This window comes from Spea bombifrons, chromosome 8 (assembly GCF_027358695.1).
Source record: "Spea bombifrons isolate aSpeBom1 chromosome 8, aSpeBom1.2.pri, whole genome shotgun sequence".
Lineage (NCBI taxonomy): Eukaryota > Metazoa > Chordata > Amphibia > Anura > Pelobatidae > Spea > Spea bombifrons.
This window is the reverse complement of record NC_071094.1, coordinates 22,129,688-22,190,635: the sequence shown is the minus strand read 5'-3', so window position 1 is coordinate 22,190,635 and position 60,948 is coordinate 22,129,688. Positions and strand designations below refer to the sequence as shown.

General features: G+C 41.1%; 2 protein-coding genes across 6 annotated transcripts; one reads left to right on the top strand and one right to left on the bottom strand.

Moving 5' to 3' along the window:
• Positions 1-1,389: 1,389 nt before the first annotated feature.
• GDPD2 (glycerophosphodiester phosphodiesterase domain containing 2) lies at positions 1,390-18,819 on the top strand. 5 transcript variants are annotated; one of them, XM_053473642.1, is made up of 16 exons: positions 1,390-1,514; positions 4,268-4,403; positions 5,602-5,705; positions 5,811-5,904; positions 6,318-6,377; positions 6,508-6,606; positions 14,053-14,146; positions 14,794-14,939; positions 15,021-15,103; positions 15,196-15,346; positions 15,464-15,685; positions 15,802-15,947; positions 17,605-17,752; positions 17,874-17,956; positions 18,240-18,268; positions 18,708-18,819. In XM_053473642.1, exons 2-16 carry the CDS (start codon positions 4,305-4,307, stop codon positions 18,752-18,754), a joined length of 1,605 nt encoding a protein of 534 aa, XP_053329617.1. In that variant the 5' UTR covers positions 1,390-1,514; positions 4,268-4,304; the 3' UTR covers positions 18,755-18,819. The 5 variants fall into 5 exon arrangements, with proteins under 5 accessions (XP_053329617.1, XP_053329621.1, XP_053329622.1 ...); XM_053473646.1 differs by lacking the exon at positions 1,390-1,514 and adding an exon at positions 1,660-1,677; XM_053473647.1 differs by lacking the exon at positions 1,390-1,514 and adding an exon at positions 1,747-1,764.
• Positions 18,820-43,552: 24,733 nt separating this feature from the next.
• Positions 43,553-51,965, bottom strand: LOC128503545 (uncharacterized). The gene is made up of 11 exons (XM_053473664.1): positions 51,882-51,965; positions 51,410-51,621; positions 49,345-50,781; positions 48,988-49,080; positions 48,471-48,575; positions 47,830-47,939; positions 47,294-47,491; positions 46,477-46,639; positions 45,752-45,917; positions 45,026-45,120; positions 43,553-43,965 (listed from the first exon to the last, which is right to left on the bottom strand). Exons 2-11 carry the CDS (start codon positions 51,555-51,557, stop codon positions 43,874-43,876), a joined length of 2,607 nt encoding a protein of 868 aa, XP_053329639.1. The 5' UTR covers positions 51,558-51,621; positions 51,882-51,965; the 3' UTR covers positions 43,553-43,873.
• Positions 51,966-60,948: the final 8,983 nt, after the last annotated feature.

The window sequence follows — 60,948 nt, the reverse complement described above, 5'->3', positions numbered from 1 at the left end:
GCCAATCGGGTCACTTTGTACTTTCATAAGAAATCTGACCCCAGAATCTGAGGTTGCTATGGTGATGTTCATACGCTTCACAAGCTTGCCTTTTCATTCATTTTTTAAGCAACGAGTCCTTCTGAATGCTACAAAAGCCTGTGACTACAGCTCAAAGGGACCTCAGTGTCCTTCCGGCTCCACCGTCTGAATGATGCACACTGGGAGCTGTAGAACAAACCTCCCAGCACGGTGCACATGTGTGCAGCCTGGATAGATTAGAAACAAAACATGTAAATAAATAATGCAGTGCCACATGTACAAAACAATTCTACACAAATCAAGTGAAGCAAAAATATTATTAGGGAATATATTCGATTAGGTTCTTTCCAATACATTTTTAAGCAATGCCAAATAGTTGTCTTTTAACATGGGAAAATGTTACTCAAGCTATACAAGAAAAAACATCTTATTATATGCTATATATGGCTGATGAAGAGGAAACTGAAAAGTAATATATTTTTTATATATGTTTTTTTTAGTGGTCCCAGCCTGGAATCCATGATCATTATTTGGGGATTAGTCAGGGGGTTGAATTGCAAACCATTTATTAACCACTGTTAAAATGAAATAGTTGGCCAAACACATCATAAATATGGGGGGATTCCGTCCACACATTTGCAAGGGCAACACCACAAAAATGTAAAGGGACAACAGTTATCATTTACATTAAAGTGCATTAATGGCTAAAGCGACCCATTAATAATACATTGTCAATGTATTGTGCAGAGGTTTAAAATGGGCATACTTCATGAAACGTTGAAGATATTACAACTTGATTTATAGGTGAACAAAACTGCTGCTCCTCTTATTCTGAGTTCACAAGGCCAGGCTTGTTAATATTTATCATAACTACATTATTTTACATATGATATTATTGAAAGAGTTAAATCAACTTTTCAGGATTGTAAGTGAAATTTATAAACAAAAATAATTTGCCATTTTTTAAATGTTAAAAACTAAGCATACTTGTAAAATTCACAAGTAATGAAGATAAGATCTAATCTACTTTGAAATGTGCACTGATTCACCAGAACAGATTGTACAGTTTAAAGGGACTTGCTCTACTTATACAGTATGAGAAAGGCAAGCCTGAAGCTAAGAACCAGATCAGCTTTTGTATCTTATTCATTTGTGTTTGCTGTTCAAATAAATAATTATGTATGTCAAAGTTTTACAAGTAAATAAAAAATAAAAGCTCCAGGTTTTTACTCATCCCAACATTCCCCTTTCCTTGGTTTGCTTGGTAATACTAACAATAGACCACTAGGCGGCGCTGGATTGGTTTTATTTCGCCCCGGGTCAACACAAGGATGAAAGAAGCACATCATTGTGAATAGGAGGGAAACTGTGGAGGTGGCAGAGAAGTGCGGGTGTTATAATGATGGGAACGTATAGGTAGAGGAGGGAAATACTACTTTACGTAGAAGGACCTGGACTTTGCTAAGTTACCAGGGCCGGAGGATCCATCACAGGTAGGGTCCTGGACACAAAGTAGAGAACTGCTTTACTTTACTCCACCCTGGTTTAAGGAGCACAGCGTGGTGGATTAGCTTTTCGTTTTCACTTATTGCGGTGATCGGAGTGTTGTGAATGATGATGCCATAAGTGATGTCGCGATATGCGAGTAACGATGCAGTTAAGTAGTGTAGAAATGCGGCGCGACTTGGGGATGATTGTGCTGTCTCGGGACTGTTTGCCAATCGACCTGCTGGGATGTGCTGAGTGAGTTAGGAGGATATTAATTATTTTCATTTCAGTAGCTCAGTATGGGTTTTTGGTTACGTTTTGAGGGAGATTTCGGATTGTTCTTATTTTACAGATTACAAATATCGGTGTTTTCAGAATTATTTTGGTAAATTGCTCTTAATTAGTAGTTACATCGATTTGTAAATTGCCAATTTAACCCATATCACCTTTTTAATTCCAATTCCTCTTTTTAAATGCTCCAAGCTTTATCATGCTACACATAGATAGTCGGTGCTCCCATTACTTACCTTGTGCCAGGAGTTACTGAGCTGCAACTCTTAGACTTATAAGTAAAATCTGGGGGGAAATGGTAAATGTGGACTAATTGAAATTGGTAAATGTGGAGTAATTAGACAGTTGCTAATGGTAGCACTGGATGATGTTCAGCACTTACTTTTGTTTTACTTAATCCTTGAATAGTAGCAATAAAAATACTAGATACTCTAGGAGTAAAGTAGGTGTAGCGATTACAGCTAATAATTAGTATTATTTCTTTTATTTATATAACGCCAACAATTTACACGCTTCTTACGATATACAAATATTCAAAATGATACATCAGGTAAAGAGTGCTCTGCTCGCAAATTTACAATTTAGAATGAATTATAAATGCTGTAAGGTAACTATCATCCAAAATTGGGTACATTATAAATATATAAAAAAATGTGAAATTTGGGAACAGACTACTTTTGCAATTCCTATTTTTGTTTAAATATATTAGTCATTCCCATACATTTTTTCTAGAGCTAGTCCATAACATAATGACAGCGTTATGTATCATATTTACTTGTACAGAGACATGCAATACCAGTCACAACAAGTGAAACTATAATTGTTAGGTTCGGGTAAGCAGTACAAAGTATGGGAGTCCTCTGAAATAGCCCAGGGGCTTTTTCAATGTTTAAATATTTTTTTAGACAATTTGCAGGTGTTTGAAATGTTTTCGAAACCTACAAATGCTTGGGGCAGAATTTAAAAGAGCCCAAAAATGTCATAAGCAAGTTTAAGTAAGTAGCTGTTGATTGACATTGCCAGGATGATAGATGAGGACACCTTGCTGATAAGAGAGCCTGTCTGCTAGGTATGTAGGACAATTTTACAAAAAAGTGCCCAGCTCTACTTATAGTTGTCCTTTATTACTGAATTTTGGGAGGTTTGCAATACATTGGCCACTGCACAGCGAAAAGGGATGTAGGATTAGAGACTTCTATTATTATTATTATTTTATTTTTTTCCTCAAACTAAGCAGTCTAAATCCTAAACCCTTTTGCTCAAGCTGGGATTTCCATGAATTGTGGCCTGTTTGCAGCCCTCAAGGACTGGCTTTGTGTGCCCGTGCTCTAATAGTAGCAAAGCAATCAAGATTTTATTGATAAATGATGTCACACTATATTGCAACACTCCTATAACAGTCTGATTTTAGGTGGTGGATACCTGAAATGCTTTGCTTTTTTTATACCAAATAGTATAAAAATATCATTTTGATTGGTATCTAACTTAATAGAAAAGTGATTAAAATGATCATTTGAATGATGCAAACATACAATTTGCTGTTCTCTATCAAGAATTCCAAGGTCAAAGTAAAAGAAGATAGATACCACAAATGCCACCTTCGCTTGCAGTTTCCATTTTTTTTTGTGTGTGAAAGATGTAGACATTTGACCTAAGGCTTCCAATCTACTTCAAATGGGTGGATCATGTATAAAAGGCTTCCACACACACCTTTAATACTTTTAACAGCTCTCTTTGATGACTCACATCTCCCAAAACTTTATCTTGAATACTATATAAATAACCTTATAAACCGCAAACATCACAAAAATCTACAAGCGTGTTCGTTTTAGTATGTCGTGGGAATTATTTTGAATTCCATATTGTTGCTTGGTCTACTGGACTTAATTATTTCATATTAATATTACCTTTATATAAGCTGCCAGCTTTATGAATCCACGTACAGTAACGTTAACATGCTTAGAACATTTTCAAAGTTCACATCCCATTCGTGACTGATGATGCCACCGCCATCATTCAAGGAAAAATACTTTGTGTGTACAATGTTTACGTTACAAATGAGTAATACTTAGCCCCCCCCCCCCAGCCTCAGACCCACCAACACCAATTTCTCATTACTTTTATCTACCTTCTTTGATCAAGGTCTAAAATTAGGGACTAATGATCTGTAAGAGAAACACATGTGGATGAGTTCTCCCCCCCCTCACAATGTCAGAATATGCAAACCCAACAGGGGCTTCTCAAGGTGTGATTGACATGTAGTCTTTCTAGTCCCTCCCAATCTGGTCTGACTTGTTCTGTAAAATATATGAAAGCGGAAATTTGTTGCATGTCATGCCAAAGAGGTATAGGTAATAGAGATTACTTATAATTCTCCAGTGACTGTTTGAACTGATGTTGATTACACCTTATATATATATATATATGTAAATGTGTATTTAATCTTTTTAATGTACGTGCCTTCTAGCTAATTTCCTCGACGTTGCTTTTCATTGTGCTCCACGATGTCATGGGCCGGTTTTGGGAAATGCTGCTGTCGTAGCATTTGGTGGTTTCATAGCTGTGAGTGCAGTAGACACAAGAATGAAAAACGAAGAAGTACGGTGAGTTAGTATTACAGTTTATATATATATCTATATCTATCTCTATCAAGGTCTGGTTTATTTCAATTTTTTCCACTGAGCCTCTGTCCGGCTGAGACTATGATTGGTGTGTGTCTTGGTTTGGTTTTCTGAGTGAATGGGCTATTCTCTGCATGTTATGAGTGCATGTTTACCCATGTATCTTAAAGTGTTTCTTATTATTATTAGTGTCACTAGTTGTTTTAAAAAAAAAAAATTATAATTTATGTTGGCTGTATATGCCTGTTTACTTATTTTTATTGTGGAAGCCTGTAATCAATTTTAGTGGATCATACAAATTTTGGTTACAGTACAATGGCTGATAATTATTTGAATGTTTGCTTTCTGGATTGCAAATGTCTGCTATTAAAGGCATACATTATTATTTAAGATTCCTGTAAAGAGTTTTTTATTTTATTTTTGCTTCTTTTATGCATGTCTGCCTAGGTTTACTTTATCACATGTTTTGCTTGCCAGTTAAGAGTAACAAGGAGGATATAAATCCACTGGCTCACAACCGTACTAATTCAACAATGGTTTTATACTTGAAGTTAAAGGCTTGTGCATACCTAGCGAATACACAATCAAATATATATAGCCGTATATTGCTTAGCCCACCACTACGTCAAGGTACCCCAAGTTTGACGAGTCCTATCTATTTTTTCATGGTTATATTTCTTACTACGGAGCTTAATCAGTGTGACTGCATTGAATTTTAACCCAATGAAACTCATCCCTTCTGTTACCTGTTTGTCTTTCCGTTATACAAACATGTTCCAATCTATAAATTAGATAAATAGGATCTTAATACTTAAATGATATCTTCTCTGGACATGATGGCTAATCCTCGCTGGAAACGTATTGAGTGCTTGTGTGGTCATTGTTGGAGCACCAAACGAAAATACGCTTACATGCCATAGAAATCCAGGGACAATTAAATCGTTATGGACATGGTCCTTTTTGTTGGGTATTACTAACTGCAATTAAACACCTTATACTGAATGTTTGTATTTAAGATAATGTGATTCTAAAATTCAATCAGCTTAAAGTAGCGTTCATCATGAGTTTTGTGCTTATGTAAAAAAACAACCCACAATTGATGTCTTCCACGGTTGGGTACTAGTATAATATGTTAATTGGTTAGAATGACTGATTTCTAAGACTCTTTCTTGTATTGCAGTGTGAGTGCATCTGGGTTCTCCTGATCCTCTGTATTTTCATTTTTACCTTGATTTGGATGTATATCACCCTGATCATAGAAAATGACATGCATAACTTTAATGAGTGAGTATTGCACGCTGCTTTTTTGTCATACCATTGTTTTTTTTAAGTACTTCATCTTCCCAAGCCTTTTTAATGATGAAACCATCATAAATGTTGTTCCTGCAGGTATATATTCAAGTCGCGAGGCTTTTGGGTGGACTGGTTTGTTGTCCTGGTCACAGTAACGGCTGTCCTGCTGACATACTGCTCCATACTACTGGTAGGATTTTTGATTGGGGAATGGTTGTGTGCTGGAGGGGACTGTGTTGGTGATAGAACCTGACTGCTATGAATTTGGGTTTGGTGATATCACATGGACTATTGGTAGTGTTATTTGTTGTGTAAAATATTTCGCAAAAAAATTTCTGATATTCCAATGTGATTTTTGTAAATGTGAACGGTGTTCTACAGATGCCAAAAATTACCTTTTTTATTTGACCAACAGTGCTTTGGAATGATAAGCTTTTGAGTGTCTTCCCTTTATCAAGTTAAAAGTATTTCTAATTATCAAAGTAAAACACACAGGTTAAATGTTTTATCATGTGTGACATCGCCATCTGCTGGCTATAAAGGAAACTGTGTAAATGGCTATCATTTATTTCCCATTTTTCTCTTCTGGCTGGAATGCTATAGATGACTTCAATGTGCCTTGTGGCCTGTGCCCAACCTCTCAAGTTGCACTGTCTGCATAAGGTAAGATAAGTATATATGACATTATTTCTTTTCATGTTTCAATAAAATCTTTACTTTTGTTTCTTTACTTTTTCTTGTCAAGTTTCTTTCTCGAAGCTGAACTGACCTGATGTCTTTGCCCTTTGAACAGGTTCTCGTATGTCTCTGTGCTGCAATTGTCATTTTGCTAATAGTTTTTTTGGATCTAAAGTGGAAAGAAGAATGGGATGCTGTTTCCATCTCATTGCAGGTAAATCCAATTTCATTTTTTAGTATAACTAACCCTTCACATGCCAAACTGCTGATCCTGTACCGTAATTTCCTGTAAGTGTGCCGGTTATTTTATGCTGTGCTTAAGAGAATAAGGAATATGGTACTTCAGTCTACATGTGGTATGTACACATAGGTCTTAACATTGTCTGACAACCCAGACTTCCTTGATGGTCAGGGAGGCCAAGTGCTAAATTTCCATTGTGGGGCTTTGCCTGTCTGCATCAGTGGGGTCATGTCCATGGGGGGCTGCTTCCTCTATCCGATGTGGTTCAGGGACACTGGCCTTCTGGGCTAGAGAGAATTAGAAATATACAACTTAACCTACCAGTGAGAGGTTATTTGATTTGGGACAGCTTTGCATCCAAATAGACCCATTTTTGTTCTATATAGCGGCTTATTGGAAGAATATCTGCCCCCTCCATTCGTAGGTAAATCGCAGAAGTTATTACTGGAAAATCTATTGAATGAACTATTGGCGAATATATGATACGTGAAATGTGATTAGTGGTGCTTTTTATATTTTCATGCAGAAAAAAAATCCCTTTGGTGTATAAACCCTTAAAATTACCAATAATTACCATATTGGCCCAATTATAGGCCGCACTGACAGGAGGATACAGGTCCCTGCGGCGCTGCGGGGATCTGGATCCTAACCTTGTTGCTTACCTGCAGCAGGGCTTAATGTAGAAAAAAAGACAAAACACCTGCGATACGAACTGCGCAACCCTTTGCTAAACTCCGATTATGGGCCACACCCCCACTTTAAAGACTTAAATTAGGTGGGAAAAGTGCGGCTTATAATCGGGCCAATACAGTATAGTATCCCAGTGAGTCAATGTGAGGTTCTGTCTAGTATTGATGCCAGGTGGTAGAATTGAGGACGTAAGGAATTTTATAAAGAAAACTCTGAGTTTTCAGAGATTTACTATAAAAGATAATATCTGTCCCTACAAAAACAGTGCCGTTTCCAAACATCCCAGCAGGTCTGTTCGAGACAATGTTGTTTCTTCCTGGATTCTCCTTAGCTCCTCTTTTACGTTTATAGGTTCTAAGGTCAACGCAATTTTCGCCAAAGCTTCTTCACTAGACTTCTCATTGGACGAAGATTTGTACAGTATTTTGTGGCAGGCTCCTTTGCCTCCCAAATTCAGAAAAATGCCTGTAAAGTCCTTAAAAACAGGGGGCTCAACTCAATTAGCGAGACTGATGCTGGATTGTGACCCTTCTAGCTGGGAGTGCGAAGAAAGTGAGGTTTCCTTCATCCATATTTGGTAGGAGTGTATATAACTATAAGCATAGTAGTTTAATGGCCTCCACCTTTTACTCAGGTGCTCCTGAGTGCAGATGCTCCTCCATTGCACTCCTCGAGCCATAGCCACATACAAGTGTTTGCCAACCAAACAACTTGCCGAATGCAGCTAATTGTATGAACCATTTATACTTGAAGAACCTGGTGGTTTCTTCCTATAGAGGAGGTTTGGGTAATGGAGGAACCGATGAGGCCTGCATCGAATCAGATGATATCTTACATGGCAACATAGCTTAGCTGGTCGGACTTCTTCTCATCTGCAGAAGTCAAATCACTCCTGAGAAAGACTGCCGACCCTGGGGCCTCATGCGACCTTTAGATGCAGTTCGGCTGGGCTCGGCCAATGTTTGCTCCCCTTCCTTGCTTTCAGCCGGACTTACCCGCTTTTTCCTTCCCCCTTTTTTTTCAGAATATATTTATACCTGAGGCGATGGTGACCGGATTATCTATGTGCAGTTGATATGTTAATTTGTTTGAGTAGCTAATATGTTAATTTGTTTGAGTAGCTAATATCAAAAAAAGACGCCATACTGTGTATTCTTTTTGGTTTTAATTGTACCTCTATTTTATTGCCTTTTTTTTCTTTTTAATCTTGAATTATGAACATTGTATATCATCATTATGAAAACCATTAAATTATTAAATGGTTTACCAAAAATTAAAACTATGCTAGCCACCGATTGGAAACTCTTATGGACTGTGTAAAATCCCTGCAGTGATTAGTGCATAGCGCAGGGGAGTCATATATGATTGAAGGGTGATCAGAAGCACGGCACAGGGCTGCTGACCCTAGGAGACTGCTGTGTAATATGGACGGCTATAAGCATTTTATCTCCGTAACTTTAACACTCAGGTAAATGCATTGCAGTTACATTAAGGGCTGGTTATAATAGGTTAACAAATGGTGATTAGCGCTTATACTTATGGGGTTAGTATCATGGTGCTTAGAGAGCTAAATTTGCCTGTACAGGTACTGTATTACACGCAAGCTGATTATATACAAGTGCCATTATTTGAATCAAATAGTTAATATATAAGTGTGCTAAATTGGAAGAGTTAATATATACATTGGCATCATACCGGGTTGTGTGAGAGGTGATGTGACCTGCTATAACCCTACTCTGCTATACATGCTTATTACTACCCGTTACTTATTACCATGTTGGGGCGTTTTCTGGTTTTATACATTATTTATGAAATTAATGTATCAAAGAAAGTTTGAGTTAAAGAAATTTCCAAAAAAACAAACAAAACACTTTTTGAATTAAACAAGTTGGACTTTACGGTTTTGTGGACTACAAGTCATATTACTCTTAGCATAATGACGAGGACGAGGAGTGACGAGGAGGCTGATTATTATCTTTTATTTATATAGCGCCAACAGTTTATACAGCGCTTAATACAATACATATATTCAAGGGGTATGACAAGAACTGACAGACTAAGACAGCGATGGGCAACCTTTTTGGCGTGGTGTGTCAAAAATCGGCAAAAAATCGAGCATAACTCGCGTGGTGTGTCACTTCGACAAAAAAACATAATTTTGCGCAATTTATAGTTTAAACTACAAAAATGTATAATTGCAATATATAATTGTATTTAATAAACCAAAAACAAATTATTTAACATACCTGCTTAGTAACTACTTACCTTTCAGGAGTCCTGCGGTGGGGGTGCAAGGCCTCTGTCTCCCAGCTCTGCCACTGTATGGAACAGTATAGAGTGATGGGAGTTATGATGTACTTTAGAGCATAATTAGATCATGAAAAAGACATTGGAAATGGTACAGCATAACACCCATCACTCTCACACACTTACCAATCCGCATATACCAATCCACACACATATACTAATCCACACACATACACCAATCCACACACATACACCAATCCACACACACACATACCAATCCACACGCATACACCAATCCACACGCATACACCAATCCACACGCATACACCAATCCACACGCATACACCAATCCACACATACACCAATCCACACACATACACCAATCCACACACACACATACCAATCCACACGCATATACCAATCCACACGCATACACCAATCCACACGCATACACCAATCCACACGCATACACCAATCCACACGCATACACCAATCCACACGCATACACCAATCCACACGCATACACCAATCCACACGCATACACCAATCCACACGCATACACCAATCCACACGCATACACCAATCCACACACATACACCAATCCACTCTCACTGTATGCTTCCCTACCTTTCCTCTTTTCTCCTTACAGCTCCTTTTCCTGCTCTTCGCTCCTCTTCTTCTTCAGTTCTTCTGTCTTCTTCCGAGGGCACGGGGTTCAGAGGGCACGGGCAGCGGTGGGCGCGGCTTCAGTGTTGTGCGCCGGGATCTGACAACAAACCCCGGCGCACAACAGCTGTTGCCGCGCGGATCGCAAGGGAGCGGTATCGGAGGTCTTTAACAGACCTCCGGCTCCCTTGAGTGATTTTAAGCCGGGTTCAAGGGAGATCCTTGAACCGGCTTAAAATCACTCAAGGGAGCCGGTGGTCTGTTAAAGACCTCCGATACCGCTCCCTTGCGAGCCTGCTCCTCCAGCGGCGGACATTACTGTCCGTCTCTGGAGGGGTGCCGGGTGCCGGCAAGTTGGCACCCCCCTGATGAGCGGCACCCGGTGCGGACCGCCCCCCCCCCGCTAGGTACGCTACTGCACGTCCCGCCCCCCCCCCCCCCCGTTCTTCCAGCACATATTCTTTCATCCTCGGCGGCCGTGCAGGAGCCGAGGATGAATCGCATGAAATCCTGCGCGTGTCACCCCAAATGGCTACGCGTGTCAGCACTGACACGCGTGTCATAGGTTCGCCATCATTGGACTAAGACAAACCGATACATTAGGTGTAGAGAGCCCTGCTCGCAAGCTTACAATCCTGTTAGTTCCAAAAGTGGGTTACAGTTTTACAGATTTACTTTCATTTTTGTTTATTTAGCCCTTTAGCATGTACGTCTTAAACTAGGGATCTATGAAACAAAATATAACTTGTCCTGAACAAAATAATATATATGTTAGCCTGGGTAAATAATTACTTCTGAGAAGCCCATTCAGTAGTCCTACTGTAGGATACAAAAGGTTCTAAATACAACAAAGTAACCGGGACAGCAGTTTTTTTTTTTTTTTAATGTAAGTAGCCATTAAACCAGAAACAATTTCAAAGTGTGTGTATGCGCATGTGTCTCTCCTTTCCCTCTCCCATATTCACAATTGGATACAGATTTCAGATTTTAATATTCATTTTTTTTTAATGGTTGCTTTAATTTATGAAGTGTTATTTCTTTATATGACCTTTTGTTTCTTAGCTAGTCAGAGCCGGATGGTCACAATGAGCTCTTTCTTTGGGCTGATTTATTAATGGGCCTTTTTGCTGCCCTTTCCCCTGGACTGAACGCTGCCAGTCCTCCCCTGGTTTAATTTGGTACTCTTTCCACTTGATTACTTTAACTGGGTAAAGCTCTGGTTTGATTTGGTTTATAGCTTGTTCTGTTTGTGATACTTTTGTTTCATTTTCCTGCTTTTTATTGGACTGATGTTTAGGCTTCTGGAATTGTGCAACTGAACTTTCTGCGTCATTAAAGGGACAAGCTGGGTCATATTTCGTATTTCAGGCATCTGTGCTGCAAGCTAAGAGTGCTTTAGTAACCCCTGTTACTGTGATATCCCTGTGCAGCTGTTTCACTTACCCTTAAATTGCCTGCTAACACCTGTGTTTTTCTAGGGCATCAGCCCTGGGTTAGGTCTAGGGCTGTGCCCCAGGTAAATACACCGCTGTAGCACAAGGGTGTGGTGTATTTCCTAAATATGTTACAACTAATATTAAAATGACATGAACTCTTTCCTCTCTTACTTTCTTCCCTTTCTTTCCTCTCTTTCCTCCCCCGCTTTCTCCCTTTGTTTCCCTCTTGTTCTTTCTCCAAATCTGTGAAACAAAATTAAATCTCTTCTGCCACGGCAGCAACAGCAAAATGCAACTTTTCACGTCACGTCTTTTCTTGAATATTTAATTTTTGGTATGTATGAAGCTGCAAACTGCAGAACCTGTTAAAAGTAACATTACCTATTTAATGCTGTTCTCTATGAAATAAGTGAGGTATGAAAAAGATAGAATTGTCCTTTTGTCTAGCAGTGCTGTGTAGGGAGAAGAGGCTGTGTGCATGCTTATACCCCCTTCAATGTCTTGAAGGGGAGACCTCTTATTTCAGACATAGTGACAATCATAGAAATAAAGCCTCTGCAGTGTAAACATACCATAACCAGCTACATCTATTATATGGAACAAGTCCAAATATCTTATGTTTCATACTAAAGAAACTCATTTTAACAAAACAAACAGATGCAAGCCTTCCTGTAGTTATAAACCTTTTAAACCAACCCAAAATAATTACACATATTAAAAACATCCTAAAGGATATGAGATGTTCTACTTTTTATGTGTCTCAAGAGAAAGGTAAATGTTTACTACTAGGGAACTAGGTTACTAGAGATAAAAAAAATACAGTGCTTTCTCCCCTCTCCAATCTTGTAAAGTTCGGTTCAAAAACAAAAGCTTTGAGATATTCTACAAATGTTCACGAAGCATAGCATATTTAACTGTTTATTTATGGCTGTCATCGCTCACAGTTTTTAAATAGGAGCGACATCTTGTGGTCAGTGTACAGAATTGCATGTTTCTTTTGGTGTATAACAAATACAATTTATGCAGAGTATTTGTCTGCTTCACCATTTTCTAATCATGGCTTCACTACAAATATATATATATATATATATATATATATATATATATATATATATATATATATATATATATATATATATATATATAATTTTTTTTTTTTTTTACATATATGAAAGTGAATTAACCAGATATACAAATTATTGAATGTATTCTTCACACCAATGTCTCGGGTCTCGACTCTCTCCTCTACAGTCTGTCCTAAATGCCGCTGCTAGGCTTATCTTCCTTGCACGTCTTTCCTCTTCTGCTTCCCCGCTCTGTGAAACCCTCCACTGGCTCCCAATTACCTTTAGAATTAAATTTAAAATCCTTGTACTGACATAAAAGGCCATCCATAATACTGTTCCTCCATACATTTCTGACCTCATTAGCAAATACTCTCCTACTCGATCCCTATGTTCTTCCCACGAGCTAAGGCTCTCCTCACTTATTACCTCTTCCTTTTCCTGTCTACAAGATTTCACTTGGGCTGCCCCCATCTCTGGAATCTACTTCCACCGAACCTTCAGCGTTCACCCTCCCTCCGACATTCAAGAAACATCTAAAAACCCACTTCTTCAGAGAAGCCGCACCTTAGCTGCTAGAACTTCCTTGTCATCGATACAATCACCACACTACCTCTCACCCTTTCTCTATGCCTTATGTTTGTCACCCCATTCCCTCAAGATTGTAAGCTTGCAAGCAGGTCTCTCTCCACCTAGTGTATCGGTTTGTCTTAGTGTGTCAATTCTTGTCTTGTCATACACCTTTTATGTATTGTATTAAGCGTTGCGTAAACTGTTGGCACTATATAAATAAAAGATAATAATAATAATAATAATAAGTGCTAAATGTTGTGGTAACTCCAGTCCATTGCCAACTAGTAAAGAAACTGCAACTCTGGACTTAACTAAGTGGTGTTTATTATGAATACTTTGGATGGTTCCAGCAACTATATTTGCATGCAACCTCCAAAAACACGATCAGTTAGTATCAAATCCAACCTAGTTTAAGGCTTTTAGGAATAATCTTGTAACGATAAAAACAGCGCACTCAAGTATATGACCTTTGTGTTAGCATTCTTCTGCGGCTGCATTGCCCCGCAGTATAATTTTGGTGCTGTAAGGGAGGAGCGCTATTATAGAATGACATTAGAACAAAGACCCTGATGTGCTACTCTTGAACTGGAAAATGATATTTAATATCACATTTTTACATAGCAAACGGTTTGCATGTTCTTGCAAGTTATTCAACTAAGAAAAGCTCCATTGCTTCTACCTATGAACACAGAACATTCTCCTAGTTTGTCTCTTACCTACTGTATGTTATGTTTTCGTTTTAGTCAACCAGTCCCTTTTTACACATTGGAGCTGTGATTGGGATGTCTGCTTTTTCTTGGGTCCTTGCTGGCTATTTTTGGAGTGTAAACAATAAAGGTATATTGGTGGGGTATTTTGCATTACATTTATTAATAGAGCATTGCCAAAATCGGTAGTGCTATAACAGCTGAGGGATGGAAACATTTACAACAACGTTTAAAATTGCCATATATTTAAGACATTCTTGTACAGTAGGAGAAGAGGATTATGCTCATCCATGCATACAATCTATTAGCGTGCTGCAGTAACGGAACTGAATGAACGTAAATCACATTCACAATTAAAGGGAATGTTTTTATTTGAGACAAAAAATACTATATTTGTTATGCCTCAATCACCTGTGCCCTGCAGAATGTTCCTCTGTAGGCTTCAATAATAATTATCCAACCCCTGTAGCATGCTTCCAAGATGATGGTATAAATGTGGTACCACTGGGTCCAGTTCAGATGCTTGGATTACACTGGGACAATTAAGTAATTTTTTTTTTTTTAGCATTAAGCATTATTTATAGAGGCAAAACATGAGGAGTACTCTGGAACATTGTTATTTTATAAGATATCGGTAGAATATTCTGTTGATTGCACTTAGCCCCCTTTAGAAATATGTTTATTAGACGCACAGTTAGCACAGCCTATTTTTTGTGGTTTCATATTCTAGTTTATTTTCATTTCATCCATCATGTCCCCTGCTTTTTCCTATTGCAGTGCTAAAGTATCTCCTACTGGCGGCATTTGTCATCCTCGTTGGTGCTTTGTATGTATCCCCTTTATTCATTTCATCCCCCTGTATCATTGAAGCATCAAAACTCCCTCCTAAACCAAAACTCAATGGCCATCGTGGGGCTCCAATGGTGAGTTAGAAGCTGAAATTACTTGATAAAAAGAAATATCTTGAAGTCTGAGAAGTACAAAGGTAACTTTTTTTCTTCTAGTTGGCTCCAGAAAATACAATGATGTCATTTGACAAAATGGCGGCATTAGGAACAAAAGTGTTTGAGACTGATGTCATGGTGAGGTAAGAGATGAGACTGCCCTGTCCTGTTGATAGTCTTGTCACACAAATATCTTAGCCCTTCACAGACTAGTTTTTATTTTCTGTTGCTTTAGTTGGGATGGAATTCCTTTCCTGATGCATGATAGTACCCTACTGCGAACCACTGATGTTGCACAAGTGTTTCCAGAGAGAGCAAAAGAAAACTGCAGCAATTTTGAATGGACTGATCTCCAGAAGTTAAATGCTGGTAACTGGTTTTTGCAGGTAACAACCCCTTTTCATGAGTCTTCATCTGCATGCATAACATGCCTTTGCCCATGCCTGTGCTTGCTCTGTGTCATTGTTCAATTATATTTCTCTACTTCTGTCCAAATTTTCTAGAGGAACCCATTTAATACAATGGGGTCACTGACTGACCTGGATATTCAAGAGGTGAAGAGACAAAAAATACCTACTTTGAATGACCTGCTGAATGCAGCTGAGAAGGAGAACATCTCAGTCCTTTTTGATCTGCGTCCACCTCCTGCTGGGCATCCGCATAATGAGAGCTATGTCAATATCACTTTAAGGACCATATTGAACTCAACAATTCGCCAAGAACTAGTTAGTATAATCCGTTTATTACCGTTTGTTAAATATGGAGCCACATTCATGTCCAGCAGTCCCTGCTCTGCTTACAGAACCTCATTAGTACAATGTTCTTTTGTTTTTTTTGTTAGATACTATGGCTTCCTGATGAGGAACGAGAGAATGTTATAGCAGAGGCTCCTGGTTTCCGTCAGATATATGGAAGGAAGAGAACAAAAAACGAAACCTTTGATTTTGTGAATCTGTCATATAGAACCCTGAGTGTGGATGAAATTCGGTGAGAACTCATTTCCTTTTCTCCTTCTACTGCATCCATGAACATATTTTTTTCCCAGTCAGTATAGTACCATGTGCCCACTGCCGTAAATAAATACTATAAGCTAGGGCTGCAACTAACGATTATTTTAATAATCGATTAGTTGGCCGATTTTTATTTTTTCGATTTAATCGGATAAAAAAATAAATTATTTTAAATTGAAGAAAAATTGCAATAAAAAGCCTACAATTTACACTTTCATCTCTTTATTGCAATGGCCTCTCTCTATTCACCTTCTTATTTTACTGACATAATAATAAAAGCTACAAGAACCCAAACACAGTGTTTCTCAAACTAGGTTTTAATACAAAGTTATTAGTAAATATTAATTCATATGTTAACTATTTTTCATATTTAATAAAAACTGAGAAAAAAAGCCTTGTTTAAATTTTTTTATTTACCAAACTGCCCCCATATATGCCTTATACCTCTTATATGCCAGATTCCACTGTGCCCCTGATATGCCTTATACTCCTTATATGCCAGTGATATGCAACTGAGCCCCCTGATATACCTTTTACCCCCTGATATGCCTAATATCGATATGCCTTATACCCCCTATATGTCCTGAAATTCATAATACCCCCCATACACCACTATAACTCACCCATACACCACTCTGCCTCCTCCCCCTCCCATACACCACTCTGGCTCCTCCCCCCTCTCATACTCCACTCTGCCTCCTCCCCCCTCCCATACACCACTCTGCCTCCTCCCCCCTCCCATACATCACTTTGGCTCCTCCCCTCCCATACACCACTCTGGCTCCCCCCCCTCTCATACTCCACTCTGCCTCCTCCCCCTCCTATACACCACTCTGCCTCCTCCCCCTCCCATACATCACTCTGCCTCCTCCCCCTCCCATACATCACTTTGGCTCCTCCCCTCCCATTCATCACTTTGGCTCCTCCCCTCCCATACATCACTTTGCCTCCTCCCCCTCCCATACATCACTTTGCCTCCTCCCCCTCCCATATACCACTCTGCCTCCTTCCCTCCCATACGTCACTTTGGCTCCTCCCCTCCCATACTCCACTCTGCCTCCTCCCATACACCACTGGCTCCTCCCATACTCCACTCTGCCTCCTCCCCCTCCCATACATCACTTTGCCTCCTCCCCCCTCCCATACTCCACTCTGCCTCCTGTGAACCTCCGTTGCTGACAAGACGCCAGGGAGCCGGGTAGAGGGGCAGAGTGGCGTATGGGAGGGGGAGGAGCCAGAGTGGTGTATGGGAGGGTGGCTCCCATACACCCCTCTGACTCCTCCCCCCTCCCATACATCACTCTGCCTCTCTACCCGGCTCCGTTACTGACAGGCACTTTCACTGCAGCTTCATAGAAGCCTCAGTGTAAGTGAAGGGCAGTAACGGAGTCTGTCTGTGTGATGCAGACCCTCACCGGCTGACAGAGAGGATGATTCTCTGTCAGCTGGTGGGGGTCTGCATCGCACAGACAGACTCCGTTACTGCCCTTCATTTACACTGAGGCTGCTTTTGTTCCATTTCAAGCAAATATACCTCTTTTGCACATTCATGTCAGATCTGTTTGTTTTCATTTCCATCTTCATGTACCCAATTCATTTTTTCTCTCCACTCTTTTTTTTGGTTCTCATGTAAGGTCATACCGAAAAGATAATGTATCGGTCAATCTTTATGTGGTTAACAAACCCTGGCTGTTCTCCTACGTCTGGTGTGCTGGGGCTACATCTGTCACTACCAATTCATGTCACTTTCTCCGGGATTTGCAGCGTCCTCTCTGGGTTTTGGTGAGTAAAACAGATCAGCTTCCATGCACCCATCAACAACCACTTTTGTATTACTCTCTGTACTGGTACCTTGTCATTCCCTTTTGACATAGTGTCAAAATTCTTCTGTCTACTCTTTCAGGCCCCAGATGACTACTTCATAATATGGATTCTTGCAGACTGCATATCCTTCCTTCATGTGGTCTGGGCATTTATGGTGCAGAGGTCAGTGGTCAATAAGTAATCCTTATTTTGGAAAACATAAAGTCCAGGGTATACTATAAGAACTAGGGATAGGACGTTCTCAACATGATTAATTTGAAAACCATATTACAGTAAAGTTTTATCAGTAAATCTAATCTCTAACTACTACTTGTGTTTCTGGGTGAGGGTGCCAGAAGAAGTTGTGATGTATATCCTGGGTAGACATCTTGTGTTAGGCTGTAATTGGGCCCATAGGATAATCTTTTTGCAATTCTGTTGGTTACCTTTGCATCTTTTGTTGCAGAAAATGCATGAGAAAGAAAGAACAAAAAGGTAAGCAGCCTCATCATTTATTATTAACAATTACCTGTTAATACTACTTTATTACTTATTTGTCACTTATTTTGTGTGGTGTGTGTGTGTGTGTGTATATATAATGTATGTATGTATGACTTTGGGTAATGATATACTCTTCCAAATATTACTCGTTTTCAGTACAGCACAGTACTTTTAATTCCAGGACTGAGCCGTAGACAAAATTGATAGAAAAGGCAACTATTGTTCATCTATTCTGTCACCATGGATTGAGAATGGGCTTTGCTTCTGTTAACATTTTGTACAGAGCTTGCATATTTCATCATAAGCATTTCATAGTGCTTTTTTTGTTTTGTTGACTTTGTACAGTCTCCCATCTAGCTTCTCTTGTGCACATAGTTCATTCAGAATTCATTGTACTTTTTATACACTTACTCATTGGCCCCTTACTTTACAGAGTCAGAGACTGTGTTACTTATGAAGCTGGAGAGTTTGAACTACTAACCTCGCTAGTTACAGCTGGATTGGATATGAATTGAAAGACTTCTCTCTGCATCGCAAAAAAAGAAGATGGATGCATGATCCAGTAGCACCTGGCCTTGTGCTAATACAATCTGATGATATAAACACACCTTCTTAGAAAGCAGTGTTTTAGGAACTGATGGATTGTTTAATGCCATCTATAAGGTGCAATTTTACCTACTCTTCTGACATTAACCATTAATAACTAAATGTAATGTTGAACACATCATTGCTAGTATGATTGAATACTAAAACCCTTCGGGAAGCAGTTCTTTCACCTTCTTTGTTGTTGTCAAGGAATTATTGATGATAGCAGCTGTTTATAGAATCAAACCCTCAATTAATTCAGCTTTAACGCCATCTTGAAGATAATTCATTTAGAATCCGGTTTAAAAGTATTCTTTGAAAGCCTCGGTTGTAAAATTTAATTTCCCTTTTTCCGGGCATTTTGCAATCTCTTACTTAAACTACTATTAATAATCCCTAGTTTTTACATTTACACTTGGATTGCTCCTATTAGCAGTTTATACACTGTTCCAACTTTCCAACTTAAATAGGCATGATGAAGAGACAAAAGCTTCTACTGCAAGATGTTCTGAGCTGGCTCTGCAACATTTAATAGTACATATAGATTTTTTTTTATTATTTAATAAATAATTTGCCAATTAAAAAAAAAAAGGAATCAGGTCAATTTAGGAAACTACAGTGGGGTTAGCTCTACTTACTTGAACTTTGTTAACTGGAAGAGATTGGACACATTTAGTAATATATATGTATATATGCAAATACCTTTGTACTCGCAAAAAAGCTAGTGGTGAGAGTGACTTTGTGTGTATGTGGATATAAAACATGCTTTTTTTTTTTTTTTTTTTTTTTTGTACGTGTAGAGACTACTTTAAATGGAAATTAAAAAAATGTCTTGAGAAAGTAAAGTTGTTTCAAAAATTATTTATTTTTCAGAGTTGAAATTCGTTTTCTTACTTGCATTGATCTTAAGAGGTCCAAACTCTGTCTATTGTGGTATAATTGTTCTCATGAATATTCAGGTCAGGTGAACAAACCTGTAAATAGTGAGACTTTACAGACCAATTGAATAAAGTTTTCCTGATCTCATCAAGGCTGAGCGTCAACTTTTCAAATAGGGCACGTAACGTTCTTGAGATCTCGACCTCTCCCCTACAGTCTCCACAGAGTCTCATTGATATCAACATGCAACACAAAATGAAAAGGAAGGCAAGAGATCTCCCCAGCATCCAACAAATTATGGCGCAAAAATAGTTTTTTATTGCTGATAGCACACAACAGCTGAGCTACATCCAGGGCTTGTTCATACCGTGTTTCCCCAAAAATAAGACATACCCATAAAATAAGCCGTAGCAGGATTTCTAAGCATTTGCTCAATATAAGCCATACCCCGAAACTGAGACAGTGATAGGCGTGGCTATGCAGTGAGGCAGAGAGGGAGAAGACATAGAAAGTCTCCTCAGTGAAGTGAGGAGCAGGGGCAAGAAGTAAAGCTGTGGCTGCCATTTTACTCAGCACTGTGGGTTTCCCTCCCCCAGCACCAACCAGCAACAGTCTGTGGGTCTCTCTCACCCCACACAAACACCAGGGGATAGGGGAAAAGCTTCAGCAAGCAGTCTGCTACTGAGCCCAGAGAGATCATCCCAGCTCCAATGTGCACATTGGACCCAGTTCTCATTGGATCCCTGATAAATAAGCCAGCCCTTACACATCAGCTTTGCTGGCTTATCTCTGCTTTTCCTGTGGATCTATACCCCCAGACAAGATGAGTATATTTGAATAAATGTAGATTGTTGTACCATACTTAATAAAAATAAGACATCCCCTGACAATAAGCCATAGTGTGTCTTCTTGAGGAAAATAAATATAAGACCGTGTCTTATTTTCGGAGAAACACGGTAGGTCTCTCGCTGTGAAATATGAGTGATCTTCTTTTTTAAAGTTCGGAAAGCAGGTACCATTATTTAGTTAGTTGTTACCATGGAAACCAGCAGCTGCTATAAGCTAGACTGGCTTAATTTCTAAACAATCTGTTTCAAATGCATTGCAGCAAAGTTCCAGAACTTGTGGCATTTTACAATACCACTTACTAAACCTAACCAAAACGTTCACCCATGATAAAATCATGTTCATTTGTAACAAGATTATTATTCTTGCATTCTTCTTTATTTTACACCGGCGCAGCTACTCATCCACTGGTGCCAAGTTATTCTGAGTTCTTAGATTGTTTGGCAGCTTTCTGCAGTTGGATGTGCTTTATTTTTTTCTTAAATTGTAAAAAAAAATTACAACAAAGGAACAAAGTAGGACTGTGAAGAAATAAATAGGGCTAGGGTAGATTTGTATTACGATCAACAGGTTGTTGAAAGACCATGTTGTCTTAGTAGACAGGTTTCATGGATATCTTTTTGGGCCTCATAACATTTTAAGTTATTCCACAGGTTTATTTCAAAGCACAAATTGCTTTCCAAACATTGACTGAGCAGAGGTGCTAAAATTGAAAAGTTTTTTTTTATCTCATTCTTGGAGCACTGGTCTAGAAAACTGGTTAGTAGAGACCCTCCTGCACATTTTATGAATTGGACAGAAAATACCAAGCAGCACAATATTTGTTTTCTTTTATATAAGAAGATGCTTCACTGGAAAGTGATTTGATGTTAATATATGTGCATCTATCTATATTTATGTAGATATAGTATTAGTATTTACAAACGGCCCTTTATAGCTGGAAGTAGTAGTCTAACAAGTATTTGGCATTATAAGTATACATGAAAATTGGTGAGCCTTTTGATTGACGAGCATATGAAATAAGTGGTTGGCAAAGCGGCCCTGCACCGCTGCCCTGTGGTTTCTCAAAGTGATCGCTGGTAGTTCACTCAGCCATTCAGTAGTCTTGGGTGGTTTGAATGTACTTCATACACAAAAGTCTTGTGTTTACATTACAGGAGAGGACTCTGCAGATTGGTTGGACACAGATCAACTCTTTCTATTAATTAACAAGGAAGATTATATGGCTAAAAAGGTTTCCAGACGGCTCTTTTCAAAGTCCTTGAATGTGTCAGGGCCCGGGTAATCAGGTTGGGTAGGAGCCTCATTGCAAGGGATACATGGGGTTCTGTCTACACACGGCGATGCATGGTAACCAAATGATAAGACAGACAGGCACAAAGGAATACACCACAGGCAGAATTCCAGGTAATGCTATGAAGTGTATATTATGGCAGAACAACCAAATACAGGTTAAACAGTCTCTTAGCAAGAAAACGTATGTGTGACAGAATGACCTGTCATACAGGGCCGCAAGGTACTCAAAGATGGCTCCAGCCTGGCTGTCAAACAAAGATAGCACAGGCAGAAACTCCATTGTTTAATTAATCCCATCAATAGGATTGCTGCCTGGGGATTAAAGGTTGGGTTGAATGCATGTATCTGTTAATTTATGTTAATGTGGTTTTCTGGATATATGAGTCTGTTTTACATCAATAAACTGTTCATTCCTGCTGTACTCAGTTCAAGGTAGTTGTGTCTACTTATTGGGTACACATAGCAGGGTTCCAAGGTGCGCATGCTGGCTGGTGCTGGAAGTGAATCCGGGGACAACAGGAGGATACATGTGGGTGATCTCTGGGAGTTACTACAGCTCTCTTGGTGAACCTGTTACATTGGTGGCAAGCGGCGGGATTGCCTCCTAGTCTGAGGGACACTTCCTTTGCACCGGGATCTATCTCCAGGAAAGAGAATGGAAGTCAGCTACACAGAGCTGATCCAGAGGAATTGTACCCGCTTGAAGCTCTGGAGGGAGGTTCTCCACTTGGAAATTAAGTACAAGGGGAAAAGCCTCCCAACCTTTGAGAAAAGGTTTTCGCTCCAGCGGAAGTTGCGGATGCCGTTCTTGGGGAAGCAGCCCAAAGAGGAATGGGTGGCTGAGCTGGAGGTGCTGGTCCAGACAGAGCTGAGGTTGGACGATGGATATCGGGCTCTGCGGTGGTACGCAGCACAGCTGGGGCTGGAGGATAAAGGTCCCACAGAGGGCTATGGCTTCAGCGGCCCGGGATTATTATTGGAAATTATAGAAAAGGATCCTGACTTCGGTAGTGCATCGGAGTGTCGGGAGGAAGACGTCCAGCAGCGAAGGGAGGAGGATATCCCATATGTGCCTGAGCTGTGGGCTGACCTGGATTATTTGGTCACACAAGAATGGGAACTGGAACAGGCATATCAAGAGTTGTTTGACCATGGGCAACAATATGCCCCAGTGACCATGGATTTCATTGATTTTACTGAGTGGTCACCTGAGGATGTTGACCCAGGAGGGGTGGATGGGACTGAGTCACAGGGATACTGGACAGCTAACCCAGATCCGATAGCGGAACTTTGTGACTGTACACCACAACCGGATCCAAAGATTGTGGATTTAATTGATTTTACATCTGAGGATGTTGGTCCAGGAGGGCTTGCAATTGACTTCCCTTCCCAGAGAAAAGAAGGAAGTTTTCTGGGTGTAGTAGATGGCACTGCGGTCTCCACAAGCACCCCCCTAGCAGAAGAGCTGCCATCGGGGAAGAGTACCGCTGGCCTCCAGCTCCTTTCCCTGTTTCCCGAGCCTGACCACAGCAACCTTGTAGGGTCCAGTCAGGCAGCCCCTGAGACTGTGGTAGTTGATGGGACTGCGGTCTCCACACCTGGGTCCCCGGAATGTTGGGCAGTTGGCCCAGATCCACACTCCCCAGCAGAAGCGCTGGCAACAGGGCAGAGTGATGCTGGTCTCTGCCCACCCCTCCCCCTTGTTCCTGAGTCTAACCATGACACTCCCGCAGAGCCCGCTCAGACCACCCCAGCCTCAATACTGGCAACAGGAGAGAGGCAGGACGGCCCCTCTCTACCAGCACTGGAGGTGCCCGCAAACCCTATAGAAGAGCTTTCTCCAGGTCAGAGTGCAGCTGGCCTCTGCCCTCCCTCATCAGACATCCCTCCACCAGAGGATGGTACAAAACCAGCACTTGGGGACATGTATCCCATACAGGTGGATGAGACTGTGGTTGCCACCTGTGGTCCCCAGAATTCCTTGACAGCTGGCTTGGATCCCCAACCCTGGATTGAAGGGACCCCAGCCTCTCTGTTTCCTCCCCAGTGGCTGAGAGGACTCCAGGGAGAAGGCACATTTGGCCCTTCTCCCCAGCGGCAGTTACACTATTTGGGAGAAGCAGAGTGCGGCTGGGTGAGTACTGGTCTTTTGTTACATTGTTTTGGGGAGTCAAACTGTGTGGGGTCTTATCAGACGTCAGTCTCCCCCAGAAAAAGGAGATATGCGATGGGGTTTGTGACGGAACTGTCCATCACTGGGGCCCCTGGAGAGGACTGAAAGCAAGCCTGCTACCCGCAGATTATGGACCCTGTCTCCCTGCCCTGGCGAGTGGGACTGTTGTCCTTGTCTGGCACCCGAACTCCCCAGTCTCTAAGTGTACCCCAGGAGCGACGGAGCTGTGCTCCCCGACTGAACTGGATGCAGACCCGGTTGGGGTCTGGCCCCAGTTCAGTCTTCTTTTTAAAAGGGGAGATATGTGACAGAATGACCTGTCATACAGGGCCGCAAGCAGGGGTGGGCTGGGCCGGGGGGTCGGGGGGCAATTGCCCCCCAGGCCGCCCTGAATCTATATTAAACGGCCGCGCAGCCGCCCATTTAAGCGGCCGATTCGGCCACACCAGGGCCGTCTTTAACGCCCGCAGCATCCGCGGTAGGCCGGCCGAATTGGCCGGCACACCGAAAAGCAGCCGATGTGGCTGTGACTCTTAAAGCGGCCAGCGTGTCTTACGGCCGCTTTAAGAGTCACAGCCACATCGGCTGCAATGGTTAATCATTAAGTGGCTATAAGACACGCTGGCCGCTTTAAAATCATTAAGCGGCCAGCGTGCCTGCACAGTGCCGCCCAGTGTCCTGTGTGACTTCGCCCCCTTGAGCGGCACGTCACATCGTCAATGTGATGGGCCGCTCAAGGGGGCGGAGTCACACGGAACAGCTCCTCGTGACAGCTAGAAGAGCACGTTGGAGCACAGCAGCAGTGAAGAATGCGGCAAAAATGTAAGTATTGGGTGGGGGTTTAAATTACATGGATCAGTCATTAACAATTCAAAGGGGGGCATCAATACACAAGGGAGGGGGCTGGCTGGGGACATCACATAAATAAATACACAAGGGTGTTAGGCATAATGTACAAAGGGGGCTGGCTGTGGGCACAAAGCCACATGGGGGCAATACAGAAGGGGCATAATGTACAAAGGGGTCTGGCTGGGGGCACAAATCCACATGGGGCAATACACAAGGGTGTGGGGGAAAATACATTAAAACCAAAGGGGGGGGGGCTGGCTGGGCATCAATACACAAGGGGGAAAAACAAACAACAAACCATTGTGGAAAGCATTTTGGATGTGGGTGTCAGTGTCGCAGAGCCTGTCCTGGTGTGTGTGTGTGTGTGTTTGGATATCGGTGTGGCAGAGCCTGTCCTGGTGTCTGTGTGTTTGGCTGTCTGTGTGGCAGAGCCTGTCCTTGTGTGTGTGTGTGTTTGGGTGTCAGTGTGGCAGAGCCTGTCCTGGTGTGTGTGTGTGTGTGTTTGGGTGTCGGTGTGGCAGAGCCTGTCCTGGTGTCTGTGTGTTTGGCTGTCTGTGTGGCAGGGCCTGTCATGGTGTGTGTGTGTTTGGGTGTCAGTGTGGCAGAGCCTGTCCTGGTGTGTGTGTCTGGGTGTCGATGTGGCAGAGCCTGTCCTGGTGTGTGTTTGGATGTTGATGTGGCAGAGCCTGTCCTGGTGTCTGTGTGTTTGGCTGTCTGTGTGGCAGGGCCTGTCATGGTGTGTGTGTGTTTGGGTGTCAGTGTGGCAGAGCCTGTTCTGGTGTGTGTGTCTGGGTGTCGGTGTGGTAGAGCCTGTCCTGGTGTTTGTGTTTGGGTGTCGGTGTGGCAGAGCCTGTCCTGGTGTGTGTGTTTGGGTGTCGCTGTTGCAGAGCTTGTACTGGTGTGTGTGTTTGGGTGTCGGTGTTGCAGAGCTTGTACTGGTGTCAGGGCAGGCTGTTTGGGGACAAAATTGGCTCACCCTGGGCTGTTTGGGGACAAAGTTGGCTCACTCTGGACTATAATTTGTTAGTGTTATCTTGGTGCTGGTCGGGTTCTATGTGGGCAGTGTGGACACCAGGGCTGGCTTTGGGGGTGTGCATCCTGTGATCTATGCCTGTAATTTAGGGGGTTTTATCTATACCTTTAATGCTTAGTTGTTATGTGATTTCCAGTTGATCTGTACCTGCAAAGCTGGGTTTGTGTGTTATTCTGCTATGCTATGTTTGCATACATTATTTATGTATACCTGCAAATACAGAGTTTGTATTTCTTATTCAGTTGATCTATACATGCACGTGCTGTTTACATGTGTTGTTTATTTGATCTATACCTGAACTACCGGGAGTAAGTAAAACAGAGGTGTGGCTTAGTGAATGAGGGACAAAGGGACTCTGGGGATAATTACAGGCAGGGGCCCAAGGAAATGCCTAGGGTCCAATTTTTCCATATTTACATTTTATTTTGTTACAAAGATTAGCTGTTTTTTAATGTATTAAACATCATTTTTTTTACTCCCAGTCCCATCACATTACATCAATATGCGTTAGAAAATCAGGAAAAGATGGGCATGTATAGTGGGCTGATTCGGTGGCGCAACGGGCCACTTGACTAGACTTGCCCCCCAGGCCTTAGGCTGCCAGCCCTCCCCTGGCCGCAAGGTACTCAAAGATGGCTCCAGCCTGGCTGTCAAATAAAGATAGCACAGGCAGGAACTCCATTGTTTAATTAATCCCATCGATAGGATTGCTGCCTGGGGATTAAAGGTTGGGTTGAATGCATGTATCTGTTAATTTATGTTAATGTGGTTTTCTGGATATATGAGTCTATGTTTTACATCAATAAACTGTTCATTCCTGCTGTACTCAGTTCAAGGTAGTTGTGTCTACTTATTGGGTACACATAATAGGGTTCCAAGGTGCGCATGCTGGCTGGTGCTGGAAGTGATTCCGGGGACAACAGGAGGATACATGTGGGTGATCTCTGGGAGTTACTACAGCTCTCTTGGTGAACCTGTTACAGTACGCATGGCAGGAAGCCCACTGGACAGGGCTGAAGGCAGGACGCCCACTGGACAGGGCTGTAGACAGGAACAATACAGGAGCAGGTACACAGGAAGCCAGGAGAAAGTCATGATCAGGTACAGGGCCAGAGCAAAACAGAGCGTTGGATAACCGGAGGATGCCTCAGCATGGTAGGTGTTGGTCACGGAGCCTGACAATATGTTTGTAAATGGTAATCATTTTCTATGAAATAAACATGCCGAATTTAGAAAGTTGTCTTCGATAATATACAGATGCAACATTACAAGATAACAGGTTTGCAAACTGGAAAGTCCTGGGTTTGACAAGTACTCACAGGTTCTTTACTATAAAGGAATTTCCCGATAAGCATATATTCCAAATCTAACTAACGTGCTTATTTCAGGAACATGATGATCTTACATAAATCAATATTTTGTAATGCATTGTTGTAACGCATTGGATGTTTAACTACCAAGTCTTCTATCCATACCTGGGAATTTCTCGGCTCCGGCTACCCGGAGCCTTCCCTTGCGGGACGTGGCCAGGACTGCACACTGACGTCAGCACGAGTTCCCGGTGACGTTGGAGGGAACACCCCCATGTAAAGGAGAAAATGGCCGGGGAGCAGGGCGTGTCAAGACCCCGCGACCCATGGGATTCCGGTCTTGACCAGGAGAACCGGAGGAGCAGCGCTCACCCGGCAATCTCCGGGTCAGACCCGGAGAGTTCCCAGGTATGCTCCTATCTTGCCAAAGATGATATTTATCACCGTACACAATTTTATCTACAGATATCAAGATGTTTTAGTGCCCTGTTTCAGATGGTTGAATTAAATTCTCTATCCGTGTACAGATACGTTCTCCATTTTCATTTAACCTTGTGTGTGTCACAGTACCAAAACATTTGCAAAATTCAGCTAGACCACAATCAGTCAATCTCCCTGTTCATGTTGCGGCTTACTATTTAATAAAGTGCAAGCAAGTTTATTTGACATAACCTATTACTCATGAAACCATGTTAATGCCTAGTAATGATTACATAGAATAACTTCCTGCATAACATCTCTTTCTCGCTATGGATAATAGGCCCATCCCAGATTTCCTGGTTTTGATCCCTATACATTTTTTAATGATGGCATCACATTTGCTTTCCAGCTTTCTAAAAAATTCTACAAAAAAAATAAAATAAAGGTCTTTAGTGACGTATTCTGGCATAAGGGGGAAGGTCCAGGGGGCGGCAGTCTTTGCTGCTGCTGCTAAACTGCGGGACAAGTTGTCCTCTTGATGAAGCTTCCAATTATTCCACTGCTTAATGGGCTGGTTACTGGGGAGACCTTTGATCTCCATAACTGGCCCATTTATATTATGAAGGCTGTGCCGACTCAGCACAGCCCTGATAGTCTGCAACTGAAGACTCTGCGCCCCTTTAAGACATGTCCCCCACGGCTGGGGGCGTTGCTCTAGGTCGGACCTAGCGCAGAAGGTAAATGGTTCGCTGGGTCTGTTATTGAGCTAAGCTCCTGAAGTCCTTAAAGATAAATCCCATTTGCTTCAAGTGCTTTATTAACCCTCAGTGCATTGGTGATAACAAAGTTATTTTTTAATTGTGAGATCTGTCATTGGTTTCTTACTGCAAAGAAATACTGTAAAAAACTATTGAAAAAACATTCACTTATTTTTCAGCCTGCCAAATGTAACCAGCATAACTATCTATTTCTTACATGTAGTGCATTAAATGTTCTGCATATCCTATTATAAAGGATTAGTGGCACTAAGTTGTGGCTTCAGGCATCCTGTGTATGATGACTTTTCTTTTAGTGTACTGATGTACTCCCAATCACATCATATTACATCGACATGCATTAGAAAATCAGGAAAAGATGGCCATGGATAGTGGGCTAATTCGGCCAAAGATGGCCATGGATAGTGGGCCTTAGGCTGCCAGCCCTCCCATGGGGCAGGTTAATGCTCCAACTGTATGATGCAGTCGAGGATTTTCCTGTGGTCTGCAACATGTGCAGCATATAGACTTTTAATCTCCCTGAAGAATTACAATAAAGGAGACTATTGAAGAGAGAAGAAGTTCCTCCCATGCTCCCATGACATGGAGAGACCATGACGAAAAATCCCTGAGCCAAATGTTTCATTATCCATTTACTGGAGATGCTGTAACCCCTGTTTCCATTCCCTGCTGGAATTTGGTACCCTCTAGTTTAGCTTAATTGCAATTGTAAGCCAAGGAGTGAAACACCTGCCTCCTGTATGCAATCACCTTATCTGATCACTTGTGAGGTAGCCCTATAGATTCATAAGCCTCACTTGGAAATGTAGCTGCTGTGGCCTCTTCCCAAGTGGCGTCATCATAAGTGGCTATTTAAGAGTTACACTGGAGTTAAATGGGAGGGAAACCACATACCGAGTACCACTGCAGAAAGCGGCGACAACACATCACGGAACCAGATCAACACATCCCCATCCAAGCAGTCGTCTCCTATTGTCTCACTTCCCCCTCAACCACTGACTAGATTGTAAGCCCGCAAGAGCAGGGCCCTCTTCTACTTTGCACCAGTTTGTTATTGTATGTGTTTCTTGTGTGAAATTGTTCTACCGACAGCGCTGCGGAATCTGCTAGCGCTTTATAAATAAATGTAATGTAGTTGTACCCATGTTAACCTGTGTGTTTTGGTGTGGGGAGGCTTCCCAGAGCCTAACTTTGCTGAGTCTGGCAGGGATGGCTAGGTTAGTGAGTGATTAGGTTAGCAAAGGATAGCTAGTGAAGGCCCCATAAAAGCTTTATTTGACGTGTTGCCCTAGATGACTGTGCTTAAGATCCTTGGAAGTGGCATTTATGGTCCTCAGCTACAGGTTTCACTCAAACAGAATATACTACTTCGTTAATACGAGGCATTAACTCAGGTCTAACACCAAATACATACCCATCCATTTATTCTATTATACCCATTCTATTTATTTTGTCCTTCCTAAAGGTGATTTTAATTGTAATTTACGGTAAAAATGTCCGGAAAATATTACCTTGGAGGTCTTTGTCATCTAATGCCTTGAAAGCTATTTTAAGGACCCATCACCAGTCATTAACTTTGGTATACTGTCCCAATGTGTACTATCGCCACTGGATCCTCACCAGCTCCTCTCAACTATTTGTCCACCATGTCCATAGCATGCTGAACCCAAACACTCTAGAGGCAGCATTCTGGGTCATGGCAGCAGATTACTATATCTACCTTCCTTCTTATTAAATCCTCTACTGACAGGACCTTCCTAGCCTTTTCATCCCCCTCTGTACGAGAGCAGCTACTTACCAAGCTGCTGGGTGAATCAGCCTGTTCCAGTAATATGAGATCTGATCTAATCTCCCCAGCATCTTCACACAGACTGGAAAATATGTTGGGTTAAGTAAGCCCAGAAATAGCCTCCCTAAATCTATTACTTCTACTTCCCCTCTTGTATCTTACCCAGCTTTGTGTCCTATTTACCTCCACCACCACATCTCCAACTCACCAGCACTGACTCCAGTTGGTGCCTGTTCAGTAAACAATAACCACCTCTCCATGTTATCAACGTCCCTCAGTGTTGCCAGTTGCCCCCTTAGCTTACAAGTAGGAAGCTTAGTCATTCTTGTCACAGGAATAGCCTGCTAGGGCAATGTCATATCCAGAACTAACCCAACTAGGGCAATCAAGCACTCCAATGTCTCACTGCACAATGGGTAAAGATTTGTGGCACAATTTAATGCAGTCTATGGAGGCTGTGCTGAGCCAACACAGCCTCCACAGCATAAGTAGACTGTGCATTCATCTTCGTCAATATCTCCTACCTAATCTTCCTGGTCCATTCCCCCCATACAAGTCACTGCCTCTAGCCTACCTTGTCTACGTACCATTGCAGGGGTTAACCGGAACGGGAATCTGTAGGATCGCACCAGGAGTAAAAAGTCCGTAGGAACGTCTCTTTTGGTCGCCAGCACTGAGCTCCTCTGGCATCAACCAATGAAGGGCAGATGCCCTATATCGGGTGGTGCTGGAGGAGGCCCTGCCAGCGACCAATAGAGTTGTTTGTACAGATCTTTAACTACTGATGCAGAAACTTGGCCAGGGGATCAACTCCTGGAACCTCTCCAGGCCAAGTTTCGGCGTAAACAGTTAAAGGTCCATATGAGCGACTCTACAACCAATGAAGGGCAGCTTGTTCGGACTTTTAACTCCTGGAACCTCTCTAGGTCATATTTTGGCGTCAGGAGTTAAAGGTCCATATGAGCGACTGTATTGGTCGCCGGCACTAAGCTTCTCTGTCATCAAGCAATGAAGTCGTTTGGACCTTTAACTCCTGGAACCTCCCTAGGCCATATTTCGGCGTCAGGAGTTAAAGGTTTGTATGAGCGACTCTATTGGTCACTGGCACTGAGCTCCTCTGGCATCAACCCCCTGCCAGCGACCAATGAAGGAAAAAACAAACACGACGAGCGTACACAAATATTCCCCTGAAAAAGAACATGAGAACTCACAAATATTTGTGGACTATGAAGATTTTTTTTTCTCGAAGACAAACACAAAGGCTTGGCACCCAAGTCTATTAAGAACCAACAATTTTGCCTGCTAGCTCAATAGCTTGCTGTACCTGCGTATTAGGCCACTAGAGGTCCTGCAAGACAAGCACATGGAAAAACACTTCTCAACAGAACAACATACCTCATGAAAATGTAATGGAATCATATTTTAATAGGTGTTATGATCCAGTGTCTTTACAGTATTAATATTTAATCAAAATAATATATTCAGTGTAATTTACTTGAATTTAATATTTATTAATAACTACCGTATATATTAAAATCAATTTAATCACCACTTGACCAGTTTTTTATGCAGTTTTTCAATATTTTTTGGATTTTTGCTACATATTTGACTCTAATTTACTTGTTATTTTGAACTTTTTTAAAGTTAGGACTTCATTCATGACTGGTTCAAATCTTATTACAGTAATTATCCACCCTTTGGTGATATGTGCCAACCAACAACTGTAATAAAGAAAGTAGCCTCAAGAGGGTGGTGGTACAATGTATTTCTTCAAGGGACCTTTAAGTGAACCGATAGTAACAGTTTCAAAGATTAGTCATGTTGCTATACTCCAACTGTCTTAAAAACATTCCAAAATTACAAAGACAAAGGATAAAATACTATTGTATGAGAAACGAAGATTTCAGAGGAAATAGAGACCTGCCTTTCACAATAGTGAAAAGGCAGGTCTCTAATTAACAGAGAAGTTTGGACTGTGGCCATGACACCACAGAAGAAACCTGGCTAGTCTTTTATTAATAGTTATAATACATAAGATAATTAATAGGCATTTTCATGTATTATTAGAAGACACATTTATTTACTACAATGAGATTGGGCAGGATAACTTTTTGTAATTCATTAGGAAGGGCCAAAGCTGGCAAGTATCTCCAGCAAGAAGGGCCAAGCTGACCCTGTATAATGAATTTGTCCAGGAGACCTTATAGAAATCTCACTTCAACTTTACATTGGACAAGGCCAGTCCAGCTCTTTCTGCAGCAGTATCTTACTAGGGTTTGTCCTTCAAAATATATTATATATTATGTAAAAATAGGTCCTGCTATCCATACCATGTGTCATTTTTTTAATGACACATGGTATATATAGTATATAGTGTTAAAAACGTATAAGCGAAAAAGGGTAACAATGTCACAGTTTTATGGAGAAAGAACAGTTGGTTTTTAATGTGGGAAATGTAGGGTGTGCATTTTTAAAATGATTTTATACTATCATTAAGAGTGATGGTGTGACTGTCAATTATAGCTTGAAACTGAAGGTATTTACTTTCATGACCTCAGAGGAATTTCCAGAGTCATTCAAGAATATTTACTGAATGATGACGAACCCCCCCTTTTTTTCACTTGTATTTCCTCCTCAAGCCCATGCTCCTTTCTGAGTTTCATTCAGAATAAACATTCCTTGACATTTTAAATAACATAAGGCGTGCCTATTTGTACCTAAGCCAGAAAAATATACATTGTTTAAACAAGTTTACTGCGGAGTGGTTAGAGAGAACAAAATAAATAATGAGGAAAAAGAATGCTAGTAAAGTAGCTTATATTGTGGCAACGGGCCTATTTACTAAATTCAATCTGAGAATTCTAATTTAGAGTTAGTTGTTACTCAGTACTTGGACTATGTTATATCACAACATATTCCAGACAGTGTGACTCCAGATACAGCAGTACCAAAGTATCTGTTTTCATTTTTCTACAGACGGTGTATATATATATATAGTCAGTGATTGACATACCTGGGAACTTCTGGGCTACTTTGCGGGATGGTGGGCGGTCCCGCTGACGTTAATGGGAGTTCCCGCTGACGTTGGGGGGTTCTCCCTGATTCGGGGGGGGGGGTGTCAAGAGCATGTCAAGACCCTGGAGGATTCGGCTCTTGACCCGGAGAACTGAAGAAGCAGTGGTCAAACCCGGAGAGTTCCCAGCAGGCCCGGACTGGGACAAAAAATAGGCCCGGGCATTTAAGCCTGAGCAGCCCATATTTATTTATTTATTTATTTATTGTTAAAGCCCACCCTTCATGTACCATCTTTGCATTTAATCATTCACACAAATCATTAACACATTCATTAATGCAGTCTCACAAATCATTCACACAATTCATCCTCACATGAATTCATTAATTGTCATACGCATTCACACAATTCATCCACACATTTATTCATTCATTCTCATACGCATTCACACTACCTCCTCTCTTCATCTTATCTGCCCCTTCTCACTATGTTCCCCCTTTTCACTATGTAACCCCCTTCCCCACTTCTCAATATGTACCGCCTCTATCTATCCCCTCTCCCCCTTTCTCACTATCTAACCCCCCTCTGCCTCTTCTCACTGCACCCCCCTCCCTCACCCTACTTACCTTGTTGCCGGAGCAAGCAGCAACTGCGACTGCACCTGTGGCAGGGCAGGATTGACTAAGGGGCTGATGGAGCTGCAGCTCCAGGCCCCCACCTTAAAATAAGCCCAGTCAGGACCGGACTGACTGGTCCTATATGGCCGCATTAACGCAGAGCCCCTTAAGCCCGCCGCAACTACCCCCTCCTAACTATCTACCCTCTCCCTCTTTGAAGTTCACTTACCTTTCAGGAGTCCTGCGGTGGGGGTGCAAGGCCTCTGCCTCCCAGCTCTGCCACTGTATGGAACAGTATAGAGTGATGGGAGTTATGATGTACTTTTAGAGCATAATTAGATCATGAAAAAGACATTGGAAATGGTACAGCATAAAACCCATCACTCTCACACACTTACCAATCCACACATATACCAATCGACACACATATACCAATCCACACACATATACACCAATCCACACACATATACACCAATCCACACGTATCCATACCAATCCACACGTATCCATACCAATCCACACGTATACATACCAATCCACACGTATACACCAATCCACACGTATACACCAATCCACACGTATACACCAATCCACGCGTATATACCAATCCACATGTATATACCAATCCACACATATACCAATCCACACATATATACCAATCCACACATATATACTAAGACACACATATACCAATCCACACACATATACCAATCCACACATATATACTAAGACACACATATACCAATCCACTCTCACTGAATGTTTTCCTACCTTTCCTTTTTTCTCCTTACAGCTCCTTTTCCTCCTCTTCGCTCCTCTTCTTCAGTTCTTCTGTCTTCTTCCGGGTCAGAGGGCACGGACAGCGGTGGGCGCGGCTTCAGTGTTGTGCGCCGGGATCTGACAACAAATCCTGGCGCACAGCAGCTGTTGCCGCGCGGATCACAAGGGAGCGGTATCGGAGGTCTTTAACAGATCTCCGGCTCCCTTGAGTGATTTTAAGCTGGGTTGAGCCCTGCTCTAAGGGGCTGGGAAGCCCCCACCAGGGCCGGCCTTAGGGGTCTGCGGCCGCAAAGGGTTTAAATTAAAACATCGGGTTTTTGCGGCGGTGAATGTGGCCGTAGGTAGGGTAGGGGCCTGGAGCTGCAGCTCCATCAGCCCCTAAGTCAATGCGGCCCTGCCGTGGCCCGGCCCACCGGGCAAATGCCCAGTGTGCCCGATGGCCAGTCCGGGCCTGGTTCCCAGGTATGGTGATTTGTATACCTTCTGTGGAAGAATACAGGCTGAACTTCTGATGAAACCGGTTTCGGCTGGAACTAGGTACAAGGTCATTTTGGAAGCTACTGCAAGTATCTGTTGCCCACCCTCTCCTCCCTTACATTTGATAAATATGGGCTTACTGCTATTTTATGTAAAATGATTGTATTAGAATAGGGCGTTATTTACGGTCTCAGTGATAAGGATTCATATATATTTCCATAATGTGCCATAATAAACGTCCCATTATTATACATATACTCTTGTCTGTTACTTTATTACTATTGTGCCATTATTATACATATACTCTTAACTGTTATTTTATTATTATTGTGCCATTATGATACATATACTCTTGTCTGTGCATTTGATTTCTGTCGAGCTGCTCGATAAAGATATCTACATAATTTGGAACCCCAAGGTATAGAACTACTTGGAAATTCTCCGACCCCATCAACCCTTTCAGATTATAATAGTTTTGGGGGAATTTCCCAGGAGATATTTCCTCTTGTACAAGGTAGAATTTTATTTTGCTTAATCCAAGAGGCAAAAGGAGACACTGTTTATCATGCTGATATCTGAATTAAAAAAGCATATTACAAACTCAACTGATAATGCAAACTTGATGGTATTTAACAAAATAAAAAGGAAATTGTTTTTTATAATGAAATGTTAAAAAATAACTTATTTTATGGTATTGAAGCAAACTATCAAAATACTTTTGTAACATGCTTGACATGTAAGATGTCAATAAGGGCATTAAATTATATTAAAATAAACACACAGAGACATTAAGCTAAAAAGGCCACAGTATTAAGACTGTGACAATTTACTTTAAGGCAAACTTAATAAAATATATAAAGCAACTAATCAAACTTGTTAGCTTAAACTTGCTAACTGATGCAATCTTGATGGCTGTCTGTGGTCCCTTATTACTGCTGAATCATGGGGTCTAAACACTAGAGCCAAACACCCCGATCCTTTTTAGTATGCTGTAGTGTCAAAATTCCCATGGTATCTTCCACTAACTTGTAGATGTGAATGATAACTGACTTATTTGTGTTACTATATTAAGAAATCCAAACAATGACATTATGAATCACTATTATGCTTTCCAAATAACTTTTACATCACACCACATACAGCATCCATTTCTGTTTGTGGTTGCCCCTCCCACTATTTGCAATACTTGATAGAAAATGATTAAGGTCTTCCTGGTTGGTTTGGAGGAAATTCTTCATTGCAGGTTAAACTAGTTAATGGGTACTCTGATTATACATAGCATAGAGAGGTGTAACACAGGACATAACGTTTTAGTAGGCAGCACAACAATAGATTCTAAGTAAAACATTTGTCAAAAGAACAAACATTAAGGACCTACAGTTTAGCCAAAAACCACTTAAATTATTAAGTAGTTGCATATTGTTAAGTGTTATAGTGCTAAGTCTGCTGACCATGCATATGTTGGGAGATCACATTGGCCATGCTTCCTTTGACATATATACATTTTATATTTTGCTGATCATAAGTCATAATCATGAAAACATAAAATATTATAGTTTCTGTTCGCTAAACAAAGGATTGGTAAGAAGTTCAAGGGACGTGCAAGATAATTGCAATACTGAGGCCAAAATGGCAGAGTTGGAATTTTATATATTTAGGAGTTTAAGTATTTTTATTATGTTGTAATGTCATAATTCCCCTTTCATATTCAACATTTTATGATCACTGTGCTACTATATTAAGAAAGCCGGAAGATTATATCATTCATTTTATTGCCCTAATTATAAGTAACTTTCAAATTGCAAAACACTTAGAATATCTTTCTGTTTATGTGTTTGCTGTTCCTGCTAAGCACTTACGCACATCGGTATAAATAATTAATATCTTCCTGGTTGACGTGGAGGTGAAATCAGTTAACAGCTATAATTACCATATTTGCTTGATTATAAGCATACCTGGGAACTCTCCAGGTTTGACCCGGAGATTGCCAGGTGAGTGCTGCTCCTCCAGTTCTCCGGGTCAAGACTTGAATCCTCCGTGTCGCGGGGTCTTGACATGCCCCGCTCCCCGCTCATTTTTTCCTTTACATGGGTGGGTTTCCCGCTGCCGTCAGAGGGACCACCCACCAACATCAGCGGGACCGCCCGTTGACGTCAGTGTGCAGTCCTGTCCGCGTCCCGCAAGGGAAGGCTCCGGGTAGCCGGAGCCGAGAAGTTCCCAGGTATGATTATAAGACAAGGTTTTTTTTCAAAGAAAATGCTCTGAAAAATACCCGTTGTCTTATAATCAAGGTCGTCTTCTAATCAGACCACAAATAGAGGTCTGACTATTAGACTAAGATCCAAGTCCCCCGCGGCGCTGCAGGGGACCTAGATCTCCTGTCTGGTAACCTCAGGTGCTGCCGGCACTTCCACCGGGGCTTCTATCACCGAGCGCTGGCGAAAGTGCTGGCAGCAGCAGTTGTCTACATGCATCGCGCAGACCTTCCCCGGCTGCCAGAGAGGAGAATTCCCCACAGGATTTTGTGTCATTTACTTTATTTCAATCTGCATGTCTTATTAAAGGCCATTTTTTCTCTCAGTGAAAAATGAGTGCGCCCCCCGAACATATACATTTCTGATGAAGTGGCCCGCTGAAGGAAAAACTTGGACACCCCTGATCTAAGACTTGAAGAAAGGAAATATAGTCCACGACAGCTGAGGGGATTTTTTACAGTTAGGACAATAAAAGTATGGGATTGTCTGCCTCAAATACATTTGATGCCTTTAAAAGGGGCCTAGATATTTTTTTTAATGACGCTGATCATAGAAGGCTATGTATGATAGTATAGGAATTAATATTTATGTATGTCATACCTACCTGTCCGGCCGGGGGCCCACGGCGTTCCTCGCGCACGTCCCCCTCGTATACTGACGTGCGCTCTACACGCACACGAGGGGGGCGTGCGTATCGAGCAGGCACGCCTCCCAGCCACTGACAGCCCTGCTCGGGCTGCCGCAGCATATCAGCGGCGATCGGAGAAACTATCCGCCGCTACATGCTCGCGGCACCCGACCAGTACCTCTTCTGCCTGTGTGGACCTTGTGGTTGAGCCGCCGCAGGCATGCCTGCCACGGAGGCTGTTTACATTACCTCCCCTGCCTGTGTGGCTCTTCCGCGTCATTCGCGGAGGTAACACAGACAGGAGGTTTTGTTAGGTTGCCATCGCGACGACGCTATTATTGCGCCGGTCGCGATGACGTCATCTTACCTGCTCTCCCGCCATTGGCTCTTTTTAAACTTCCTGGTTCTATGTTTCCTTGCCCGTTCAACGAGTCCATGTTATTGTTCTCAGGGTGTTTGTGTTGCTCTTGCTTTCTGATTGATATCCATGTGTACCAGACCTCGGCTTTCGTTCTTCTGACCTTGATCCTGCGCTGCCCGTCCCGACCTTGGCTATTGTTGTTTGACTTTGATCCTGTGCTGCCTGCCCCGACCCCGGCTATTGTACTGACTATGCTCCTGTGCTGCCTGCCTCGATCCCGGCTTGTTTATCGGATATTCTCGCCATTCCTGCATCGTGGGTCCATCACCTGTGGTGCCTGATCCGGCGTAACAATGTAGTGCTTATTGATCCAAGGAGAAATCTGATCGGTAAACAAGGAAAAGGAAGGTTGAGTCTGATGGACGCAAGTCTTTTCTCAACCTTTACTACTATACAGGGGCGTACCTAGAGTATTTGGCACCTGGGGCGGATCCTGTATGTGGCCCCCCCCACACACACACACTTTAAAACTGCATAGCTTATACCGTTATATACCGGCGCAGACACTGAAGGTGGTACAGCATTACTGTTATCATTATATACTGAGGCAGACATTGATGGTGGTACAGCATAACACTTATCACTATATATATATATATATATATATATATATATATATATATATATGATTGTTAACAGCAATCACATTCCTATCATGCCCAGGCATACCCAGATTCTAGGATGTACTTGCAGACTTGGCAGGATAGGAGTATGATTGCCATATCTACCCCGTCTCACTCCCTTCTCCCTATCTACCCCTCCTAACTATCTACCCTCTCCCTCTTTGATGTTCACTTACCTTTCAAGAGTCCTGCGGTGGGGGTGCAAGGCCTCTGTCTCCCAGCTCTGCCACTGTATGGAACAGTATAGAGTTATGGGAGTTATGATGTACTTTAGAGCATAATTATATAATGAAAAATACATTGGAAATGGTACATCATAACACCCAGGCCCGGACTGGCCATCGGGTACACCGGGCATTTGCCCGGTGGGCCGGGCCACGGCAGGGCCGCATTGACTTAGGGGCTGATGGAGCTGCAGCTCCAGGCCCCTACCCTACCTACGGCCGCATTCAACGCCGCAAAAACCCGATGTTTTCATTTAAACTCTTTGCGGCCGCAGACCCCTAAGGCCGGCCATGGTGGGGGCTTCCCGGCCCCTTAGAGCATGGCCGGCCTTTGGAGTGTGCGACCGCACAGGGCGCCACACTCCATGGGGCGGCGGCGGGGGGCGGTCCGCCGACCTCCAGAGACGGACAGTAATGTTCGCAGCTGGAGGAGCAGGCTCGCAAGGGAGCGGTATCGGAGGTCTTAAACAGACCTCCGGTTCCCTTGAGTGATTTTAAGCCGGGTTCAACCCTGTTAAAGACCTCCGATACCGCTCCCTTGTGATCCGCGCGGCAACAGGTGCTGTGCGCCGGGATTTGTTGTCAGATTCCGGCGCACAACACTGAAGCCGCGCCCACCGCTGTCCGTGCCCTCTGAACCGAAAGAAGACAGAGAAGACAGAAGAACTGAAGAAGAGGAGCGAAGAGGGGGAAAAGGAGCTGTAAGGAGAAAAAAGGAAAGGTAGGAAAACATTCAGTGAGAGTGGATTTGTATATGTGTGTCTTAGTATATATGTGTGGATTGGTATATGTGTGTTTTAGTATATATGTGTGGATTGGTATATATGTGTGGATGGGTATATGTGTGGATTAGTATATACGTGTGGATTGGTATATACGCGTGGATTGGTGTATACGCGTGGATTGGTATGTATACGTGTGGATTGGTATGTATACGTGTGGATTGGTATGTATACGTGTGGATTGGTGTATATGTGTGTGGATTGGTGTATATGTGTGTGGATTGGTGTATATGTGTGTGGATTGGTATATGTGTGTGGATTGGTAAGTGTGTGAGAGTGATGGGTGTTATGCTGTACCATTTCCAATGTCTTTTTCATGATCTAATTATGTTCTAAAAGTACATCATAACTCCCATCACTCTATACTGTTCCATACAGTGGCAGAGCTGGGAGGCAGAGGCCTTGCAACCCCACCTCAGGACTCCTGAAAGGTAAGTGAACTTCAAAGAGGGAGAGGGTAGATAGTTAGGAGGGGGTAGTTGCGGCGGGCTTAAGGGGCTCTGCGTTAATGCGGCCATATAGGACCAGTCAGTCCGGTGGTCCTGACTGGGCTTATTTTAAGGTGGGGGCCTGGAGCTGCAGCTCCATCAGCCCCTAATTCAATCCTGCCCTGCCACAGGTGCAGTCGCAGTTGCTGCTTGCTCCGGCAACAAGGTAAGTAGGGTGAGGGAGGGGGGTGCAGTGAGAAGAGGCAGAGGGGGGTTAGATAGTGAGAAAGGGGGAGAGGGGATAGATAGAGGCGGTACATAATGAGAAGTGGGGAAGGGGTTACATAGTGAAAAGGGGGAACATAGTGAGAAGGGGCCGATAAGATGAAGAGAGGAGGTAGTGTGAATGCGTATGAGAATGAATGAATAAATGTGTGGATTAATTGTGTGAATGCGTATGACAATTAATGAATTCATGTGAGGATGAATTGTGTGAATGATTTGTTAGACTGCATTAATGAATGTGTTAATGATTTGTGTGAATGATTAAATGCAAAGATGGTACGTGAAGGGTGGGCTTTAACAATAAATAAATAAATAAATAAATATGGGCTGCTCAGGCTTAAATGCCCGGGCCTATTTTTTGTCCCAGTCCGGGGCTGATAACACCCATCACTCACACACTTACCAATCCACACATACACCAATCCACACACATACCAATCCACACACATACCAATCCACACACATACCAATCCACACACACATACCAATCCACACACACATACCAATCCACACACATACCAATCCACAAATATACCAATCCACACATATACCAATCCACACATACACCAATCCACACACATACGAATCCACACATACACCAATCCACACATATACTAATCCACACATACACCAATCCACACATATACCAATCCATACATATACCAATCCACACATACACCAATCCACACATATAGCAATCCACACATACACTAATCCACACATGCTAATCCACACATATACCAATCCACACACAAACCAATCCACACACATATACCAATCCACACACAAACCAATCCACACACATATACCAATCCACACACAAACCAATCCACACATATACCAATCCACACACATACCAATCCACACACATATACGAATCCACACATACACCAATCCACACATATACCAATCCACACATCCTTTGTTGGAGGATCCAGAGGCTGTTAAAGACCTCCGATACCGCTCCCTTGCGAGCCTGCTCCTCCAGCGGCGGACATTACTGTCCGTCTCTGGAGGGGTGCTGGGTGCCGGCAAGTTGGCACCCCCCTGATGAGTGGCACCCGGTGCGGACCGCCCCCCCGCTACTGCTACTATAATAACTATGATGATAACCCTCTTCACAGTCTCCCTGCGGCCACTTGTTACTTTCTCCTCATTCTGGTTCAAAATATTTTAGAATTAGGGATTTTCCAGCCTGGCCCACGCTGCTGGTCACCTTCTGCCGATTTAACGACTTTGCCCATTTTGTGTCAAGTTTTTGGGGAATTTGGGGTTCCTTTGGTTCTGGATGAGTGAGTAGGGCCATGCGCACATTTGAGTTTTCTAGGGATGGAGATTGATTCTGAAGTCATGATTTGTCGGCTACCAGAGGATAAAATGGTTGATCTTTGTTACGTAGTTTATAGTTTTTTGGAGTTAAGGAAGGTGCCTTTGAAACAGCTTTAATTGATAGTTGGGAAGCTCAGTTTCGCCTGTAGGATCATGCCAATGGGGCAGGTGTTCTTATGGCGCACGTCAATGTCATTTTGTCCGTATGTTGAAAGAGATGAAGGCTGACCTGCTGGGTTGGGCTACATTCTTTCAGGAGTATAATGGGAGGTCAATTTTGTTGGAGGATCCAGAGGCTAATGAAGATATTGAACTTTGGACTGATGCGGCAGGTTAGGTTGGATTCTTTACTAGAATATACTCAGTTATTACAGATCGGCAGCCTGGTTGGGTTTAGCCAAAGAGTTGATTCGTAAGATAGCTCAATGGGAATCAGACAGTTTTTGCAGTTATGTTTGATGGTGTTATTTTAACACTTTCCATATGCTAATTTTATATTATAGTATATATATATATACCGTATTGGCTCGGATATAGGCCGCCCCCGTATATAGGCCGCACCCTAAAAGTTTGGTGCTTTTTTAAAGAAAACGTTTTTTTTCTTTAAAAAAGCACCAAAAAAAACATGCTGCCACTCTGTCCCCCCCCCCCGAGATATGCTGCCACTGTCCTCCCTCCCCGAGATACGCTGCCGCTGTCCTCCCTCCCCGCGATACGCTGCCGCTGTCCTCCCTCCCCGCGATACGCTGCCGCTGTCCTCCCTCCCCGCGATACGCTGCCGCTGTCCTCCCTCCCCGCGATACGCTGCCGCTGTCCTCCCTCCCCGCGATACGCTGCCGCTGTCCTCCCTCCCCGCGATACGCTGCCGCTGTCCTCCTCGACTTACCGGAGCAGACTCCCGGGTGTCTTGCGGGGCCGGCGAGGGACATCTACGCAATACGCGTATGCAACTTCCGGTACCGGAAGTTGCATGGGCGTATTGCGTAAATGTCTCCCGCCGGCCCCGCAAGACAGCCGGGAGTCTGCTCCGGTAAGTCGGGGGTGGGCAGAGGTAAAACGCTTAGATAACCTCCCGTGCCGGCACCCCCCCCCCCGTGGGAAGTGCTGGCAGGGGAGGCTGTCTGAGTATCAGACAGTAGGATGCAGATCCCCTGCACCGCTGCGGGGGATCTGTATCTTAACCCCGCTGGCCTGCCCGGCGCCCGGGACTGCATGTCCCGGGCGTCGGGCGCTAGAGCCCGAATATAGGCCGCACCCCCACTTTAAAAACTTAAAGTGGGGGAAAAAAGTGCGGCCTATATTCGAGCCAATACGGTATATATATATATATATATATATATATATAGTAATAAAATAAATAATTATTTAATTTATTTAATTACACATAACTGCACCATTTTCAATAACTTCAATAACTGCAGTAAATTGAACTGAAAATGAAATGAAATTAATTGCATACATTAAATTGTTAAACTGTTTATTTTTAATGCCCATACACCAACATTGTGGCAGTATAAATATTACCTAGAAATAACACACATAATGTGGCAATATACAGTAAACTGTCACAGATATTTGGGAGCATTTAGCAGCAAGTAAAGAACAGAAACATTTTATTCATTTTCCTATGTACAACAACAATAAATACACAAATGTTTGACAGTATTAATTTAACAAAAAAATTAATTTTTTTATCTTATTGTACAACTCTTGTGAGGTGTGCTTGTTGTGTCCTGAGTGTCCAGCAGCCAGTAAAAACATAAGTACAAATTAAATTATTCTTATATGACTTCCTGTGTGTTCTTTGCTTTTTCAAACAGCTGCATGATCTTTGAAGCTGGCACACAACCTTCACGCAATATTGTGATGGATCCTAAATAGGAAGAATCAATAATTATTATAAGTCCCACACAACATGACTGGATCTGAGAACTGCCAACTTTAATCTTCAAAAATGTTGTAGGGTTGTATTACCAAAATATCTATAGTATTTAGAACATTACTGACGTTGGAAAGAAATATTACTAGTTTTAAGATTATAAAAGATCTTGCTTGCATTAGTTCTAGTTGTCAGTATTGTGCTGTCATATTTTCAGGGAACAAACATTCCATCCTTCAATTACTTAAATGTGAATGCTTCCTTCAATCACCTAAGGATTTAGCATCAAGAGATACTTTTGCTCAAAGAGTGCTTGAATGGATCTCATCTCCACTAACTTTGAGGGCAGGTAGATAGAGCTTTCTACATTTGTTTTTATTTAAACATTGCTACCACTTTCATCCTACAAGGCAGGGATGGTGAGATTGGGACAAGTACAGTATGGGGCCTACACCTATGAAAAGGGTTTTTAAAACATTTTAATCCCCCCACACACCTCAGTGGGGAGAAGGTGGAAGGGGTTATTTAAACCCCACTCATCCTGCCGAGAACAGGGTGAGAGATGGAGGAAACCCCTCCAAGCAAGGGATAGGGTGAGGGGGGACTTTACTCCCAAGGTTGATTTTATGAGTCTCCTTCGCCCTACAAATGTGGTGAAAGAAAAATGACTTTTGACCCTCCCTTAGTTAACAGGACTCTCATTTTGTTTTTATTTTCTTTTTTAATGTATGTTGGGGGATGTCAGTGTTACATTTTTAAAATTCCAGGCAAGGGCATGCAAGTTTCCATTTAAGTTCCATTTAAGCATACAACAAGCATGTTAACCCTTAACTTCACTAACCACTCAGTGAATAGACACACATGTGGTAAGACATGAGAGTAAAAGTCTCAAAAGCTGCAGCTTGCATGTATAGCCAGCAACATGTTTCCAGGCTAGGGAAAAGTCAATTTAATAAATTAACATCTAAAGTGAATCTCTTTCCCCACAAGGCCATGCAAACCACACAACACAGCTGTTAATCAACCGCAGTAAGGAGCTTTCTACAAGACTAACCTTCATCTATCTTGGTGCAATTTACTACAGTAGATCCCACAAGCTCATTAGAATATCCATCACACAGAACTGCATCCAGTTTGTGACTCAAGCGCCTGAAAAAAATAAGAGTTTAGAATATATTTAATAGTCAGTTCCTCAGACTCATGAAGCTCCATATGCATTCACTTCTCACCAGATCATGTCATATTTGATGAAATAAAATTGCCAGAATTTATCTACTTGACAAGTATCTAAAACAACCTCCAAACACCCTCACTCTTATTGTCCTTAGTAATGTACCTCAAACATACTTATATTTATCCTTACATGCCCCCTACCAATCAACACTGCTCTTCCTCTGTCCTGTTTCTCTCTCTGCGACCTAAGCCTTTTCTCCATCCTGTAACTGTTCATAGCTTATTCGAGCTCCCCAGAATCCAGCGCTAAATGCAAATCCTATGCTCACCAATTTCTTAGCAAGATAAACAGACACAAACATACCCAGTTGCCTAAAAACTGGAGTCCAATTGTGGCAAAACTCATCTCAGAATGTAAACATAGGGGTTAACTTTGATGCATAATTATGGTTAAAACGTTAACCCTTGAAACCCATGTAATATTCATGTCGATTACCCCAATTTCACTTTTTCCATCAGAATTCCATTTTATAAATACATGGCATATTGTACAAAACTCTGAAATATGTTGATGACTAAATAAATAAAAGTGTTATATATTACTTACGTTATCACCATGTCATGGTGCGTGCTGTCAGATTCCCCACTTGGATTGGCAGAGGTAATTGCTAAAGGCCCAGTCATATCAGTGAGATGAGCAGTAACTGAATGATCAGGCACCCTTATCATGATAGAGTTCTGTGTACCAACTTGCTCATAAGCCGGCCCCACACCTTTAAAACATAGGCAAAAATATATATGTACAGAGTGCACAATATTATTCTAGCAATAATTTTCAGTGGATTTAGCTTATTATAGAGACCACTACACAGAAACATGGTTATTTGTGTTTGAATTAGCCATATAAGGCAGGCTCAGTTTGTTGTCCCATACCCCTTGGTAAAAATGCTCGTTCTGCACCCCTTTTCATCCCTACATGCTAAAATCTCTTGCAGTTAGGGAATACATGGACATTGCTAGGTAGGTGGAGTATAAACAAAATAGTGGCCGATAATGCTATTGTTAACCCACATTCATTTAACCATGTGGAAGTTGGGATGTTGCATTTCCCCAGGAAATCAAAGGCTAACCCCGGGAAACAGATGTGATATCTGGGGCTCCTGGCCTAATATCCAGGAATGTGATTTATTAAGAGAATATATGGAAAATGTATTTGCTTACATACTCCGTATATCAATACATGCAATACTTTGGTTGAAAATGTACTGTTGTGTATGTCCAGCATGTATGCAGTCTGTGTGTGTTTTTTTCTTTGCATAGCACATTATTTACCAAGCCGTTTCAGCCATTCTCCTTTCTGCACAATACAACTGATGCCACCAGGATATACCAAATCCATGAACCTCCACAAAAGGGGGCTGAATGGGGGACTGATCACTCTCAGCTGGTCAAGGTTAGAAATGCAGATGCAAATGGGTTTCTCGGCAGGCCGTTCCTATGAAACAAAATCAAAGCAACCTTTTCACACTCACTACTACCTAGAATATTTTACCATTATCCTTAATAAAATGAATTTACATGTCACAATCACAACCCAACTGATATGTAATCCTAGGCAGAAAGATTACAACAAAGCACAAAAAGTTAAAAAATAACATTCAAGGCTGTGCTGGCAGGGAACTGGCCGGACATAGCTACAAGATGTCAAAAAATGATGGACTATGACCAAATTTTTGTAGTATCCCACATAAATGAATACACGGGAGGCTTTCATTTTGTACAAGGCAGACAAGACACTCATAAAAAAGGTTTACAAAAAGTACATCATACATGCAAGGTAACTATACCATGTGCCAGAATATATGGTAGGTTTGTTTAGAAAATGATAACGCAGCATAAGAATTCCGTTCTGTGATGAAACCTTTTAATTACAATGCTAAGCCAGCAGCTGCAAAATAGTTAACCAGCAGCTTCTTATGTAAACTTGGGCAGGTTATTTGGAAAATATTCAGGTCTGGCTCAGGACACGGATAATTAACTGAATTACTGAACTATAACTTTCCAGTTAATTATGAATAAGTTAATGTATTTTCCTAGTTATGTTCGCAATAAAATATTATAGCGATATGGTCAATAAATGCATTCTCACCTTGATCTTATAAATTCTGTCGATGGCACTTGGGTGTTTGCATGAAGCCGCTAGAGCATAAACAGTGTCAGTAGGAACACCACACACTCCTCCATTCTCCAGTATCTTTGCAATTGTTCTCAAACCACTTGTGCGGCGAGACTCGGGTAAAACACATGAGGGGTCTGCAGTGAATTCGTTCTTCTTGGATTCCTGTTTCTATTGGCAGAAATGTCAAAAGCAGACAAAGTGATGTACATATGTAAATTCAATTGATTCGAAGGCAAAAATTGGCAGCTGCCATGAGAGCCAAGTTTCAAAATATCATTTTCTGAGCTCAGGGAGGCAACTAAATGACAGTTTGGTGCATCCATTACTGTATGATATGTATTTATTTAATTGAATATATACCGTGTTTACTACACAACTAGGTACAAATGCCTCTATTCTGATTAGAAGCTTTACTTTTTAGTAACACTGTTAGATACTTTCCATATTGTATTTTTATATATCAATATATAATAAATGTACATGCTATCCAATGGTACACAGCTTACCTTGAAGATAACAGGGCCCATTGGAACGAGTTCTTTGCTGAACAAGTAGTTTGCCAACGAAGCAAACAGCCCGTAGACGCAGAGAATGCCAAACACCGAAAGTACAGCAACTAAAACAGGTTTATGAATATTTGAAATAATTATTAAGAAAATATAAAACAATATATATTTTAATAAATAACCTGTATTGCAATTGTTAAAGCCGGTCAGAAGGGAGGAAATCCTTTGTTTGTGTACCAGATATTTAACTCCCTAGCTTGTGAATTCAACCCGAGGCAGGCAAGCACCGAGGGAGCAAGGAAGATATTGAGTTAGCAGGACTACATGACCAGTCCCCCTATCATTAAATGAGTATTGGCTACGCATTATCTCATGCTACTCAATCACAACATAAAGCACGCTTATGTCAATATAGGCATGTCTAAAACCAGTATGCCCATGTACATGCCTGTGTTCATTGTATTTCAAGAACTATAGCCAGATAAGGACACATGTACCACTTCCTAACAATAGGAACCATGACACTGCCATAAATGCATTTAATACCTGTATTGTCTGATATCTATATTTTGTTCATCAAAAAGTGGTTTATTTGGATTAACTTTTAGCACTTGGGTACAGTACTTTTGGAAAATACTTACTTTCAAGTGGAAGTGGAAGCCGTTCTAGTGTAAAAAGAAGGAAACAGACGATCACAAGTTCCATTAGAATAGTGACAACGAAGAGAATCACATTTGCTTGAGTGGCTGAAAACGAAAAAAATAAATTTACCATATTAAGAAATGCATTTTGTTATTTTAAGACAATATTTGTTAGTGTTGTAAGCTGAACAATTCCTTAAGGTAGCAACAGGGCATGGGTTTGGTCAATAGCAAGTCTACCTGGGATGCCAACATTCTTATACCATGGATAAAGTATTCTGTATATAAATGCGCTGTTATAAATGGAAGCCTCACGTTTACATTTAAAATTAAATTACAAGTGTGAAAAAAGCAGTTTGGTAAAGATGCTTGTCACCACAATGACAAGTTTAAAAAAAATATGCCATCATCATTCTTATTGTGATATTTTGGAGATCTTAGTATATTTCTGCATGTTCTCATATTTTGGGTGCAAAGAGGTGTTTGAACAACTCAAAAAAAAGCCCCTTATACTTACCTAAAACCATTAAAAATATATTGATTATTAGGAAGGCAACGGCTCCGACAGTGAATGCCCCATCATTATTTGCATTGATGCCCAGCGAAGAACCTAAAAAAAAGCCATTTTACCTTTAATAGTGTTATGATACTGGATCATAATTATACATAGAAATGGTATAGATTAGCAAAATATTGAAATGTGTTTGTCTGTATTATATGAAGCTAACTGAAATCTGCATGAATTAAAAATGGTAATGCAAACTTCCACAGAAAATCAATGCTTCTTATTGTTATTATTGACAACTATATATTTTAGTAATCACTATTTAGATTTATCTATCTTAATAAACATAACAGCAATAAATATTATTACCTGCCAAGCGTAGCCAGACCCAGGTAGCCCAGATAGCAGAGTAGCAAAACGGCAAGACTGAACCGAATCTTCTACCTCCTTGCACATCAATTCTACAGATGTACAGCTGTATAATAGTACCTGGTACAAGTACCCAGGGAATAGATAAATATCCTTGAGATGAATAGTCTATAGAACTCTGGATTGCAGCAATGGATGCCAGGCCGTTGCAGATGTAAAACAGAGGATCGGAGGAGCGTGAAGTGAGATTTTCAGCAATGTTTAGTTCTTGTCCTGACTTTTTCAGGAGGTTTCTTCCTGTCAATAAGACTTTCTGAAGTGTCGCACTTGGCATTACAATATTGCCTATTGGTATCAGCACCTTTTCTGCAATCGAATTAACAAGACTTGCAAATGTTGTATACAGCGATATAACTGTAAAAATACCGCAGGTCACGCCGAAGAATATATAGGCAGATGTACTTGGGATCTGTTGGATTGTGGAAACAGTCATCAAGGCAAATGCTATATTGTGTGTTAGTTCTAGCACATCCTTGTTTAAAGACAAAAAGCAGAGCACACAGGCTGCTATCAGAAAGAACCAGTCTCCAACCATTAACCTTCTCTCCACAGAGACATTGTTAGGCATCAGAACAACTGTAAGCGTAAATTCTTCCCATGATTTCACTAGCCAGAATGTCCCATGAAAAGCAAACTTTGTGGCATGGTAAATGTCATCTCTGAGATAGCTATAATAGCTGGAACATAGCTGAGATAGTACATTGATGCTGATCCATATGGCGCCCACATAAAATGTTTTTATGTACCCAAAGCAATAAAATGCCATAATGAAGGGAGAGATGGTATCACACAAATAGCCCAGTGCCATGGGTTCAGCATATTTCGTATTTTTCTTTTTCTCTTCTCCTGTAACTGTAGCCGAGCCACGGTTGGCAGATCCTAAAAGAAGGACGTTAAAAAGGGAATTGCCGAAACCTGGAAGAACATACCTCTGGGTGATTCCTTTTAATAGGAGTGCTGCGGCTCCATAAAGTCCACACAAGACTATTATTAACTCCGATACCCCTGAGACCACCAAGGCCCACTGGCCAAATAATCCTACAGCTTCAAAGATTAGAGTTAGTGTCAAAGCACCAAACACGAAAGGCATGATATAGTTGACAGTGGCTGAGCAGAAGGACAGGATAAATGCGATGAAGATGTATGCCACAAGCCCTGCCACCGCACTCTCACTAACTGGAAGTGCAGGGAGAGCTGATGCACCCAAACTGTTCTGTGCAAGAGCTTCTGTTCCTACTAGGATGCGGGTAGCACCATAACTGCTCCACAAGGCAGAAAAGGCAATAAAGGAAGTGCCACTGAGATGGTCGTACTTTCTGAAGGACAGGAATCCAGCAATGAGTTGGGCAACTCCACCAATTAGGATCAGATGAACACCTGCCAAAAGTGTGAAATTAAAGAGAAGCCATCAGAATCGTGCATATAATTTATATATAGTTCTGACAATCTTAACTTTATGTGTTTGTATTGTACGTGAGATATACTTAGGTCTGCAAAATGAATTAGGAAAAAAGTGGGAAGTAGATTAAATTATTGGCATTAAAACCAATATTAATAATAATAATAATAATAATAATGAGAAAGATCCCTGGATAAGACTATGTGTCGTAAGTGTGGTATATGGGAGACACCTCAATCATCCACCTTAGAAACATAATTTGTATACTATCTAGTTTGACAATTTTTCTACTTACTGTAAGACAACATAGTTTTCTTCTAGACTATGAACACATGTCCTAGCATTCCTCATCCTCTCATTATATACTTCTCCCCTGAACATTGTTTAACTGTTCATGTATTATTATTATTATTATTATTATTTATTGTTTTATATAGCACCATCAAATTCCATATCTAAGTGTGTCTATTATATCCCAGTTTTCTCACATGTTGAAATGATAAGCTTGTTCCAAGAAATCAAGATTTAGATAAGGGATTAATATAGAAGAAATTAAAACAATGTAGTGTTGTTAAAATTAAATAAATTTAATAATCTTTACATTACCTGCAAGAATGTTTTCAGCTCCTCCAGCAACCACAGACGTGTTAAATAGGGCAAAATTTTGCATACACACAAGGAAAGCACTGACGGCATTTGCAAGTAGCCCCAGAACAGCAGGTTCACTATAAAACACTGCAGGAAAGCCCTCCATGGCACTATATTATCAAGTTTTTCCTATGAGTTGTGATATCAGTGGAAATTTCTTCAACAAAATCCTAAAAAAAAAAAAAAAAATTAGTTTCATCAACAAGGATTTTTTTATGTCTGCTCACCCGATGGCAGTAAAAAAATCCTTGATCAATCAGCAGTACAGACATGTACACAGTATGGTACCCGGGAGTCACCTGATGCATTTTATGCGTTAAGGCTAAGCACATAGTGACGGGTGATAGGTAAAATTCAAATTGCTAAAGCTAGCAGTGCTTAAAGTAGTTATGGTTCTGCACAAATGATAAATATTGGGTTTGTGGCTTACCTGCTGTTTCGAGAGATTTAGTGATACACGGTTCTGTCTCACTGCTCTGTAACACAGTTCACCATTCACCTGTTGATCACAGCATCATTTGTACTTCTACTCATGTGATTTGGGTTATATATAGGCTAAGAGCCGTAACATGGGAGGGGTTTGTACATTCTTACCTGTAAACCTACTAAGAGACCGGCAAGAATTTTACTTCCTTGTGATTTGTGCTTAGGAGTCAGCTATCTCTCTTTAGAAATCATTTCCTTATATTTTACACCGTGTTCATCAAATACAAATATCATACAAGGAAACAAAAAATAATACAATTACATATTTTTGTTCTTTTTATAAAAACAGGATGGACTATTTTAAGTCAGTGTCTTAAAAACCATTACAAATAGTTAACTGAAAAAAATGTTTTCAATGTTACACATTCCTACATGAATCATAAGAAATTTTTCACTGGTGGAAATCCAGGTACAGGGAAACAAAAAGGGAACCAAAAAATAATACAATTACATATTTGAAAGATAGGAACATTTTATGTTCATTTTATAAAAACATGATGGACTATTTTAAGTCAGTGTCTTAAAAAACATTATAAATAGTTAACTGAAAAATTGTTTTCAATGTTACACATTTCTACATGAATCTTAAGGAATTTTTTCACTGGTGGAAATCCAGGTAGAACATAATTATAAAGACAAAACAATGAGTAGAAGGAAACCCAGCAGTGGATGCACTTATCTGAATTAAAAGCTGCACTCACCTTTAATCATAGGTTTCTCTGGAAAGGCAGGGATTCCATTTCTGCTACTTTAAATAGAATTCCAATATAACTATTATTATAAAAATAATTAATATAACTGCATAATTCCAAACGGTTGCTGGAATCAATCTGTGGATCCAAAACTAATCAACTCACTCGACAGTTGAACCCAAATGATCAATACAATTCTTCTTCAGGACTTTAGTAAAAAAAAAACATAGAAGAGACTCATCATGGAAGGGAATATGTCCCGTGCAGGATCGAGCACACACCTGACATGTTCATTCATTTTGAATTCTAGGTCTACCGTTAGACATGTTTTTTCCCCATATGATATTTTTTGAGATTACAGCATCAATCATATATTAGAACATGTTAATTCTGTAAACGGTATAATAGATACTCTGGTCTCCAGACATATCAAAACATGTCATATATGAAAACCACATGTTATTTACAGCAATCAAACGGTTGCACGTTGGATCACGAAAGGGGCTCAAGTAAAAATACTCCCGTGGAGATAATTATTTTAGATTTACAACTTAAAAACTTTCTTAATTTCTGGGAACTTAGAACCATTGAACACACTTTCATCAATGTATGCTAACTTTTGCCATAATCATTAGTAATTATAATCACATATATACCGATCAACCATAACATTACGACCACTGACAGGTGAAGTGAATAACACTGATACACTTGTTATCATGGCTCGTGTCAGTGGGTGGGATATATTAGGCAGCAAGTGGACATTTCGTCCTCAAAGTTGATTGGAAAGTGGAAAGCAGGGAAAACGGGCAAATGTAAGGATCTGAGTGACCTTGACAAGAGCCGAATTGTTATGGCTAGATGACTGGGTCAGAGCATCTGCAAAACCGCAGCTCTTGTGGGGTGTTCCTGGTCTGCAGTGGTCAATACGTATCAAAAGTGGTCCAAGGAAGGAAAAGCCGAGAACTGGCTACAGGAACATGGGTGGCTAAGGCTCATTGATGCACATGGGGGTGAAGGCTGACTCATGTCGTCAAATCCAACAGACGAGCTACTATAGCTCAAACTCCTTAAAATTTTAATGCTGGTTCTGATAGAAATGTGTCAGACAACACAGTGCATCACAGTTTGTTGTGTATGGGTCCACGTAGCTGCAGACGAGTTAGGGTGCCCACACTGACCCCATAATCAACTAATCAACTTCTTATGTCATTAACATCCTATGTTGTGGTTTATCATTATCCTGTTTGGTCTGATCGCATGATCAAAATTTTTCGCCTTTCATAAGTGTACATTAATTTTGATCAGCCATTATATCAGAGTTTGCTCTCCTTTTTCTATAAATTGCTTCCTGGATAGATAGTAGATAGGTGCTCACCTCTTTACAGAGACCCCATTCATTCAGATTGTCAGGTCTTCAGTTAATCTTAGGTTAAGGTCTTGTAATTAGGCACAGTATAGTCTCCTAGTATCACAGCTTGCATTAGTTTCTTACTTACTGGTAGACATGCTGGAATCAATAACAGCTATTACCGATTATTTGTTAAAAAAATGAGTTCCTTTGCATTTTGTCAATTATATTTTAATTAGTATTTAATAAATGTTTTACATTGCTAAACCTCATAAGGAGTTAGACCCTTAATCTGGCTTTCTCACTACTTGATCCAGAAGTACCCATACACAAAAGGTTGGCTGTAACGTACGTAACCAACTCAGTACTGGCTCACTACTAATAGGCTGGGCCAGGAGTTGGGCTTGTGTCCATCTTGTGCCGTTCGCCCAGCTCTGGAAGATGCTACCGTACACATCAGACAAACTGATGACAAGGAGTGATATACATTCTAAAATGTGTTAATTCCTAACTTTTAGAATATAATTTTCCTTTAAGATCTACAGTATCGCAGAGTAAATGATGCCATCTAGTGGCTTGAATGTTTTGTTGCATCGTCTTAAAAAAACACCTGTTACCCAAAATAAACGTTAATCAATATTTGCATATATGCACTTTGAAGATGGCGGCCTATAACATAGGAAGAACCTATTTGGTTCCTGCTTCCAGGAAAGGTGACGTTTTCTTGCTTCCTTCAAGTTGAACTGATGTTCACTTGAGTTGCTTAGGTTTTCTCATCACTACAGATTCCTTCCCCTTACTATCTCACCTATCTCCAGAACTTCACTGTGTTCCTTGAAGTATAAGTGGATCTTATCACTGTAGGGCCTGGGGAAACTGCAGCATTTTCCTAGGGTTATGATAGTCATGACAATATGCTTTGTTGGCATGTTTTATTATGTTAGAAATAAGTTTTCAAAGATATGTGCAGTAACTGTTTCAGTGTTTTCTCTATTGTGAAGCTAATTATTCTTTGATCACTTGGGCATTCATCTGAACATTCTCTTGTTCCATGCTACTGCCCATTTAAACAGACACTCTAGTCTCACAAATTGAATTTTTATTTTTTAATGAACCCATAAACTCTTATGTATTTTATTATATGAAAAGTGGAGTATGCATACTTTAGTTTTTTTAGTTTAACCTCCCCTTGTTGCCTCTACTGAAACCAGGAAACTTTCAGAATGTACACTTCTCACACATGCTCAGTAGAACTCCCTATGAAATCATTGAAACAGCAGTTATTAGCATGTATTTATTTTAGGCGTGCAGGGGGCAGTGCTTTCTTAACACATGGGCACACTGGGCCCCTTGGTGAATCATTTTCCCAGTAGACTTCTTCACCTGGGGCCGGTCTTGAGGACAGCCATCTGACAATATGTGCAGACCTGAAGATAGACAGAGGCCCGGGACTAGGGTGACCACATTTCATTTCTGCCATTATGGGACACACTATGAAGCGCATGAGATTACAGACACAGGTGTGTGTGTGTATATATATATATATATATATATATATATATATAGATATATATATATATATATATATATATCTATATATATATATATATATATATATATATATATGCATTAGACATGCAATATGTACTTATCTCTTTGAAGTAAAGACTGAATAGGGGGTGTCATGCCTCCAGCATCTATATGTACTGTGTAGTGTGCTTAATTACATAGGCACTCCATCTAGTGGCTGACTTTGCCTTTCAGTATTTTGCCCCTCTGCTGTTCCCATCCCTCCTCAGTGAAGTGAGGCATTCTGGGAAAGAGAACTCTATTTTACAGATTGTGCTAAAAAGAGAAAGACTGTAACTTCCATGCTCCCATGAGATTTTGCCTCTCACAAACAGACAAACCTGTGCATTTGCTAAACACATATTGGGGTGTTGTTTAACAGTTACAGATACCAAGGGCTGCAAATGTATGCATAAATTATAATGTGTGTGAAAAAACACACACAATTAATACCATAAACTTTGACAAATACTGGTGGTAGAATTAGTGAATGTAAAGAGATAAAATGCCATCGATTGAAATACTTCGGGGTGTCTAGTTTTCAAAAATGTATGGTTTGATAGGATAAATATAATTGTCCCAAATAGCACAAGGAGGCAGAATGACCAGATAAAAACCAAAAACATTGGGTAGTTCTAAACGCTGGACAAATAGTAGAATCAATTTAGCAGGTTTTTTAATTTTCTTTTTGTAGGTGAGTGAAAGGTTTTTCAAATAAAAGTGAGAAAAGTATTTTTTTCAATGTTTCACCATATTTTATTTTTTATAGGAAATTAGATGATATGCTCAAAAAATTGTATATGAAGACAGTTTTGAAAAAAACCCAATATATGTGTAGGTACCCTAAATGTAAGAGAAGAAAATTGCAGATTAACACAAGCACCAGAAAACTGTTAACACAGCCTTGGTCATGAAGGGTACAAAGAGGTTAATCTGAAACTAGTAATAAAAAAGGGTGGGTTTTCCCCTCTAAGACAATGTTACTACATAGTAGTTGTCTGATAGATTCACTAAAATGAAACCAAAACCTGTAAAACTAACCTGCTTAGTGTTATATTAACACACAATGGAAGTTCCAGTCTTTGTAATTGAAGATTGCTCACCTTTTACTACTGGAATTTTTCATGGGTCATTTATTGTTGTCAAAGGTTTTGTTCAACAGCTGTTGGCACTATTAGGAGAAAATAACTCACTAGTGGGAGTCATACCAAAAAGAATCTCAATACAATAATATTTCAAATATATTTAAGTCCACTCGGTATGCCAAAAGGTCATTGTGTCCATACAATGAAGAGATCATACCGCAGGAAATGATTGAATCCTAAAGAGCTGATGCCTGCTGTACATTACTAATTTTAATATTAGACAAAAATAACCCAAGTAAACACAAAATGCCATGAAAACGTAATTGCCTAAATCACACAATTAACCAGATTTAGTTGATAATTTGATTCAATTTCACTAGACATGCCCAGGCATGATTACTGCCAGCCCTGTTGAATCTAAACAATTAAATAGAACCTGTCTTGCAAAGTGAAGATGGCTAAAAGGTCTTAAAAAGAACTACAGGCCTCGCTTGCCTCAGTTAAGGGCAGTGTTCACAATAAGACAGCGACTGTGCAAAAATGACATCCATGGGATAGCTCCAAGTCAAAAATCACTACTGACCAAAAACACAAAGGCTCATTTCACATTTGCCAAAAACATCTTGATGACCCAATACTTTTGGGATAATATTCTGTGGATTGATAAGTCAAAAGTAGACCTGAGGTAAAACTAACTTAGCATTTTACAATTACTTTTTCAAGTTGTTCATATAGAGTTTGATTAACTCTTTACCTTCAATAAATGAAATTATAGTTTAAAAGCTGTATCTGTGTTTACTCACGTTATCTTTGTTATATATAAATTAGTTAAATTGAAATTGGGAAGGGGGTAAATACTAGACTTGGGCAGCAGATGCGTTGGTGCCGTAAAGGTACGTGTGTGCGACTCTATTGGTCGCCGGAAGGGGGATGGTCTGGCATCAACAAATGAATTGCAGAACTGCAGAATGCACTTCATTCGTTGATGGCAGGTGAGCCCCCTGCCGAAACGACCAATAGAGTTGCACACTTACCTTCATGGTGCTATCCGAGGTGTACACAATACACATTGCCCGAAACTGAGGGCCAAGTTCCTCTGAGCAGTTGTCTTTTCTGAGACCTAGACAAATGCTCCAAGGAACTTGGCCTTCTTTATGTATCATACACAGTCACACATCCATAGATGTTTAATAAAAGAATAGGGATTATTTTACATTTTGAAATCGATTTTAGACCACTTTTAAATACATGCCTAACATTTGCTACCTATTTACAATGGCATACTTTGCAACAACCCAACTTTTACTGGACAGGACTGGAAAAAAGCAGGACTGTCCACGAAAATGTTGGGTGTGTTGGCAGGTATGCGAATGGAAAAATGTGGGACAAGAACTAAAAAAATAGCTTAGTGTTAATGTACGGTTATAATTAAGAGTATTAGCAGTGCACTGTTTTGGTTAAAGATGTATTATCACTAAATAATAATTTAATTTTAATGGGTGTTAAAAAAATAGGGGTTTATTTAATTTTATTTTAAAGCCATATTTAATATTTACTTTATTATATTTATTTAATATTGTAGTGCTACCCTATCCAGCTATACCTTCGTGCACTTTACCTAGTTTAGCTAAATTTGATGGGACAGGACTGGAAAAAAGCAGGACTGTCCCTGAAAAAGTTGGGTCTGTTGGCAGGTATGTGGATGGAAAAATGTTATAGGGTGAAGTGTGAGTTATAGCGTTAATGCTAGTGAGTGTAGAAGTGAAGGCCAGGGCAAATAACAGGAGGAAAGGTCCTTGTGATTTGTGAATTGTACGTGTGTGTGTTATGTGTTATGTCACTGTGTTATATGTGTTATGTGTTATGTTTGGTAGGTTGTGTATCAGACGGAAAAAAATGAAATGGAAATGGAAAAGGAAATGAGTGGGCAATTGGCGACCCACTCACCTGTTTCACCTCAGGGCAAAGCATCCAAACATTGTCAGTCCTTGACGTTTGGCAGCGGACTTCCAGAGCTCAGAGACTAGGCCCTAGCGTAAGCTGGCTACTCTGGCTGAGGTAGCAGGCGTTGCCACACCGCAAACAGACACAGCCAGGGGGGAGAAACTACCCTTACCATTAGGGACAATTGAGGCATGACACTAGCCAGGAAGCAAACTGGCAGAGAAGAGTGGCTGGCACCACCAGCAGCAGCAGCATTGGGAAAGGCGAATGAGTGGGCAATTGGCAACCCGCTCACCTGTTACACCCCAGAGCAAAGCATCCAAACACTGTCAGTCCTTGGCGTTTGGGAGCGGACTTCCAGAGCTCAGACACAAGGCCCTATCGTAAATTGGCTACACTGGTGGAGGTAGCAGGCGTTGCCACACCGCAGAGGCAGCCAGGGGGAGAAACTACCCTTATCATTAGGGACAATTGAGGCATGACACTTGCCAGGAAGCGAACTGGCAGAGAAGAGACCCTGGCACCACCACCAGCAGCAGCAGCAGCATTGGGAAAGGCGAACGAGTAGGCAATTGTCGACCCGCTCACCTGTTTCACCCCAGAGCAAAGCATCCAAACACTGTCAGTCCTTGGCGTTTGGGAGCGGACTTCCTGAGCTCAGAAACAAGGCCCTAGTGTAAATTGGCTACACTGGTGGAGGTAGCAGGCGTTGCCACACCGCAAACAGAGGCAGCCAGGGGCAGAAACTACCCCTACCATTAGGGACAATTGAGGCATGACACTAGCCAGGAAGCGAACTGGCAGAGAAGAGACGCTGGCACCACCACCAGCAGCAGCAGCATTGGGAAAGGCGAATGAGTGGGCAATTGGCGACCCGCTCACCTGTTTCACCCCAGAGCAAAGCATCCAAACACTGTCAGTCCTAAGCATTTGGGAGCGGACTTCCAGAACTCAGACAATAGGCCCTAGCATAAATTGCAGCAAAAAATAGGAAGGTAATAGCGCTAAGAGCAATAAAAACAGCAATAAAATAAATAGTCCTATAAATAGCAGCAGCCCACTCGCCAAGGTTTCCTCTTCTTGGCTTGGTAAATAACTTGGAGGTCACAGGAGATAGTGGTTGCGCATAGAGGAGAAGAAAGTCACAATAATATAATATGTGGCTGGCACTGTGTGGTAAGGAGTTATGGAATGGATACTCACATTTTTGGTGGACTTAAGCAATTAGTCCCCCAAAACTTGCATGGGCGATACAATCCTCGCCTGGGGATATCTTTAGCAGCAGTCCTGTGTAGTTCTTTTTTTTTGGTTCTCAGGATAAGGTGCACATAAAAAGTTAAACAGAAATAGGCATAGTGCTTTCTGTATAATAAAATGAATAAAACAAATAAAAACAGTTCGCTATATACTCACAATATGGTGAGCAATAAATGGATTGCTCACACCTTCTGGCGTAGGTGGAATGATCCCCACTGAAGATATAAACTTGCGTGTTTAAAACAATAAAAGGATACCAGGAGCAGAAAAGAATGTTTTTTTTAAAAAAACTTATTTATTTTCAGCTTTCTGGTTAAAAACCATTAAAAAGTCAATAAAAATAGCACAAACGCGTTTCACCTACTGAGGAAGCCTATTTAGTAGGTGAAACGCGTTTGTGCTATTTTTATTGACTTTTTAATGGTTTTTAACCAGAAAGCTGAAAATAAATAAGTTTTTTTAAAAACCATTCTTTTCTGCTCCTGGTATCCTTTTATTGTTTTAAACACGCAAGTTTATATCCTCGGTGGGGATCATTCCACCTACGCCAGAAGGTCGTCGGTACGTGCCGTTCCTTGCTTTTTTTATGGTGGTACTATGATTTCAGAGATACAAAGTTGTTTTCTCTGGTTCTCACATGGTACTTTGGGTTCCATAATTAATGCTGAATGTATGAATGTATGCGTTAGGAAATTAATTATTTTTGTGAGCTTGAATACTTTACAATGTAAATTTTTAATAGCCAATGAAAGAACTGATTAAATTCACTACATTAAATGTTCAGGGCTTGAATTCCCCACAGAAAAGATATTCTTTATTTGATTATATGAATAAATCAAATAAATGATTGATGTGTGCTCTATTCAAGAAACTCATTGGTTAAATGGGGATATTAATAGATTGAATAATAAAAAATATACAGTGAAAGAATACTCCTCCTTACTACATAAAAAGAAGCGAGGAGTGGCAATCATAATTTCTAATAAAATTTAATCTGAGATAATATATAAACAGAGGGATAATAGCGCTAGATACGCCTTTATTGTGCCGGAAAATTGGAGGATAGATTATACTCTATACTAAATATATATGCTCCTAATTCAAAGCAAATTC

What these genes read in the sequence shown, in the direction of transcription:
- GDPD2 (XM_053473642.1), top strand. Translation starts at nt 4,305, where the DNA reads ATGTCATGGGCCGGTTTTGGGAAATGCTGCTGTCGTAGCATTTGGTGG. An exon ending in CATACTGCTCCATACTACTG is followed by an intron (nt 5,905 to 6,317) that starts GTAGGATTTTTG and finishes GGAATGCTATAG; the next exon opens with ATGACTTCAATGTGCCTTGT. An exon ending in CTGTTTCCATCTCATTGCAG is followed by an intron (nt 6,607 to 14,052) that starts GTAAATCCAATT and finishes TTTTCGTTTTAG; the next exon opens with TCAACCAGTCCCTTTTTACA.
- LOC128503545 (XM_053473664.1), bottom strand. Translation starts at nt 51,557, where the DNA reads ATGGAGGGCTTTCCTGCAGTGTTTTATAGTGAACCTGCTGTTCTGGGG. An exon ending in TGGGCCCTGTTATCTTCAAG is followed by an intron (nt 47,492 to 47,829) that starts GTAAGCTGTGTA and finishes TTCTGCCAATAG; the next exon opens with AAACAGGAATCCAAGAAGAA. An exon ending in TTGCACCAAGATAGATGAAG is followed by an intron (nt 43,966 to 45,025) that starts GTTAGTCTTGTA and finishes CTTCCTATTTAG; the next exon opens with GATCCATCACAATATTGCGT.